Source organism: Lolium rigidum, chromosome 5 (assembly GCF_022539505.1).
Source record: "Lolium rigidum isolate FL_2022 chromosome 5, APGP_CSIRO_Lrig_0.1, whole genome shotgun sequence".
Classification (NCBI taxonomy): domain Eukaryota; kingdom Viridiplantae; phylum Streptophyta; class Magnoliopsida; order Poales; family Poaceae; genus Lolium; species Lolium rigidum.
The window spans coordinates 37720351-37792439 of record NC_061512.1 but is presented as its reverse complement, the minus strand read 5'-3'; the positions used below and the strand labels follow the sequence as shown (position 1 = coordinate 37792439).

The following is a 72089-nucleotide window of genomic DNA, read 5'->3' as shown; positions in this document are numbered from 1 at the left end:
ATTAACTTCATGAGCCTCAACAAGCATTGCCTGGAGGATCATTTCCCATTGCCTTGTATCGACCAGATAGTTGACTCTACAGCAGGCTGTGATCGTCTCTCCTTTCTAGATGTTACTCCGGATATAACCAAATTAAGATCAAAGAAGAAGACCTGAAGTTAACAGCATTCATCACACCGCATGGTGTTTACTGTTATAACATCGTGACTTTCGGATTAAAAAATGCGGGCGCAACTTATCAACGGTGTATGCAAGCATGCCTTGGGAAACAGATTGGCCGGAATATCGAGGTTTATATCGACGACATCGTCGTCAAGCCCCGAAACGCTTCCACCTTGATCGATGACTTGCGTGAAACCTTCGACAACCTTGATCGCTACAAGATCAAGCTGAAACCGAACAAATGCTTTTTCGGAGTACCAGGAGGTCAAGTACTCGGGTACTTTATTTCATCTAGAGGGATAGCGGCGAATCCTTTGAAGATCAAGGGTGACCTCGATATGGAGCCACCAAGGAATCTGTAGTAGGTGCAGCAGCTAGCAGGACGCGTAGCAGCCCTCAGCAGGTTCATTGCAAAGTTAGTAGAAAAGGCATCGCCATTCTATCAACTAATGAAGAAATCAGAGAAGTTCGAGTGGACTGCAGAAGCGCAGGAACCTTTCGACAATCTAAATAAATTTCTCTCGACTTCCCCGGTTCTTGTAACTCTACATGATAAGGAGCCTATGTTACTCTATATCACTACAACCAGTCAAGTTGTTAGCACCGTGCTCATAGTCGAGCGCTCGGAAGCAGAAAAGTTCACGGCGTGCAGCACCCCGTTTACTACCTTAGCGAAGTGCTCACACCAACAGAGCAACGGTACCCACACCACCAGAAGTTGGCATATGCTATATGGAGGACAGCGTGGAAACTACGGCTTTACTTCGTTGAGCATCCGATAATCGTCGTCACTGAAGCTCTGTTAAAAAACATACTCACCAATCCAGATGCCACAGGTAGAGTATCTTAATGGGCTATCGAGTTAGCACCATATGATATTTCTTACGTAAACTGAACAGCCATCAAGTCGCAGATTCTCCATGACTTCTTTGTCGATTGGATTCAGTCACAAATTCCGGCTGCATCCGATATGTCGGGTTCGTGGACAATGTACTTCGACGGCTCGAAACGAAACACAGGCGCAGGCGCATGAGTAGTTTTTAGTTTCTCCACAAGGTGAGAAGATGAGATACATGCTAAGGATGAACTTCACGCTGCCAACAAACAATGAAGCGGAGTATGAGGCACTATTGCACGACATGCGTATGGATAAAGCATGCAGCGCTACCCATCTCGATATTTACGGAGATTCAAATCTTGTGGTTCAGCAGTCAATGAATTTATGCGATGCTATCAGGGTTAATATGATTGCTTATCGACAAATGTACCAATCGATGGAAGCCAAATTCGAGGTTGCGAGTTGAAACATATTGGTAGACACAGTAATGAATAAGTAGATTCCTTGGCAAACATTGGTTCCACATTCTTCGTAATCCCTGACGGAGTTTTTTATGAAGTAATTAATCAGAGTTCTATCAAGGTCAAAACTTTGGCACCTCTAGTAGAGTCGACCATTGACTCGGAGGTTACGCCTAAGGGCATTGCCGAAAGCATTACCGCTGGACTCGAACAACAAGTTCTCCTCCTCGAGCCTTTATGGACTAAGCATCTGCTAGCTTATTTACTTCGGCAGGAGCTACCGGATGATCCAGTCAAATCAAGGCGTACGGTGCGTCGTTCCAAAGCATTCACTATAGTAGCTGGCGAACTTTATAAATGAAGTATCTCTGGCATCTTCTAGCAGTTTTGCTTCGGTTTCGCACCCTCAAACCAATGGGCAGGTGGAGAGGATCAACGGTCTAATTTATGATGGCATCAAGAAACGTCTTACAAGGGTAGTCGGCGCCTCGGTCGAGGAACTGCCATCAGTACTTTGGAGCTTGTGAATCATACCCAAATAGATCGACATAGTATACTCCTTTCTTTCTTGTACACGGAGTTGAAGCCGTTCTACCTGCCGATGTTCGCTTCGAAGCACCACGGGTCGTTGCATATAATGAGAACGCCTCTGATCAAGCATTACAAGATGTTGTTGATCTTGTCGATGAAGCTCGAGATATCGCTCTAGCAAGAACAACAATATATCAGTAGGCGATACGAAACTACCACAGTTAAAGGGTGCGCATTCAAAGCTTTGATGTAGGTGACCTAGTACTACGATTAAAGTAGAGGGGACATCTGAAGCTTGAATCTCCATGAGAAGGGCCATACATCATTACTGAAGTCATCCTAGGAGGAGCCTATTGCATCAGGAATACTACAACATGACAAGACGAAGGCAACCCATGGACCGTTGCACAATTGTGACGCTTCTATACTTAGGCCTCGACCTTTTTTACTTTCTCTTATCTTACAATAAGGCTTCTTAGCCAACCATCGGAATAATGTATACCCTAGTTGCACATTATGAATAAAATTTTCTGGTTCAATCTATATAATTATTATCCTACTCGAAAAAATGTTCGGGAGATCTTCAGAATTATCGGCTACTACCACTCCCATCGGGAGCTCTGGTTATCAATGAAGCACAACTTACCCGGCAATACTCGGGGTGCTGCAAAGTATAATAAGGTTTCCGTCAAAAGTCTCAGGGAACATGTGAGTGCTGCAATTGACGAGAATCTTCATACAATAATGCTTCCACCAAAGCCTCAGGGAACATGCAAGTGCTGCAATGGGTGGAAACAGTACAACATATGGAAGGCTCACGCAGGTGCACTGTGTTACGGAGATGAATAAGCGCATGGTTCCCTCGTTTACTCGGGGGCTATCGCCATTAAAAACTTGCGTACGACCCAGAAAATAAAATTGCGATTACTACAGGGTCGTCGAACGAGCTAACTGATCTGATCCCTTAGTTGCCTTCGACAAATAAAAACTTCGACTGGGCTTATGATACGTCCCAAACGTATCTATAATTTTTGATGCTCCATGCTTGTTTTGTTACAATTCTTATATGTTTTATGTGCACTTTTTCACACTTTTTAGCATTTTCTGGGACTAACCTATTAACGCAGTGCCAGTTCCTGTTTTCTGCTGTTTTTGTGTTTCGGAAAAGTTGTACATGAAAATTTCTCTGAATTGGACGAAACAAAAAACCCAGAGTCTTATTTTTCCGGGACGAAGACGGAGCCAGAAGGACACGCGCAGCTGCCACGTCGCAGTACATAGGGCAGACGCGACCCCACCCTTGGCCGCGCCTGGTCCGTGTAAAAGGGTACACAAAAAAATTACATGTATGGTAAAAGGGTACCTCCCATTGTTTGTAACACATTGTTGGTTAACATACAATATCTTGTAGAATGGAGCAAATTGTAACATGCATGAACATGTGGTATGAAAGTGGGAAGCTACTTATTTTGATGAACTGAACGAAGCAAATATGTGCTTGGTCCGAAATATATCAAGCAATTGTATGAAGCACTAAAATGTACTCCAAATATAGAAATGAAGCTTCTATGGACACATAAAAAAAAAGAATTGTTCCATGTTTCACAATACATGTATGCTTCATAGGCATGTGAACAATGCGCTATGCTTCCTAGGAATATGTGGCATGTATAAGAGGATACATATTCCGCAAAACTATGCGAGGTAAAAACATGAAATTTGACTGATTCCACTAGTGGAAATAGGGCTTTCGTGGGATCCTTTTATCGCGGGCGCGCCTGCACCTGCGACAAATGGGGTGGCCACGTCGCTCCGAAGCGGTTTGGAGCGGGCAGGGCCTTTTGTCGCGCCCTTTTGTCGCGGGCCGTATTACGACCCGCGACAAAAGGGGTCTGAGGGCTGGCGCCTCCTGTCGGCACCCCTTTTGTCGCGGGTCGTAATACGGCCCGCGACAAAAGGCCATGCCTATATATAGACACGCAGCCAGCCCCCACCTCATTTTTTCCTTGGTGGTGAAGGTGGAGGTGTATGCTAGCTTATTTTTTCTACATGTGCACAAGAGGTGTTTGATGGAATGCTTGTGAGAGGGATGCCACTTGATTTTATTTGATAAGATTTCTCCTCTTTTTGATCCTAAAAGGTTAGCAACTATTTTCTCGTATATATATACATAGTCCGTACAATACTAATTTTAGCAAGATGATTGCATCTGATACATATATAATTGTACTTATGATGCAGATGAGTCATCCATGGATGTACGGTAACCGATGTGCTCCCACTTTCAGAGAGGGCGTGAATTCTTTCCTGCTTGTGACCGAGGCCAACAAGTCGAAGCAAGGTTTTATGTGTTTCCCATGTCTAAAATGTAAGAACGAGAAGGATTACTCTTGCTCAAGAGACATTAAGAGCCACCTGCTTCGGTTTGGATTCATGTCCAGCTATAATGTTTGGACCAAGCACGGAGAAGAAGGGGTTATGATGGAAGACGGCGATGAAGAAGAAGATAATGATGACCAGTACCAATCTATGTTCTCTGAATGCGATGATACCGCAATGGACGACAATGAAGAAGAAGGAGGTGAAGAATAGGCATCAGATGATCCTGTTGATGATGATCTTCGTCGGGCCATTTCTGTGCAAGAAGAGACTGTGGCACAGATAAGGAGAGGTTGCAGTTCGACAAGATGTTAGAGGACCACCACAAATTGTTGTACCCAGGTTGTGAAGATGGGCAGAGAAAGCTGGGTAGCATATTGGAATTGCTGAAATGGAAGGCAGAGGCCGGTGTGACTGACTCGGAATTTGAGAAATTGATGATAATATTAAAGAAGTTGTTTCCAAGAAATAATGAATTGCCCATCAGTACATATGAAGCAAAGAAGCTTGTCTTCCCTCTAGGATTAGATGTGCAGAAGATACATGCATGCATTAATGACTGTATCCTCTACCGCGGTGAGAAGTACGAGAATTTGAATAAATGTCCGATATGTGGTGCATTGCGGTATAAGATCAGAAAAGATGACCCTGGTGATGTTGAGGGCGAGCCACCCAGGAAGAGGGTTCCTGTGAAGGTGATGTGGTATGCTCCAATAATACCACGGTTGAAATGTTTGTTCAGAAACAAAGAGCATGCCAAGTTGTTGCGATGGCACATGGAAGAACATAAGAAAGACGCGATGTTGAGGCACCCCGCTGATGGTCGACAGTGGAGGAACATCGGGAGAGAGTTCCCGGATTTTGCAGGTGAGGCAAGGAACTTATACTTTGGTCTAAGTACAGATGGCATGAATCCTTTTGGGGAGCAGAGCTGCAGCCACAGCACCTGGCCCGTGACTTTATGTATCTACAACCTTCCTCCTTGGTTGTGCATGAAGCGGAACTTCATTATGATGCCAGTGCTTATCCAAGGCCCAAAGCAACCCGGCAACGACATTGATGTGTACCTAAGGCCATTAGTTGATGAACTTTTGGAGTTGTGGGCCAAACCAGGTGTACGTGTGTGGGATGAGCACACCGAGCAAGAATTTGACCTACGAGCGTTGATATTCGTAACCATCAATGATTGGCCTGCTCTTAGTAACATTTCAGGACAGACGAACAAAGGATACAACGCATGCACACACTGTTTAGATGAGACTGAAGGTAAATATTTGGGAAAAAGCAAAAAAGTTGTGTACCCGTACAATCGCCGTTTCCTTCCGCGCAAGCATCCCTTAAGGAAAAAAGGCAAGCATTTCGATGGCGAGGCAGACAACCGTCCGAAGCCTGTCCCCCGTAGTGGTGCTGATATATTTGACATGGTCAAGGATTTAAATGTTATCTTTGGAAAGGGTCCAGGTAGTCGACCTGTTCCGAAAGACGATGACGGACACGCGCCCATGTGGAAGAAGAAATCTATTTTTTGGGAGCTAGAATATTGGAAAGTCCTGGAAGTCCGCTCTGCAATCGACGTGATGCACCTGACCAAGAATCTTTGTGTGAATATTCTAGGTTTCCTGGGCGTGTATGGGAAGACAAAAGATACACCAGAAGCACGGGAGGACCAGAAACAACATAAAGGACGAAACAGCAATCATCCAGGGAAGTTTGAAGGGCCTGCCAGCTACGCTCTTACCAAACAAGAGAAGGAGATCTTTTTTGAAGCCCTATTCAGTATCAAGGTTCCGTATGGTTTCTCGTCGAATATAAATGGAATAGTAAATATGAAGGAGAAAAAATTCCAGAACCTAAAGTCCAATGACTGCCACGTGCTTATGACACAATTGCTTCCGGTTGCATTGAGGGGACTTCTACCAGAAAATGTTCGACTAGCCATTGTGAAGATATGTGCATTCCTCAACGCAATTTCTCAGAAGGTAATGGATCCAGAAACTTTGTCAGGATTACAGGAAGATGTGGTCGAATGTCTTGTCATCTTCGAGTTGTTGTTCCCACCATCCTTCTTCAATCTTATGACGCACCTCCTCATTCACCTAGTTGAAGAGATTAGAATTCTCGATCCTGTATTTCTACACAATATGTTCCCCTTCGAGAGGTTCATGGGAGTTTTAAAGAAATATGTTCATAACCGAGCTAGGCCGGAAGGAAGTATCTCAAAGGGCTACGGAACTGAGGAGGTCATTGAGTTTTGTGTTGACTTTATTCCTGACCTTAAGCTGATTGGTGTTCCTGAATCTCGGTATGAGGGGAGGCTGGCTGGACAAGGCACACTAGGAAGGAAAGCAACGGTGTGCAGGGACAAGATTTCTTTCAATCAAGCAAACTACACAGTTCTATACAATTCCAGCTTGGTGGCTCCGTACATCGAGAAACATAAGAATGTTTTACGAGAAATAAACCCGGGCAAGCCCCATTCATGGATTACACGTGAACACATGAATACCTTCGGCAGTTGGTTGCAAAGACATCTCATCTTTTCCATCGAAGCGGACACCACTGTTGTAGAGCAGTTGTACTTGTTGGCCAGGTTACCATCTTCAAACATATGTACATTCCAAGGGTACGAGATAAATGGGAATACATTTTACACGATCGACCAAGATAAAAAGAGCACCAACCAAAATAGTGGTGTCCGCTTCGATGCAAAAGACGAGAATGGGCAAACCACCACATATTATGGATACATAGAGGAGATATGGGAACTTGACTATGGACCCACTTTTAAGGTCCCTTTGTTTCGGTGAAAATGGGTGAAGCTCAGCGGTGTACATATAGACGATAAGTACGGTATGACAACAGTGGATCCCAACAATCTTGCGTACTGGACGAGCCATTTGTCCTAGCCAACGAGGTGGCTCAAGTTTTCTACGTGAAGGACATGTCTAGCAAATCAAGAAAAAGAAATCAACAAAAGAATACATCAACGGAGGAGCCAAAGCACCACATAGTTCTTTCTGGGAAAAGAAACATAGTGGGAGTGGATGACAAGACAGACATGGCAGAAGATTATAATAAGTTTAAAGAAATTCCGCCCTTCACGGTGAAAATTGACCCAAGCATCTTGCTAAATGCTGAAGATTCTCCATGGCTACGGCGTAGAAGATCACAACAGTAGATGGCGATGTAAGAATGTATTCCCAAGATAATCTCTACATTTATGTAATAATAAGAACCCTTTCCCCAACACTGTTAGAGGAGACGGAGTCTTTCACGGGCTTGCACGGAAATTTTTTCGAGGAGCAGCTTCCGAAGATGCCGTAGGGCGTGTGCACCAACGACATCTTCGAGAAGCTGCGCCACGGGAAATTTCCCAACCCTTTCCTTCATCCATGTCAATGAAACTGTGCTTGGCTTGTTGATCTGCTTGGCAAGGCGTATCGATGCTCCTTTTATAGGCACGGCACCGCTTCTACTTTTTCTTGTTCCTTCGACAGGGCGTCGTGCGCTACATGCTTTATCTCATCGAGTAGTGCGTCCACCCACGCGTCCTTATCCTACCGACAGCTTTAGTCCCGGTTGCAGCCACCAATCGTGACAAAAGATTACCGACACATCCTTATCCTGCCGACAGCTTTAGTCCCGGTTGCACCCACCAGCCGTGACAAAAGGTTACCCGCACATCAGCTCCCCAGATTCGTTCCCGCCTATTTTCTTCCCGTATTCCCACCATTTTTCCACTATATATATGTAGGCTTGGACTCATATCTGCAAACCTCATCACTCTCTCCCATGGCTTCCATCGTATGTCTAACACCCCGGGAGGCGGAGGCGCTTTGCGCCTCGAACTACCCCTGCCCGCTGATACGTCTCCGACGTATCGATAATTTCTTATGTTCCATGCCACATTATTGATGATATCTACATGTTTTATGCACACTTTATGTCATATTCGTGCATTTTCTGGAACTAACCTATTAACAAGATGCCGAAGAGCCGATTGCTTGTTTTCTACTCGTTTTTGGTTTCAGAAATCCTAGTAACGAAATATTCTCGGAATTGGACGAAATCAACGCCCAGGGTCCTATTTTGCCACGAAGCTTCCAGAAGACCGAAGAGGAGTCGAAGTGGGGCCACGAGGCGCCGCCACACTAGGGCGGCGCGGCCCAAGCCCTGGCCGCGCCGACCTGTGGTGTGGGGCCCTCGTGTGGCCCCCCGCGTTGCCCTTCCGCCAACTTAAAGCCTCCGTCGCGAAACCCCCAGTACCGAGAGCCACGATACGGAAAACCTTACTGAGACGCCGCCGCTGCCAATCCCATCTCGGGGGATTCTGGAGATCTCCTCCGGCACCCTGCCGGAGAGGGGATTCATCTCCCGGAGGACTCTTCACCGCCATGGTCGCCTCCGGAGTGATGAGTGAGTAGTTCACCCCTGGACTATGGGTCCATAGCAGTAGCTAGATGGTTGTCTTCTCCTCATTGTGCTTCATTGTTGGATCTTGTGAGCTGCCTAACATGATCAAGATCATCTATCTGTAATACTATATGTTGTGTTTGTCGGGATCCGATGGATAGAGAATACTATGTTATGTTAATTATCAAGTTATTACCTATGTGTTGTTTATGATCTTGCATGCTCTCCGTTATTAGTAGAGGCTCTGGCCAAGTTTTTGCTCTTAACTCCAAGATGGAGTATTTATGCTCGATAGTGGGTTCATGCCTCCATTGATATCTGGGACAGTGACAGAAAGTTCTAAGGTTGTGGATGTGCTGTTGCCACTAGGGATAAAACATTGATGCTATGTCCGAGGATGTAGTTGTTGATTACATTACGCACCATACTTAATGCAATTGTCTGTTGTTTGCAACTTAATATTGGAAGGGGTTCGGATGATAACCTGAAGGTGGACTTTTTAGGCATAGATGCATGCTGGATGGCGGTCTATGTACTTTGTCGTAATGCCCAATTAAATCTCACTATATTTATCATGACATGTATGTGCATTGTTATGCCCTCTCTATTTGTCAATTGCCCGACTGTAATTTGTTCACCCAACATGCTTTTATCTTATGGGAGAGACACCTCTAGTGAGCTGTGGACTCCGGTCCATTCTTTTATACTTGAAATACAAATCTACTTGCAATACTTGTTTCATTGTTTTCTCGCAAACAATCATCTTCCACACAATACGGTTAACCCTTTGTTACAGAAAGCTGGTGAGATTGACAACCTCATCTGTTTCGTTGGGGCAAAGTACTTTGGTTGTGTTGTGCGGGTTCCACGTTGGCGCCGGAATCTCCGGTGTTGCGCCGCACTACATCCCGCCGCCATCAACCTTCAACGTGCTTCTTGACTCCTACTGGTTCGATTAAACCTTGGTTTCTAACTGAGGGAAACTTGCCGCTGTGCGCATCACACCTTCCTCTTGGGGTTCCCAACGGACGTGTCAGCTACACGCATCACCCGCCCGGCTACCGCGTCCCGATCGGCTGGTTGCTGAGCGTCGAAGGCGTACCGGTCCCTCCTATCCCTCTAGGTGTGCCACGCGAGATGGCCATCACGAACCACTACTATTTCGAGCTCACGCCTGAGCAGCGGAGGAATCCCCAGTGGCATCCCGACTATAGCCCGACTTGGGACAGCTTCTTCATCAATCGGCGTGAGAGGGCGGTTGCCAGGTACGAGGAGGACGGCCCGCCTCCTTCGAACTTCAACGAGGCCGGCCGTCGGATGTGGTGGCACGGCCGGACTCTCCAGAGCGTCATGGCCTATCGTGCCCCCCGCCTGCGCTACCCTCAATCCCAGCCCACGCGTGCTCACCCACCGAGGTTCGACAACCGCGACCCCAATGCTAGCGACGATAACGTCGGCGACTATGATGACTACAGTGGCGACTATTATAGGGCTAGGCGGGACTATGATTGAATGGCTCCAACATTCGAATCTGGCCATGTATCTTAATTTTCAGTTGAGCTCTGTACTTTAATTTCAGTTCAATCATAATAAATTTCGTGTCAACCACTTTATTGAACAAAAACAACCGTCAACGACTTTATAAACTAAATTTAAACTAATAGAACCGACAACGACTTTATTGAAATTACAATAAAATAGATAAATTACTAGTCTAGTCTCTACTCGTCGTCGGAGGTTGTCTCCGTCCAAATGTCATCCCACCGAAGGTCGTTTTCGGTCCAAGTTGTATTCGGGTTCTCGATCTCGAAGGTGGCGACGGCCCGACGGTGGCGCCTGTTGGACCTGCGTTGTGCCCTAAGGTTAGCGAAAAACGCGTCGGTGTTGTCGACGTCGTTGGAGAACTGCGCCCTCCATTGGCGCATCAACTGCTCGTCGTGCTCGGCGATGGTGATCCTGCGCTGCACCTGGCGGTGCCTGATACGTCTCCGACGTATCGATAATTTCTTATGTTCTATGCCATATTATTGATGATACCTACATGTTTTATGCACACTTTATGTCATATTCGTGCATTTTCTGGAACTAACCTATTAACAAGATGCCGAAGTGCCGGTTCTCGTTTTACTGCTGTTTTTGGTTTCAGAAATCCTAGTAACGAAATATTCTCGGAATTGGACGAAACGAAGACCCAGGGGCCTATTTTGCCACGAACCTTCCAGAAGACCGAAGAGCATACGAAGTGGGGCCACGAGGTGGCGACACTGGCGGTGCGGCCAAGGGGGGGCCCGCGCCGCCCTATGGTGTGGGCCCCTCGTCAGGCCCCCGACTCTGCCCTTCCTCCTACTTAAAGCCTCCATCGCGAAACCCCTGAGGCGAAAAAGCCACGATACGGAAAACCTTACTGAGACGCCGCCGCCGCCGATCCCATCTCGGGGGATTCTGGAGATCTCCTCCGGCACCCTGCCGGAGAGGGGATTCATCTCCCGGAGGACTCTACACCGCCATGGTCGCCTCCGGAGTGATGAGTGAGTAGTTCACCCCTGGACTATGGGTCCATAGCAGTAGCTAGATGGTTGTCTTCTCCTCATTGTGCTTCATTGTTGGATCTTGTGAGCTGCCTAACATGATCAAGATCATCTATCCGTAATACTCTATGTTGTGTTTGTCGGGATCCGATGGATAGAGAATACCATGTTATGTTAATTATCAAGTTATTACATATGTGTTGTTTATGATCTTGCATGCTCTCCGTTACTAGTAGAGGCTCTGGCCAAGTTTTTGCTTTTAACTCCAAGAGGGAGTATTTATGCTCGATAGTGGGTTCATGCCTGCATTGACACCTAGGACGAGTGACGGAAAGTTCTAAGGTTGTGTTGTGATGTTGCCACTAGGGATAAAACATTGGCGCTATGTCCGAGGATGTAGTTGTTGATTACATTACGCACCATACTTAATGCAATTGTCCGTTGCTTTGCAACTTAATACTTGGAGGGGTTCGGACGATAACCTGAAGGTGGACTTTTTAGGCATAGATGCGGTTGGATGGCGGTCTATGTACTTTGTCGTAATGCCCAATTAAATCTCACTATACTTATCATATCATGTATGTGCATTGTTATGCCCTCTCTATTTGTCAATTGCCCGACTGTAATTTGTTCACCCAACATGCTTTTATCTTATGGGAGAGACACCTCTAGTGAGCTGTGGACCCCGGTCCATTCTTTTAATACTGAAATACAAATCTGCTGCAATACTTGTTCTTTACTTGTTTTCTTGCAAACAATCATCTTCCACACAATACGGTTAATCCTTTGTTACAGCAAGCCGGTGAGATTGACAACCTCAGCTGTTTCGTTGGGGCAAAGTACTTTGGTTGTGTTGTGCGGGTTCCACGTTGGCGCCGGAATCTCCGGTGTTGCGCCGCACTACATCCCGCCGCCATCAACCTTCAACGTGCTTCTTGACTCCTACTGGTTCGATTAAACCTTGGTTTCTTACTGAGGGAAACTTGCCGCTGTGCGCATCACACCTTCCTCTTGGGGTTCCCAACGGACGTGTCAACTACATGCATCAAGCAAATTTCTGGCGCCGTTGCCGGGGAGATCAAGACACGCTGCAAGGGGAGTCTCCACTTCTCAATCTCTTTACTTTGTTTTTGTCTTGCTTTATTTTGTTTACTACTTTGTTTGCTGCACTTATATCAAAACACAAAAAAATTAGTTGCTAGCTTTACTTTATTTACTGTCTTGTTTGCTATATCAAAAACACAAAAAAAGTTAGTTTACTTGCATTTACTTTATCTAGTCTGCTTTATTTACTACTGCTAAAATGGCCAACCCTGAAAATACTAAGTTGTGTGACTTCACTAGCACAAATAATAATGATTTCCTATGCACACCTATTGCTCCACCTGCTACTACAGCAGAATTCTTTGAAATTAAACCTGCTTTACTCGAATCTTGTCATGAGAGAGCAATTTTCCGGTGTTAGTTCCGATGATGCTGCTGCCCATCTCAATAATTTTGTTGAACTATGTGAAATGCAAAAATATAAAGATGTAGATGGTGACATTATAAAATTAAAATTGTTCCCTTTCTCATTAAGAGGAAGAGCTAAAGATTGGTTGCTATCTCTGCCTAAGAATAGTATTGATTCATGGACTAAATGCAAGGATGCTTTTATTGGTAGATATTATCCCCCTGCTAAAATTATATCTTTGAGGAGTAGCATAATGAATTTTAAACAATTGGATAATGAACATGTTGCTCAAGCTTGGGAAAGAATGAAATCTCTGGTTAAAAATTGCCCAACCCATGGATCGACTACTTGGATGATCATCCAAACCTTCTATGCAGGACTAAATTTTTCTTCGCGGAATTTATTGGATTCAGCTGCTGGAGGTACCTTTATGTCCATCACTCTTGGTGAAGCAACAAAGCTTCTTGATAATATGATGGTTAATTACTCTGAATGGCACACGGAGAGAGCTCCACAAGGTAAGAAGGTAAATTCTGTTGAAGAATCCTCTCCCTTGAATGATAAGGTTGATGCTATTATGTCTATGCTTGCGAATGATAGGACTAATGTTGATCCTAATAATGTTCCATTAGCTTCATTGGTTGCCCAAGAAGAACATGTTGATGTAAACTTCATTAAAAATAATAATTTCAACAACAATGCTTATCGGAACAATTCTAGTAATAACTATAGGCCATATCCTTATAATAATGGTAACGGTTATGCTAATTCTTATGGGAATTCTTACAACAATAATAGGAATACACCCCCTGGACTTGAAGCTATGCTTAAAGAATTTATTAGTACACAAACTGCCTTTAACAAATCTGTTGAGGAAAAGCTCAATAAAATTGATATTCTTGTTTCTAGAGTTGATAGTCTTGCCTCTGATGTTGATCTTTTGAAATCGAAAGTTATGCCTAATAGGGATATTGAAAATAAAATTGTTACTACAGAAAATGCCATCCAAGTTAGAATTAATGAGAATATAAGATTAATGGCTGATGAACTGCGTGCTAGGTGGGATAGAGAAGAAAATGAAAAACTAGCTAAAAAGGAAAATGTAGTTAAAGTTTGGACTATTACCACCACTAGCAATGCTAATGATTCATATGTTGATGCACCTCCTACTATCAATGGTAAAATAATTGGTGTTGGCAATGCTTCTACTCCTAGTGCAAAGCGCGCAAAATTACCTGAAACTGCTAAAACTACTGAAACTGCTTGTGATAAAACTGCTGAAATTTTTTCCAACCTTGGGGATGATAATCCCATTGCTTTAGATTGTAATGATTTAGATTTTGATGATTGCCACATCTCTGAAGTTATAAAGTTCTTGCAAAAACTTGCTAAAAGTCCTAATGCTAGCACTGTAAACTTGGCTTTCACAAAACATATTACAAATGCTCTCATAAAAGCTAGAGAAGAGAAACTAAAACTTGAAACTTCTATTCCTAGAAAGCTAGAGGATGGTTGGGAGCCCATCATTAAAATGAGAGTCAAAGATTTTGATTGTAATGCTTTATGTGATCTTGGTGCAAGTATTTCGTTATGCCTAAGAAAGTCTATGATATGCTTGACTTGCCACCATTGAAGAATTGTTATTTGGATGTTAATCTCGCTGATAATGCTAAAAAGAAACCTTTGGGGAAAGTTGATAATGTTCATATTATGGTTAACAATAACCTTGTCCCCGTTGATTTTTTTGTCTTGGATATTGAATGCAATGCATCTTGCCCCATTATATTGGGAAGACCTTTTCTTCGAACCGTTGGTGCTACTATTGATATGAAGGAAGGTAATATTAAATATCAATTTCCTCTCAAGAAAGGTATGGAACACTTCCCTAGAAAGAGAATGAAGTTACCTTATGATTCTATTATTAGAACAAATTATGATGTTGATGCTTCATCTCTCGATGTCACTTGAATTACACTTTCTGCGCCTAGCTGAAAGGCGTTAAAGAAAAGCGCTTATGGGAGACAACCCCTGTTTTTACTACAGTATTTTTGTTTTATATTTGTGTCTTGGAAGTTGTTTACTACTGTAGCAACCTCTCCTTATCTTAGTTTTGAGTTTTGTTGTGCCAAGTAAAGTCTTTGATAGTAAAGTAAGTACTAGATTTGGATTACTGCGCAGTTCCAGATTTCTTTGCTGTCACGAATCTGGGTCTACCTCCCTGTAGGAAGCTCAGAAAATTAAGCCAATTTACGTGCATGACCCTCAGATATGTACGCAACTTTCATTCAATTTGAGAATTTTCGTTTGAGCAAGTCTGGTGGCCTAATAAAATCCATCTTTACGGACTGTTCTGTTTTGACAGATTCTGCCTTTTATTTTGCATTGCCCCTTTTGCTATGTTGGATGAATTTCTTTGATCCATTAATGTCCAGTAGCTTTATGCAATGTCCAGAAGTGTTAAGAATGATTGTGTCACCTCTGAACATGTGAATTTTTATTATGCACTAACCCTCTAATGAGTTGTTTCGAGTTTGGTGTGGAGGAAGTTTTCAAGGATCAAGAGAGGAGTATGATGCAATATGATCAAGGAGAGTGAAAGCTCTAAGCTTGGGGATGCCCCGGTGGTTCACCCCTGCATATTTTAAGAAGACTCAAGCGTCTAAGCTTGGGGATGCCCAAGGCATCCCCTTCTTCATCGACAACATTATCAGGTTCCTCCCCTGAAACTATATTTTTATTCCGCCACATCTTATGTACTTTGCTTGGAGCGTCGGTTTGTTTTTGTTTTTTGTTTTGTTTGAATAAAATGGATCCTAGCATTCACTTTGTGGGAGAGAGACACGCTCCGCTGTAGCATATGGACAAATATGTCCTTAGGCTCTACTCATAGTATTCATGGCGAAGTTTCTTCTTCGTTAAATTGTTATATGGTTGGAATTGGAAAATGCTACATGTAGTAACTCTAAAATGTCTTGGATAATTTGATACTTGGCAATTGTTGTGCTCATGTTTAAGCTCTTGCATCATATACTTTGCACCCATTAATGAAGAAACACTTAGAGCTTGCTAATTTGGTTTGCATATTTGGTTTCTCTAGAGTCTAGATAACATCTAGTATTGAGTTTTGAACAACAAGGAAGACGGTATGGAGTCTTATAATGTTTACAATATGTCTTTTATGTGAGTTTTGCTGTACCGTTCATCCTTGTGTTTGTTTCAAATAACCTTGCTAGCCTAAACCTTGTATCGAGAGGGAATACTTCTCATGCATCCAAAATACTTGAGCCAACCACTATGCCATTTGTGTCCACCATACCTACCTACTACATGGTATTTATCCGCCATTCCAAAGTAAATTGCTTGAGTGCTACCTTTAAAATTCCATCATTCACCTTTGCAATATATAGCTCATGGGACAAATAGCTTAAAAACTATTGTGGTATTGAATATGTACTTATGCACTTTATCTCTTATTAAGTTGCTTGTTGTGCGATAACCATGCTTCGGGGACGCCATCAACTATTCTTTGTTGAATATCATGTGAGTTGCTATGCATGTCCGTCTTGTCCGAAGTAAGAGAGATCTACCACCTTCATGGTTGGAGCATGCATATTGTTAGAGAAGAACTTTGGGCCGCTAACTAAAGCCATGATTCATGGTGGAAGTTTCAGTTTTGGACGCATATCCTCAATCTCATATGAGAATAATAATTGTTGCCACATGCTTATGCATTAAAGAGGAGTCCATTATCTCGTTGTCCATGTTGTCCCGGTATGGATGTCTAAGTTGAGAATAATCAAAAGCGAGAAATCCAAAATGCGAGCTTTCTCCTTAGACCTTTGTACAGGCGGCATGGAGGTACCCCATTGTGACACTTGGTTAAAACATGTGCATTGCAAAGATCCGGTAGTCCAAGTTAATTAGGACAAGGTGCGGGCACTATTAGTATACTATGCATGAGGCTTGCAACTTGTAAGATATAATGTACATAACTCATATGCTTTATTACTACCGTTGACAAAATTGTTTCATGTTTTCAAAATAAAAGCTCTAGCACAAATATAGCAATCGATGCTTTCCTCTTTGAAGGACCATTCTTTTTACTTTTATGTTGAGTCGGTTCACCTATCTCTCTCCACCTCAAGAAGCAAACACTTGTGTGAACCGTGCATTGATTCCTACATACTTGCATATTGTACTTGTTATATTACTCTATGTTGACAATTATCCATGAGATATACATGTTACAAGTTGAAAGCAACCGCTGAAACTTAATCTTCCTTTGTGTTGCTTCAATACCTTTACTTTGATTTATTGCTTTATGAGTTAACTCTTATGCAAGACTTATTAATACTTGTCTTGAAGTACTATTCATGAAAAGTCTTTGCTTTATGATTCACTGGTTTACTCATGTCATTACCATTGTTTTGATCGCTGCATCCACTACATATGTTTACAAATAGTATGATCAAGGTTATGATGGCATATCACTTCAGAAATTATCTTTGTTATCGTTTTACCTGCTCGAGACGAGCGAGAACTAAGCTTGGGGATGCTTGATACGTCTCCGACGTATCGATAATTTCTTATGTTCTATGCCATATTATTGATGATACCTACATGTTTTATGCACACTTTATGTCATATTCGTGCATTTTACTGGAACTAACCTATTAACAAGATGCCGAAGTGCCGGTTCTCGTTTTCTGCTATTTTTGGTTTCGAAATCCTAGTAACGAAATATTCTCGGAATTGGACGAAACGAAGACCCGGGGGCCTATTTTGCCACGAACCTTCCGGAAGACCGAAGAGCATACGAAGTGGGGCCACGAGGTGGCGACACCACATGGCGGCGCGGCCAAGGGGGCCCGCGCCGCCCTATGGTGTGGGCCCCTCGTCGGGCCCCGACTCCGCCCTTCCACCTACTTAAAGCCTCCGTCGCGAAACCCCGAGGCGAAAAAACCACGATACGGAAAACCTTGCGAGATGCCGCCGCCGCCGATCCCATCTCGGGGGATTCTGGAGATCTCCTCCGGCACCCTGCCGGAGAGGGGATTCATCTCCCGGAGGACTCTACACCGCCATGGTCGCCTCCGGAGTGATGAGTGAGTAGTTCACCCCTGGACTATGGGTCCATAGCAGTAGCTAGATGGTTGTCTTCTCCTCATTGTGCTTCATTGTTGGATCTTGTGAGCTGCCTAACATGATCAAGATCATCTATCCGTAATACTCTATGTTGTGTTTGTCGGGATCCGATGGATAGAGAATACCATGTTATGTTAATTATCAAGTTATTACATATGTGTTGTTTATGATCTTGCATGCTCTCCGTTACTAGTAGAGGCTCGGCCAAGTTTTTGCTTTTAACTCCAAGAGGGAGTATTTATGCTCGATAGTGGGTTCATGCCTCGCATTGACACCGGGACAGTGACGAGAAAGTTCTAAGGTTGTGTTGTGCTTGTTGCCACTAGGGATAAAACATTGGCGCTATGTCCGAGGATGTAGTTGTTGATTACATTACGCACCATACTTAATGCAATTGTCTCGTTGCTTTGCAACTTAATACTCGGAGGGGTTCGGACGATAACCTCGAAGGTGGACTTTTAGGCATAGATGCGGTTGGATGGCGGTCTATGTACTTTGTCGTAATGCCCAATTAAATCTCACTATACTTATCATATCATGTATGTGCATTGTTATGCCCTCTCTATTTGTCAATTGCCCGACTGTAATTTGTTCACCCAACATGCTTTTATCTTATGGGAGAGACACCTCTAGTGAACTGTGGACCCCGGTCCATTCTTTTAATACTCGAAATACAAATCTGCTCGCAATACTTGTTCTTTACTCGTTTTCTTGCAAACAATCATCTTCCACACAATACGGTTAATCCTTTGTTACAGCAGAGCCGGTGAGATTGACAACCTCACTCGTTTCGTTGGGGCAAAGTACTTTGGTTGTGTTGTGCAGGTTCCACGTTGGCGCCGGAATCTCCGGTGTTGCGCCGCACTACATCCCGCCGCCATCAACCTTCAACGTGCTTCTTGACTCCTACTGGTTCGATTAAACCTTGGTTTCTTACTGAGGGAAACTTGCCGCTGTGCGCATCACACCTTCCTCTTGGGGTTCCCAACGGACGTGTCAACTACACGCATCAGTGCCGGCGACGGTCCTCGTCGTCGACGAGGCACGGCGGTGGCGCGAGGAACTCTGCCTCCTCTAGCGATTCAACATCCGGGAAGTTCATGTCGCGCCGTGGCCGCCGAAAATGCCACGCTGCCGCGTCGTAAGCGCGCGCCGCCAGCTCCGGCGTGTTGTACGTGCCGGGGTGAGGCGGAAGCCACCGGCGCGTATCTCGGCGTAGAACCTACCGCTCGGACGCACTCGAACGCCACGGAAACCGGACGCCCCTTGACGACGTGGAGGCATCCCGGAGATGAATGAGCGGAGGAGGCGGTGGCGACGTGTGGTTGCGCCCGCACTCGTCGCTCTATATAGCGCACGACGGCGTCGACGGGGCGAGGCACGTGGAAGCGGTGGCGACACGTCGCACGACGGCGTCGACGGGACGCGACACGTGTGGCACGGCGGCGGTGCACAGGGGTGAAACATACACGACTATCAATGTTTCATATGATGCAAGATGCAAATAGGTATATGGATGTCATATTCATGTTCATTAGCTTTTTCTGATCAATATTCATATATAAAACATTTGTATTTGAGTTACCATTCAAAAGTTATTGAAATAATAGTTTTATTAATTTAAAATAGAAAAAAGAAAAGGGGTGAAGAGGGTATGATGAGCTGATCCGTGGCACAGCCCATCCAACGGCTCTAGGCCGTTGGATTCAAACGGCCAGAGCCGTTGGATGGGCTGTGCCACGGATCAGCCCAAAGGCCTTTTGTCGCGGGTGGTGGCTCGACCCGCGACAAAAGACCCCCATTTTTGTCGCGGGTGGTGGCAAGACCCGCGACAAAAGGGGGGTCTTTTGTCGCGGGTCGTGCCACCACCCGCGACAAAAGGGGGTGGGTATAAAGGCCCCGCGCGTCGCGGGCCGACGCACAACCCGCGACGATGAAGGAGGCCAAACCCTAGACCACGCCGTCAGGCTGCCCAAATTCGCCGCCGCCGCCGACGCCGACGCCCTCTGCCGCGCGCGGAAGCGACGCCTCGGGCCGCTGCCGCGCGCTCCTCTCTACGCCGCGGGCCGCCGCCTGCGCGTCCTCGGGCCGCCTCTTGCGCCGCTCCGCCTCGGGCCGCGCCGGCGCCGCCGTGTTTGCGTCGCCTCTTCCTACTCCAGCGCGCGCCGCCGTCTACAAGAGGTAGCACCGCCGCGCCTGCTCGGGCGCCGTTGCCTTTTTTTTATTTTTCATTTTTTTATACTTAATTGAGTTAATTAGTTAGTATGTATATATGTATTAAGTTAATTGGTATGAATTAGTTAGTTAGTTTAGGTTTAGTTAGTTAATTGATTAGTTTTAGGTTGAAAAATGTTTAGTTTAGAAAAATGTTTAGTATATGTATTTACGGTTTTTTAGTATATGTATTTGCTTTATGGATTTAGTTTGTGCTTTAGTATATGTATTTGGTATATATGGATTTAGTTTGTAATTTAGTATATGTATGTACTTAGTTAGTATATGTATTTTGTATAGTTAGTTTATAATTAGTATATGGATTTAGTTTGTGCTTTAGTATATGTATTTGGTATATGGACGACTCCTCCACCGACACCCTCTCTCTCGGAAACTAGCGTCGCCGACACCCTCTCTCTCGCAAACACGCGTCGCCGACACCCTCTCGCTCTCGCAAACACGCGTCGCCGACACCCTCTCTCTCTCTCGCAAACACGCGTCGCCGACACCTTCTCTCTCTCTCTCTCTCGCAAACACGCGTCGCCAATACCCTCTCCCTCTCGCAAACACGCGTCGCCGACACCCTCTCCCTCTCGCAAACACGCGTCGCCGACACCCTCTCGCTCTCGCAAACACGCGTTGCCATTAGGGTTAGGGTTTGGTTAGGGTTAGACCATGTACTTATCGATTTAATTTTTTGCAGAAACAATGGATCCATTCGAAATCCGTCGTGACTTGGAACAGGAAGACTTTTTCGAGGACATAATCCGCGAAGGTCCAGAAGCGGACGGCTCCGGAGCTGGAGAAGACCGCGGCTTCGGTGATGGATAAGCCGACGGCTCCGGAGCTGGAGAAGACCGCGGCTCCGGTGATGGAGAAGCCGACGGCTCCGGAGCTGGAGAAGACCGCGGCTCCGGTGATGGAGAAGCCGAGGACTTCGGTGATGGAGAAGCCGACGACTCCGGTGATGGAGAAGCCGACGGCTCCGGTCATGACGAGGTATACGATCAGTTGAGGCATTAATGGAATTCTATATGTAACTATGTATATAAATTAACTGATTTTTATTCTCTTATGCCTCCGAAGATAAGTTGGAGAAACGAGGCCCGGCAAAGAAATTGGGGAAAAAATACCACTTCAACATTGAAGCTATATCACCGAAAGGCCAACCGGTGTCACCCGCGAGTGTCAGAGTGACATTTAAGAATCAGTGCGGAGTTCTGGTTAGAGATCATCTCCCAATCACTATTAGAGAATGGAACAAGACCAAGAATGTGTCCGAAGATCAGGTTGCCGATAGGTACAAGAACACACTTTTTGACGACCTCATGTCACATTTCACTTTGCCAAATTTGGGATCGGACTCTGAGAATGCCAAGCAGAGGGCGCTAGTGAAGAAATGGGCTCTTAAGAAGATGGGAGAACTTTTCCGAGCGTATAAGAACCGGTTATGGAAAACTTATAAGGCCGAGAAGAAGCCTCCAGTATTCGAAAACTACCTAGCGAAGCAGGAGCATAACTGGGAAGAATTTGTGAAGTACAAAGAATCAGAGGAGGCTGTGAACCTGTCAAAGAAAAACAAGAAGAATGCAAGCGAAAAGAAATATCACCATCGTACGGGCCGAGGGGGCTACGAAGTAGCCATGCCTAAGTGGGATGCACAAGAGGATAAGATGAAGCTGAATGGGATCACTCCAGAACCAGAGTGAGAAGGATGGGACACTAGGGCTCGAAATTGGTTCCTTGGGCATGGCTGTGAGTATGACATGAAGACAGGGAACCTTGTTGAAAGTGACAGCAAGGTTAGGGTACCCAGGGAAAAATGGATTCAAGTGACTTCTGATATTAAAGCGGGAAAACCGAAGTTTGCTCCCGATAGAGAGAAAGACTTGTCGACGCTTGTCCTCGGTAATCCTGAAAAGGGAGGACGAACAAGAGGCTACGGCCCTAGTGTTCCGTGGGCGCTTGGGTTTCCGAATGACGCGGAGACTTATAGAAGCCGAGCGAGAGCAAAACAACGCGACCTGGAGGTGCAGAATGACCGGATGGCTGAGTTCCAACGACAACTAGACCAGCAGAAGCGGGAGATTCAGCAGAAGCAGAGGGAGATTAATGAACTTAAAGGACAGCGCCGGCCGGATAATACCGCCGGCATATCTCGGCGACGAGACGACGGCGTGGCCGACTCGGAGGCCCCGCCTACACGGATGATAGATGCCGGTCCCGGCGACCCCTTGGATGGAATCAAGGAGCAAACACCTTGTGATCTCCATGAGGTGTTCGGGAACATGTCCGTTAAGGTGGCGGTCGGCTATGTCTTACCCGCATTTGGACTCGAAGGTGAGCCGGCAACATGGCATGGCAATCGGATTCCAGCTGGCTATGCTCGTGTCGGGGTGGATTCGGTTGTACCGTCGTGGGAGACATTGGAGCTCGAAATCCCTGGAGGTGATGGGGGGCTTACACTCGGAGAGGTGCTTGGGAGAAATCATTCTCCGGGAAAAGAAGAACATCAGGCTGCCGAGGCTGGGTAGCCCCTAGTACCGGTCGTCCGAGCAGGTCACCATCACCTCCTCCAGGTGATCGCAGGCCACCATCACCTCCTCCTACTGATCACATGTCGCCACCATCACCCCATGGGTACGACGTCGACCACGACATCTGTAGTCCATCTCCATCTCCAGTGTCGCTGCCTCCGCCCACTAAGACTCGGAATGCACCCAGCCGGAAGCGTTTTAAGAGTCCTGTCCGCAAGATGTCGCCCCTCCCAAAAGTACCAAAGGTTCCTCCCCCCCGTCCTTACGATCGTACTGAAGAGGAAAATGAGGCCATTGTTGCGAAATACAATTATGATTTTTTTCATAAGCCAAAACCTCCAGCGCCAGAGCCATACACCGAGAAGCAAAAAGAATATGCTCTTAGTTTTCTGAACACACCATCGCAATATGACTTACACGAGAAGAAGGATGACTATACACGCCACCTTGCGAGGGTAATTGACGAGAAGAAAGATGAAAAGGCTAAGAAGAAGAAGGATGACAAGGCTAGCACGAGCAAATCATCAGCTAGAAGTGCAGCCGAGAAGAAGTCAAGTTCAACAAGTGCACCCCTCAAGGCCAAGCAAACGACAAAAGGCAAAAAAAGAAAGGAAGTTCCCCTGCTCGGAGATCAGCCCAAACAATCGATCCCAGCACTCAAAGTGTTTAATGTTCCCAAGGTGTACCAGGAACAGGGTGGTTTCGATATGGAAGAAGCTGCAAAGCTAGCGGCTGCCTGTGACGTTACCGTGGAGGAATTGATGTTTGCAGCAGATGCTGCACTACCCACTGCTGATATAGCTCCTAAATTTGTCTACGGGGCCGACTTGGTCAGCAGAGAGCAGCTGCATAAACTGCCAACACATATGCGGAATTTGCATCAGTGGTACCTTGATGCATGCAAGGAGAACATAAGGTACATCGTGGCGACTATACCATGGGAATATTACAACCGAAAGGAGGAGATCCATATTGAGATGAATGAACTCTGGCAGTTATTCAATTTAGAAGCTCTCGACAAATCTCTCATGAGTTGCTATTTCTTGTAAGTTGTTAACTACATATAAGTTCATTTTCATTCAGTTCATGTTTGTTTTCATTGCATATACTCATTATATCTTATGTGTGTTCTATTATGCAGACTGAAGATCGTTGAATGCAAAAGTATTAATATTATCAATATTGGGTTTGTTGACCCGGATAAAATACATGTTGAAACGGTAAAGCATAAAGGCCAAGAAACGGGGGAAACCTACTAAGGTTTTTGGGGGAGCAATATTTCGTGATTCAATATTGTTTCCTTACAACTACGAGTGAGAGTCTTAATGATCTTTTATGCACATTCAATTTTTCTTACTCGATGTTAAGTGTAATTCCTGACGTATATACATAACATGTGCAGCTTCCACTGGATTCTACTAGACATTCAACCCGATAAGGGAATAGTTGAAGTAAGAGACCCACCGACTAGAGGCCCGGACGGGTTCCGCGACTTGCGAAGTTGCTCCAAGTGTAATTTCCTTCATCGCCGCGCTATATCTTTCGTGAGATATCAATTAATTATCCACTCATTCAATCATTCTTTTGCACTGGCGGGGCTTGGACAGCTTTCAAGAATCATCGTAAGGACGGTACCGGGCAGAGAAGCTAACATTTACTCCTGTACCGTGCCCTCAGCAGCCACAAGGGACGAATCTATGTGGATACTACGTTTGTGAGTCCATTCGCATGTTAACCACTGAGAAGCAGAACAAAAATAAATTCAACATAAGCAATAACACTCACAACTTTATTTATTATCATCAATATTTCGTTATCAAGATTGATATAGTCATACTCATCTCATTTTCGTATATAGGTCGACTTCATGCGGGACAGACTCCAACCAAAGGAACACCTACTAGGAATTGCGGAGGAACTGGCGGGACTTTTGGTTAGAGAAGTACCAAACAACAAAGGCTTGTTTAGTCCAAATAGATGCTCTACCTCCAAATAGACGGTCGTTAGTACCGCTTGTCGATCGTGAGCTACATGTATATATATACATGTATATATATATGTAAGGAGAATCTATATGTAAGAGGAATCGACTTTTGCTTTCAATATTTGTTTGATCGATCTATATATATTAGTATTAGTATTAGTATTAGTATACTATATTAAACCTTAACATCAACGTTTTTTCACAGATTTTTGGATTTTTTTTTACCCTACTTCGCATGCTGCCACGTGTTATTCGCTATTATATTCAGGCTCTGTGTGTATTTCGGGGGATAGGTTGCTATTTCTCAGTATTTTATGTCCTCTCGGTTCTTCCTTGCGTGTACGTTCTCGGGTGGTTGTAGCGTTTCTTTGTTACTGTGCTGCTGACGCCGGGTGGGCTTCCTTCGGACTGAGATCCAGTGACATGCCGTGGGCATGTCACCGGTGAACAGTACCGTGACATGCACCCTTTTTTTAACCGTTGGATCTAGATTGAATGACCAGATGTTCACCGCTACAGGAACAGTCTACAGTGAATTTAAACAGGACATCCGCTACAGTGCCGCCTACAGTACGCGTGCTACAGTACATCCACAGTACGTGTGCTACAGTGTTCAATCCTGTACGTCTATTTTTGATCCAATGGCTGACGGTACATGTCACGGGACTGTTCACCGGTGACATGCCCACAGCATGTCACTGGATCCCAGTCCGCTTCCTGGAACGTCGACTGGTGCGGCCGCCGCTTGACTGCTTTTCTGACCCGTGCTTCTCTTTCCTTTTTTTTTCTCTCTTTTTTCCCCTCTCGCTCCTCTTTTCTTTGTTTCTGCCGGGTGCCCCCGTCCTTTCTCTGGTTCGATCTGCCTCCAATGGAGAGGAGATCAGCGCGCTCGCCGTACTCTCGCCGTTCTGCTGTCTCTGCTGCTGGAGGGTTCGCTCCAAGACCGCCGGCCGCTGTTCCTCTGTGTGTCGCTGCTCCGGTTCACGCCCGTGGGTGGATTAGTGCTGCTTCTTCCGTTCGTGCCCGCGGCGTTCGTGCGCCACCCGGCGGAGGCCGTCCTCATTCAACATTTGCGGATGCCGCTGAGTCCACTGCCGGCGTTTGTGTGTCCCGCCGCCGGGGCCGTTCTCAGCAACCCGAGCACCTCGGTGGAATTTTCTCCCTTACCTTCTAACCCTGGCCGATCTCCACCTCCACCGCTCTCCTTGCCCTAGCCCCCTGCCTTGGCCTGTTCCCCGGCCTGATCTCCCCCGTCAAGCTCCGATATGGCCGCCTCTCGCTCAGCGGCGGCTGACTGTCCGAGGAGCCGGCGGTCGCGGCCCGGGTCTGCTCCTACTCCTACATCTCCGCCGTGACGGCGGGGTTCCTCCGTTCCTCCGCGTTGTAGTCCCTCGACTAGACATCGGGCGCCAAAACCAGCAGTGCCGCCCCCGGCAGGTCGGCCTCGGCGGTGGCACATCGACACACTGATATTGCCAAGCGGAGCTTTCCAGCGTCAGAGGACACCTTACCGGCCACTGCGTCACCCGCACCGCCTGCGCTCGCGCTTCCGCTCTCCTTGGACACGCTGGTCTGCGCCCGTCGGCGGGGTCGAGCAGCTTCCGTGGGAAACCTCAAGCGCGCGTCGCCGGACGTCGCCTCTGTGCCTTGGGCGACCTCCAGGGCGAAGAGATTTCTCGTCGGCCACGAACGCCACGCCGCGCTGGGGTCGTGGCTGCTGGAAGACGATGCCGCCGCCGTGGAGGAGGGGCCGGGCCGACCTCAGGCGTGACGCCTCGGTAGGGTCATGGTCGCTGGAAGACGCGGCCGCCGCCATGGAGGAGGGGCGGGCGCGACACGGAGCTGGCAGCCATGGGGGCATGAGGAGCCACGCCGGCCATCCTCCGGTGGGGGTGGCGCATGTAGCAGCACCGCGTTGCTCCTCCGTGAACCGCAATCGCCGTCGCCTAGGTCGGGTGTACTGTCGATGCGTCACAAAGTCGCACCTGGAGGAGCCAACTTGTTGTGCTCTAACACGGTCGACGCCAGGCACAAGATCTTCCTGGCCACTCCATGACGACGAGCACGGTGTGCGCGAGGGCAACGGTTAATCTGGCGACTACCGGCGCGGGAACTCCGGCGTGCAGGTGAACCATCCTTTCCCCGCCTTCCTTCCTTCCCTCCCTTGATCTGCTCATATCTTCTGTCTTTTATTTGACCTTTTCAGTTCAGTCATACAGGCAATAGCGTGTACAGATTCTGAACCGAACGATTTTCTTAAGCAGCATACATTGCTCTCAGGCGTTGCATGACTAATCTGAAACCTGAACTTTATATCTCTCTGACGACGAAGCTTTCCTGGTGAATTTGTGTGGTTCAGTTTTTCACTGCGTTCTCCATTTCATTCTTGCTTTTTCCTAATTTGTTCACCGCACGTTAAATTTGTATGATGATTTGCTTCCAGATCCAACGATAATTACGAGAACAGATCCAAAAACATAATGTATAACTTTTGATCCTGATATGAGTTGCATAAAAAGACATGTTTGGAAAATTTTATAGGTCCATGGCCAATCTGAATTCATCTTGAACTTTTGATTCTGTTATTCTCTTCATTTTTACAGTTGTGTGCAATGTGTTTTGTGCAGGTCTTAGTAAGTGCAGGTGGTGTTTCCGGCCAGCGGCGAGTCCAGCTGCCTTCTACGTCGCCTCATCTGGTATGAATTGAATTTCTGGACACGAAGCTGATGCAATGTAAAGTTTAGGATGCAACAAGGTCAGTACAAATGCATAGTTCATTTAATAACAAATAAAGAAGCAACCCTCTTTTTATGGCTAACTGATCGTTTCATTCTATTGCAGGGTGGCACTAGCACTGCTGAAGTAAATAAGAACAGGGGCCCCTCCTGCATGGTTTCGGTGAGCTTGGATAATGAAAACATTCGACCTTTACTGAACTTATTTCATTCAGTAAAAATATGTGAATTGAGGACTACATTGGTTCTCTTTTCTGTGGGTGGAGTGTTGTTTTTATGCATGGCATTCGTTTTAAAGGAATGCCTAGGTGTTATTTTTCCTCAACTGAACTATTTTGTAGCTTCAGTTAAATTTTGATTTGTCCCTACATTCATGTTCATAGAGAAATTGTATTATCATGTCCATCTAGAGTATGGTGCTTTGGTAAGGGTTTAGGAAGTTTCTACTGGTTCAGACATGGGGCATAAAAGTAACACTGCATGTCCTATGACTAAATGATATGTATCTAGGATGTAATTCGGTCGTTGAAAAGCCGAGGAGAGGTCTAAATATTTTATAACTTTTGTTTTCCTAGCTACTGGTGCATTACTCATGATTGTTGAATTAAATACCACACCCTTTTAAACTAAATATTAACAACATCAGAGAAGCACGATGTAATCAAGTAGGGAAGAAACTAGAATCTGCTACCCAATATTCCGCTTGATGTCAGATTCAGTTTGCAATTTTGGAAGTCCTACCAATTCATGCTTTTGAGTTATGACCAACATATCTACATATTTGTAGTATCGAAAAGTAATTCATTAATGTGTGCTCGTCCTTTTAATTGATTTCACTGATCTTTCATGTTTGCATCTGCCTGATGACTGATTGTTCTTTGTCTTCATTGTTACTTGGTTAGTTAGTTATAGCTGCAAGCAAATTGGAAAAGCATAGTATGTGCAATCAAAATTCAGTGCCAGTGATTCAATATAAATCGAGTCATGTTACTATGGTAAAGGAGACCCACTGCTTGAAGTTTCCATACTAGCACATGTGCTCCCCAATGAAAATTGAAGTCTTTAGTACAACCGGCTTGTGTGTTCCGCATGATTTTTCATGGGTCGTTGTTTTTTTCTTTCGAAGAGGGGAGCGAAGCACACAATCTTTATGTGTGGACTCCACTATTTTCTTTTCCTTTGCTCAATCCAGTTGTCTATGGTTGTCCAGAGATTTGTACTTTTACTCTTTTATATTTAGCCTTTAACATTCTTGCTATGCTGTAAGATGGAAATGCTTTCATGCGACCCTTGCATACTCTTATGAACACTTTAACTTAAAATTTCCAATGAAATAGAGTTGCAACATATCTTAGACTTGCACAATATAGGAAGTCTTTTATTTGTAAGATAGTTCGTTAATTCCAGGCTCTGTTTTATTGATTCTGAACATTTGCATATGTACTCCATTCTAAGGGTACGAACGGGATTACCAATGTTACTCCTGAGGAAATGAGAGGCATTGTTGAAGTTATAGGTGAAACGGGTTTTATTGATTCTGAACATTTCCATATGTACTCCATTCTAGGGGTACCAACAGGATTACCAATGTTACTCCTGGGGAAATCAGAGGTATTATTGAAGCTACAGGTGAAAGGGGAAGGTTTCGGTATTATACCTGGACCTGGATGAATTTACAAGCTCTTACTTTTATTTAGAGATTGTTTAAATGTTGCAAGCAACTTCATGCTTCAGATTTCTGTTCAGGTCTACATATTATAATTCAGTTTTCTTGCTCGCAAGAAATTGGCGATATTATGTGTTCGATATATCTTTGTGTAAACTTTCTATCTCAAGGTTAATACCTAGCACTTGAAAACAATTAATAGTGGTGGTTTAGGGTTAATCAAGCTTATGCTGATTCAATCATCCGCTTTTAGTTCTGAAGAGATAGTTGCTGATCAGAGGGGATTGGGGCAAAATATAATTTATTAAGAATGTGAGGTTTCCTTTTTATTGGTACTGTGATTAACTTCCGCTTTTACGGGCATGAATTGAGTTTTGTCAAGAGGTTGCTGTCTCTTCAATTGATGCATGCATGAGAAGGTATACCATGAAAGGGGTTTCACATTGTTTCTAGATTATTGGAGTGCCTACGTTTTGTGAGAATATAGTGGATTTACCTTCTTGACTGATTTTCATCATTTCACATATCAAGGTCTTAGGTGGATATTTTGGGGTTCAACTGATGATCCAAGAGGATGTGCATGAACATAATTCTTTGTCTCCAGAGACATACTAAGAGCAGAAGCATACTACTTTGTATAGTACAAGCAAGATGCTACCTACATAGGACCGACAATCAGCGCTGAAATACTACCTTTTGCATTAAGCAACATTATTGACACTGTTGTTCAGCCAAAGGCACGAAAAGAGTAAAATCAAAGAAGTTTTCTCAGCAATAGACACTGGTGGTGTATAAATTATGTATTATAGTTTCAGTTTGATCGGAAATTCAATTCGGCTCCCGGGTGCGTATGCTCCCTCTATCAACAAAACATATTTCGAAGTGTGAAAAAATTATGACAAAAAATTCTACATGTGCATCTCCATAATATATGTGCGTGCGTCAAGTTTCACGAAAAAATAATAATTTTTGTGGCTTATGTAAAAGAGAAAACTTATCCGTGAAAAGTATTGTTTTAGCACTGAATTTTGTCTTTTTTACACACGTCACATGATAAGTTTATTTTTTATGAAACGACTTTGTAAGCGTGTAGCACCTGAAGATGTACATATAGAATTTTTGTTTCAATTTTTTTAAAATTTAAAATATGTGTAAGATGCATTTGAAAATATAGGGAGCATATGCTCCCATGTTCCAAAACACCACTCCCCAGTTTGATGTACAATATAAGTTAGTACACGAATATCTAACTGTATGCAACATAGTTTCCATTTAGTATGTTTGGGGAGTATGTAATGCAACATAGCTTCCCCAGTGTCTGAAGTTCTTTCTAGGATGATCAGTCCTTCATCTTGATAGCTAGCTCTGAAATGCATATAAGATCAATGGTATGTATACATTTTGTCTGTATAAATGATGTGATGTGTAATCAGTCGTGTTTCGTCATTCACTGCTTAAAAATTATGATGGCTGCAACCTACGATTCGATGTACTATGATTATTCACATCCTCTGCATTTCCACTATGTGTAAACTTCTCACCCAGTTGTTAAGTGATGTTTGCCCTTCTTCCATCTTCAGGGGTCTTATCCTGTGCAGTTGGGATCATACGGGCCCAACTCATCCTTATACAGTGTCCACCAGTTTGTTATACTGAAGTTTTATCTTGTGATACCAATGCTATGGTGATAGCCGACCTATGATTCATCTTGGTAGTTAAATATGAAACGTCCGTATAATTGGTAGTATGTATTGCAGATATGTGTAACTTTGTATTTTGTGTGAATAAATGTTATGGTGTGTACTACCTGTCATTGCAAGGTAAGTTTACCCTCTACATAACGATGGAAATTGTTGGCGAACAAGCACCAGTTGACAACTGACAGGGCATCGGCTACTCCGGAAGTCCGGAATTGTCTTGCTGCTGCTTTGCTTTAGTGCCTTTCTACTAGCTTGCAATCCCCTCGATTTCCCTTTAACACTCGCGCTATCCATTCTCATTATCTCTTCTACCGCTACCCGTTGGCTGATTCGCACCTCCACCGTGTTCTCCCCGCCGGCCCCTCACGCCGTGGACATTTTCAAGAGTAAAGGAGACCGGTAAAGAGCACTATGAGAGTGGGGGAAGAAGATAAAAATAACAGCAAAAAGATGAATTTGACCTCAGGAACCGAGACAAACTTTTTTTTAAGAGTCTAGCGACCCTATTTAAGCTACTATCCATCCCTCTTCCTACCATCATTTGTCCTCTGAAATTAGTGGTTATTGTTTCATGAAATTGATACTGTGTTGACAGCTTTAGAGAAGATGCTTCAACTTAAAATCCACCCAGTGACTTTTTCCATGACCCATACAGTGTGTCGGCTACAGTGGTTTTCGCCCACTGGAAACCGTTGCTCCCATGCACTTCCATCTGATGACCTGCAATGATCTGTAGCCGATATGGTAGCACAGTTACGGGATATGAGCACAAGCTACTCAAAAGGTGCGATCTCTAAGAAGGGAGTACTTCATAATACAGTGTGTGTGTTTCAATGATGTACATGCATTTTGGATTCAAGCATATTATGGTGTTCCGTATGTCTATCTAAGATTGCCATTTCAAAAAAAAACTAAAATTGTGTGTATATCTAAGTTAGCGATTTTTTTTGGCTTTTAGATTTACATGGTTACAACGTCACATGTATCAGGTTCAGAAACTGACATACAAATCAAAGTTCAATGGTTTCTAAATAAGATCACCTGAAAACATCTTATTTAGAAATCACATACTATTATTTTTGTGCTCGCAATGTTTTGAAAGTAAAGAAGATAATACCTCTACCTATTCACATTGTTTATGTTTTCAGCTCCCTATATTATCTGTTCTGCTTTCATGGCTGTTTTCCTCTATTGCCAGTTCAAACACTAAGGTAAAAACAACTAAAAAATTATCCCATTTTTTGTTTAAGATTATTCTAAACATGTATTATAGTTTATGTAATGTATCCATGTTTTCTACAAATATTTTCATCAGTCAACCACTTTACTAGCGCGGCGTGCCGCCGCGCCCAATTTTTGCTAGTACTATACTAAACGTGAACAGGTTTGATTTTTCTCAGATTTTTGGATTTATTTTGAGTTCACATGGTGAAGACACGTAGGTGTTTATTGCACATTGTCTTTTGGTGTGCAGATGTTTTGGTGCGTGTGAGATTATTATGGGAACCATGGATTCAATGTATTTATTACTAACGCGTGTGTCGTTCCGTTGATATGCCGCTTCTGAGTTCAGCTTCTTTTGATGTTCACGCTGTGTGGCTTTGGCATTATACCAGCCTCTGCATTGTTCCAGTTGTTGTCGGCAGATTTATTGCCTACACGTAGCACCACAACTTTGCATGTTATCTTCACAGGTGGTCTCTCTCGAGAACTCCAGATTTCCCCTCTCTCTCTTTATTCATCCTCACAACGCCGAAGCAAATTCCTCTTCTCTCTCTCAGTCCATTGCCTCCCCAATTATCCCCGTGCTCCTGCTGCAATCGATGGAGAACCGACTGGTGGGGAGGTTCCTCCTGCTGGTCGCCGTCGCCGTGGTGGGCGACTTGCCCGTGGGCAGATGCTCCCTGCTCCGTTTCCGCCGCCGGCCGGTGGTGCCTCTCCCCATTACACCCAAATCCTCGGCTGCCGCCGCCGTCGCCCCTTCAGCCGGCCTTGATGCGCCTCTGCTCCAAGCTTGCCGCGCTGCTCCGGAGGTCTGGCCCCTTCGCCGCCACCGCCGCCGCCGCCAACGGGATGGAGGAGGCCACAGCGGGCACGCTACGCACGCGCGTCTGCATCATCGGCAGCGGGCCAACCGTGCACATGGCACCGAGCTCAGGTCCGTGCTCTTCGAGGGCTGTTTCGCCAACGACATCGCCGCGGGAGGCCAGCTCACCACCGCCACCGATGTCAAGAACTTCCCGGGCTTCCCCGATGGCATCCTCTGCATCGACCTCATGGACCGCTGCCGTGCCCAGTCTGTGAGCGCTGGGACCAACTTCTTCTCCAAGACCATCACCTCCGTCGACTTCTCCGCCCGCCCCTTCCGCGTCTCCTATGACGACACCGTCGTCCATGCCGACTCCGTCGTCATCGCCACGGGCGCTGTCGCGCGCCGCCTCCATTTCGCCGGCTCCGACGCATTCTGGAACCGAGGGATCTCCGCCTGCGCCGTGGGCGACGGCGCCGCGCCCATCTTCCGGAACAAGCTCATCGCCGTCGTCGGCGGCGGGGACTCAGCCATGGAGGAGGCCAACTTTCTCACCAAGTACGGCTCGCGCGTCTACATCATCCACTGCCGCGACGCCTTCCACGCCTCCAAGATCATGCAGGCCCACGCTCTCTCCAACCCCAAAATCCAGGTCGTCTGGTACTCCGAGGTCGTCGAGGCCTACGGCGGCTCGGACGGTGGCCCCTTGGCGGACGTCAAGGTGAAGAACCTGGTCAGCGGCGAGGTGTCCAACTTCCAGGTGGCAGGTCTCTTCTTCGCCATCGGGCACGAGCCAGCGACCAAGTTTCTCGGTCCACAGCTCGAGCTCGACTCCGAGGGCTACGTGGCCACCAAGCCGGGCTCCACGCACAACAGTGTCAAGGGGGTCTTCGCTGCCGGGGACGTTCAGGACAAGAAGTACCGCCAGGCCATTACTGTCGCTGGATCAGGTATGTACTAAGCTATATTGAACCCTTAGCTTCTGTTTTTGTTGATCAGGATCAGGCCTTTATTATGTCTAAGTTGCCTTGATGATACTGCATTATAATTACCACTAGAAATCAGTGCCAATCATGGGTGTGCCATTTGGTTAAAATTTAGAATTAAGCTCTTTGATGCATCATGTTTTTCCCCATTTGTACAGTGAGCTCCAGCAGTATACAATCATGATACTGAATTAGTTGTTGTTGTATATTCTACAGAGCAAGACCGACAGAGACTAAATATGGTTTTGTCGTAGGTTGACAGAGTGTTGATTTAGTAAATCGGTGTGCTCTGAATTTACATATTAGGCCACCCAATGTGCATACGAATTGATGTTCAGACAATTCTTAGTATTCATCTCCTCCACAAGTCGAGACCCATCTAATAATGCCACTATTCACAAGCCTTGATGTGGTCACGATTCTCCAACATTGAAAAGAATAATGCACAAATGTCTCACCAGAGGCCCCTTTCTCAAGTTCACTATGCAGATTTCAGTTTTAGTTTTTGAAAGAGAAGTACCTATTAGTGTTTATTGTGGAATTTAATTTTCTTACTGTGGAATGGGATATTTGGATAACAGAGTACGCTTCCAAAAGATTTTTTTTGCTTCTTCACAAAATTTATAAGTTAGAAATTGAGATGCCTGTAGTATTTTTTTTAACAAGATAAATGAAGGGCATACGATGGAACCAAGAATTTATGCATTTTCAGTGCTGATAACAGTATGATTGTTATGGACCTGCTGACACGGCTGCTGCCAACTGTCAGACGCGGAAGCTCATGGAAAAGCATCACGATGGTGTTAAAAGAGATATTGTTCTCCATGCCATACCACATGTTTTTCTGCTGATGAAGATGAAATGTGAGGAGGTTTACTGCCACAGTACACATCTACATGGTTGTTCTTGAGCAAATATACCGTCTTTGTTGATAAATCTGAATATCTCCATGCGAGAACTACAAGGCATGAATATGACAGTGCACTGTCGCATTTACAAGCCATATAGTTCATCTAGCTGAGTGCTACATCTCACCCAAGTTCTTCAATGTGGCAGCCCAATTATTTATTGGCAGCTTTTTTTTGCTTGCCGAGCCTGATACCTACTTTGTATCTCTCTCGGATATATGTAGGTCTGTTCAAGAAAATATGCACATTTCGTGTGCATGTCAACCTAAAGTACTAGAGCATTCCTGTTGTTCTTTGATCAGCACCAGATGTTCATGTCCCTACATGCCCTGTTATCTATCTATTTCTTTTAGAGAATGGATACATAAGAGAGACTTGCAATTCACATACCTACGGTTCAGTTCGGTTGTGTTGTCTCCCAGGCAGTGCATTTGAAAATAAAAGGTCTACCTATGAACACTTATATTTTAATCGATCTTCTTTGCCCATTGAAACTATGCTCGAATTATAGCTTAGCAGTATTAGTTATCTATGTGCTAGAAAAGCTTAAATATTTTTTAATCCCATTGTCATTAGTCTATAATACCTTTTATGTCATTTCCATGTGCGTTGAAGGTATAATATTATGTAGTAGAATCATGGAGGAGTTGGTTGTTTATGACTGGTGTGACAATCTCCCAAGGAGCACTGGGTAATAATGATATGGTGTTCATGTACATAGACCATGTTTGTATGGATAATAAGTAAAATATATGTCAATATATGTCTTTCCTTAATATAAAGTAATCTCATAATTCTGCAGAAAACAAAATGGTGTTAATGTATTATGGTTCCTAAATTAGTCTGTCTTTGGTCTGAAGGTTAAGAGGACAAGCCCAATGTAGTACTCTGCATGTCCAGCGAATGACAGTGTGCTACCATGGTCCATATCTATATTAGTCATTACACCAAAGCTCTGATTTTATGGTATGATCTTATATATTCATAATATTCTTTTCAGTGGCAATGCAAGAAGATTGGTGTTGACTGTAACTGCGTTGAAAAAAAAAACTCATCCCCGTGTTGATGCTTATAGTGCCCTGGGAGTTCATATATATCAGACGAGCTAAGGTAACCTTATTTTAAAAATTGATCTTTTCCATGAGGTTAACCAATTGATGATTGTGCTTTTATTTAAAGGTCCATGGTGCTTGGTTTGACATTATGTCTGTTATTATGGTAAGACATCTGCTGGAAGAGTTAGCTGCCATATTTGGATTGTACATCAATCAAGGTAGGTATTTTGTTATTCCATCTCAACGCTAATTACGGCACAATCAATTTTAAAGAATAAAAATTAGTTAGAATATTAACAGTAATAACTTATTCTCCTCACATCTACCAGAATGATGTACTTCCTAATTTCAATGTTCTCTGATGGTACGTAATTTTTGGTTGCTCCACAAGTTAACTTTCAAAATTAATATATATTTGCTTATAATAATGTTGCCAATAGAGGAGTAGGGTTGATGCAACAGTTACTGTGATTTCAGTTTTTTCTTGGAAGTGAGCTTTTGTTTTGGTTGGAGTTTCTCTTTTATGTCATGGTTTTAGCATAATGAGTCTCCTTTTACGATTCAGATATGTAGATGTTACAAAAATATGATCTGTCCATATGTCCCATCGTCCAAGGATGAATGTCCAGGGTGAGCACCACGGCAGCGCCTTTCCCTGCTGGTAGGCCCAGAAACTGTAGCATGTCCTGGCGAGGACGAAGAGCATGTCAGTGCCCACAGCTGAGCCTTCTCCTTCTCCGATTCATTTCTAGCTACAGATCCCTGCGACGAATATGGAGGACCCTTTGATTTAGAGATGATATCCCCAAAATTTATAGCAGAACATATCCCTGTAACAATTGCCAGTAATCATCTCATTAAAGGGCATTTTGCTTTAGAGATGAGATCACCAAAATTTCTATGAAATATCTTTTTTACCCCCGAATTTCTGAATTCAAAGAAACTCTTAATAGTTATGTATAAAATTATAATACTTTTGTTCTTTGCGAAGTCGCAATGTCTGTTGGTGATCTGTTATTGCTAAAGCTTAATTCAAGAGGACGTTATCTCGCCATTTTTTCACATCATTGCTTTCTCAAGGAACTACATATATGCATAGTCTTTATTGCGGGTGTGAGATCAGGGAGATCATCCGAGGCAACACACCTAGCATGGATGACCTCAAATGGTTCTGATTATATTATGGCTTAATTAGTTCCATTTAAATATTAACCTTAAATGTTTTTGGGTGCAGATATTGCTCATACATATACATGTGCATTACCTATCATGAGACAAACAGAGAATTGCCAATATCTATGTGTCATGATATCCATTTTGTTTAATAATTGTACTGCCAAACGGTATGCGCCATCATATGTATGTGTTTAGTAGGCAACCTTTCAATATCTGTCATAGCATAGTCTTCTTATATATCTTTTCGTAATAGTGTGATTTTAGAGAGCTTTTTGCATAAAGATTGAACTTAAATCTGTGCAAATCATATGTGTTCAGAGGGCAGTAAAGAGTGCTCTTGACTGTCATTTTCAGTTCTTTATATTTTTTATTTCTCGCTAACATACAAACTATCTAGAAATTATTTGATGTTCTTAGTCATGTATAGTAGTATTTAGATTTGAATGAAAGGAAGAATTGTGTTTTTTATCATGGTTTGTTGGCCTCCATGAAAAGACTCGGTACTGAAAAGGTTAATCCTAGGGTTAGTTTTCCAGGGGATTTTACATGTGTCTGCTATATATGCTGGGAAAAATTGCTTGAACTTAAGCGATCTGAAGTCATAGAAGTTGCACTTCTGTTCTTTCTACATAATTACCTGCTATTGACTTGCTAAATGAACAATGCAGTTTGAACCTATTTGAGCTTCCAGTAGTCAGCTATATATATAGTTCTCTGGGGACTTTGGTATGTTCACCTAGGTAGGCCGCATTACCTTTCTGCATAAAAGCTCAAGATTTATGTTAGATTTTTGAGTTTTGAAAATATGTTTCATGTGTTCTTAAAATTCAAAGAATTAGTGGAACTTCATCCTTACGTGACCATCAGGTTGTTCAGTCCTGCATGCATTGCATTATCTAGGGTACTGGACACATCTTTTCAGTTGCTTATCTAGATGCAATCAGGCAACCTAGATCAGGTTTGCCAAAGACGTCTCACAACAATCGATATGACACTACGAGTGTATTACTTACAACAATCGACATGACAGTATGACAGGTCGGCGCGGCGTGCCGCCACGCCCATTTCTGCTAGTATATATAATGAATGAACGTGTACCACTTCTAGTAGCGTACAAATATATGCAACTTTTATTTTCGAATGAAAAAAATGAAATAACAGGCGGTCGGTGGCGGGGGAGGGGGGGTGCTGCACCCCTCAAACCCTAAAGCAGCAGCGTTGTACGCGCGCCACGTAGAGGGCCTTTTGTCGCGGGTGGTAATACCGCCCGCGACAAAAGGGTCTGTCCCCTGCGCGCCCCAAGCCTGCCACGTGGTGGACTATATGTCGCGGGTGGTAAGCGACCCGCGACAAAAGGTCTACCTTTTATCGCGCCTTTGTTGTCGCGGCTGACCGCCCGCGACAAAAGGCCCTTACGACCCGCCATAAAAGCCCTGTTTTCCACTAGTGTTCATTCATATTCCTAGGAAGCATAGCGCACTATAATGGACGTCAAAGCTCTAATGCTTGCATAAATAACAAGGCCACTGATGAATACATTCAAAAAAAAAAATGCAGCGGCCGATTTCACAAAAAGTGAGCACTTATAGTATATAAACAATAACCACTTCACGCGTTAAAAAGGCATAGGATGCTATCCTAATCTTTTTCCAGCGTAGAAAGCAATACTGGCTTTTTGAGCACAACGTGTAGTACTGAAAACTTGAACTTAAAAAAAGGAAGTTCAAAGCTGGAGCACACGACTTAAATTGCCAAATCATAAAACAATGAAATTTTTCAAGGGCAATGCGTGTTTTGACTGTTGTGGCACAAAATACCCTGAATGAAGATATCCATTTCAGTTCCTGAATTTGTTCTATACTATCCTACGCTGCAGATGGGACTGGTCGAGGCAGGCGCAGCTCAACGTCTGCTCCACAGACTTGGTCTTGTCGTACACCTGGAACTTCTGTTCCATCTCCTTGACCTTCTCGTTCACCACAGAGGTGTCATGGTGAACTTCTCGCTTAGCCCAATCTTCTTGTCGATGGAGGCTACCTCTCCTTGCCAACAACGTCTTCGCCCAGGGTGAGACCCCTGGCAAGCACTGACAACATCTTCAGCCTTGTGAATCACATTGTCACCACCGACTGCTACTCTCATTCCACTGATCTGAGAACATAATATAACATTCAATTCAAATTTTCGGCAAGATTAAACAAAATACTGAAATGTTGCCTATGCTACTACTAAAGTAAGGTTGGCAGTAACATAAATCCAACTCTGGTGCATGAACCCAGCTGTACCGCACTAAACACTCTCAAAACGTGGACCATCTGAAAGCCAAAATATGAATACATGTAGTTGACCATAATACTACATGGCATAAAATATCTTAATTCTAAGGAAAGCATGGACCATAACCCCAAATTATTGTTAATATAAAATTATGCCTATCAAAAATAGTTTATACAAAATTTAACTACTAGGATCATTGTCTTTTTTGGGGTCCTAACTTTCTAAATTGAGTGACAGAAATAGATTTTTTTTGTTAAAGGACGCTATATCAAACAATTCAGTTTTTACGTCAGAAAATCTATACCTAATAATAAAGGAGCTAAGGTTTCTGCCAAAATTTTCGTCAACGTTTTTTTTGGACCGTTTTGCCCTCCCACCAAACCGCATATAACTCAGTGCCATTACATACCGGTTCATCCTAATTTTTTCCCCATCCCGAAAGAACCCACCGTGCATTCTAGAACGCGCGTGGAGGAGCTTCCGCTCGACGAGACAACAGGGGAGGCTGATCCGATTGACAAGTCCCTCCTACCTCTGGCCCCTGCCTTTTTCCGCTAGCACGCCGTTCTCGCCTCCCTCTCTGGAGGAGGACAGCTTCCTTCAACCTCCAGCCGAGCCGCTGGCTTCATCCCACTAACCCAGGCACGACCGTTGCTGCCGTCGGCTGTGCTAGATTTGTTTTGGTTTTACTGCTAGGGAGGAAACAGGCGCGGGAGCTGTCGCCCCTGGTCGCGCGCGAGAGGCGGAGGACATGCACGTGAGGCGTTGATGGGGAATCGAGCGACGGGGTGGAGGGGGCCGGGTCGCCTGGCGAGGTTAGGCAGTCTGCGGCGGAGTAGGATTACGGCCGGAAGAGATGACGCGATTTGGGAATTTCTGCCCCCTGCACGATGCGGGTGGCGCCAATGGCGGAGGGGATGTGGTGCTGCTGCGTGTTGGGCTGGGTCGTACGGGGCTTGCTGCGACTCGAACGCTCCAATGAATCATCCGTGATGGCATTTCTCCTATTGCCAAATCTAGCTGTGGATCCGCCTCAACCTGCAGACACACCGTCAGTTCTACCAGATCCAGCAGGGGATAGGAACAGATGCCACCGGACGAGGAACCGTTTTTTCAGCCGTTCGGGGAGTTTCCGCGTTGTGTCGTGTTCGTCCACCGATCGCTGGGCCGATCACTTCCTACCGTTGCAGCCCAACACATTCAGGTACGGGTATTTTTTTTGCGTCATTAGTCCCACATCGATTTTCTATAGCGAATCTGACCAGTTTATATACACAAGTTTTTGGGTTACAGCAAGCTGCTACAAGCAGCATCAATCGGAAGCAAATTAAAGAAAGGAATTGAAAAGGAGCTCTGCGGGATCAGAAAAGAATTTGGGAAATCGGAGAATAAAAGGAAAGAATTTGGGAAAAGAGGGCTGGCGCGGACGCGCAGTCCCCGGGCGTCGAGGACGACGAGCGCAGGTAGGGGCAGAGGTTGGCGATGGAGTGCAGCGCAGCTCCCTCACGGGAGGGGACGCGCGTGAAGGGGAACGGATGTACGCGATCGGAGGGAGGCGCGAAGGCAACGCGCTCGGGGCGGCGCATGGTGCGCGGGGCGGCCGGACGAGGGTAGGGTGGCTTCGCGAGGCCGGTAGCTCGAGGAACGCCGGCGCGTGGAGCTCGGAAGTGAGGCGAGCGAGAGAGGGGCGGCGGAGGAGCTCGTCCTCAATCGTTTGGTGGGCGAGGACCGAGCGGCAGGGGGGTGGCTGCAAGATTGTGTCCAGGGTTTGCTCCGGGTTGTTGGGCCACCGTGGGCCAGATGAGGCAGCTCCGGCTGGGCCTGGCCGGGTGGGAGCTCTTCTCCTTTTTTATTTAAAACATTATTTTATTTCATTTCTGTATGTTTTAAAACTGCTTTCAAATAAGTGGAAGGTCTTCTCCTATTTTTATTCAAAATATTTTCATTCTATATGATCTAAATAATCATTCAATAAAAATCAACAGTATCTATAAAGTTTTTTAGATCTTCGACATAGTAGGTTCTCAATCGGTAATCCCTGACTTACGGAGAGATTGGGTTACGGAAACCATACGGGCCAACGTGGGTTGCATTCGTTGGTTGGAATTTGATCCTCCCCTGAAAAACCGGAGCTGACCTTGGATTTCTGCCTGTGTTGGTTGAGTCTGTATAACTTTTCCGTAAAATAATTCTGTATGTGTAGCATTACTCGTTCTCAATTAGGGATGACATGTTTATCTCAGCAGTAACAACTGCACCACCTTCAGGAAAACCTTCTAGGAGTTTTCCAAGTCTCAATAATGCGACGGCAACTCTCAATGACGGTTCTTAATTGTCCGACAGTTGCTCATTGTGTTACCCGGTGCAACGCACGGGCACATTTGCTAGTATTATACAATGACTTCCACTCTAATGGTACTGGCGACATGAATAGTTGACCCGAAGACTTCGATCACTCAACGAGCAAAGCACTAGCTAACATCCTTTCATATGCACCCGGGATCAGTTTTGGTTTTCTGGAGCGGACAGGGTGTTTCTGCACCCGGGTGCATATGCACCCTTTATTTGAAATACATATTAAATATATTTACAAATGTCAAAAAATATAAATAAAATTGCCGCATGTATACCTTGACATGTTACATGCTCACAAAGTTGTCTCAGTAAAAATCAAGATGTTTTGTACCCTGTGCAAAAAAGACAAATTTTTAGTGCTAAAATAGTCTATTTCTCGAGGCATTATTTGTCTTTTTTACACAGGGTATAAAAATTGTCGGTTTTATGTGAAACTTTACGTGCACACATAGAACATGTCCCTCTACATGCTAAATTTTTTTCCTAAACTTTTTATGTTTTTGAAATATGTTTTATACATACCGGGTGCATATGCACCCGGGATCAGTTTTGGTTTTCTGGAGCAAAGTAGCTTATTGTGTCTGTAATCTGAAACAACCTGACGTGCAAAGCACTAGCTAGCATCCTAAGAAACCAAAAGATATCCATATCCTTCCTATTTCTAGCTCTTTGCCTTGACAAACTAAATCATCCATTAGTATCGCATCCATCATTCGTATCAGTAGCGGCTCTTATCCTTCCTAGCATTAATCCATTAGCTCCGTTACTAGTTCATATATCAGTACAACTAGAGGGAAAAATCAGCACCTTCTGATGACATACACGCAACGTTCTGAAAATGAAAGGAGCTCTACTGGATGTCTGAAGATGAGGAAGGAGAGGCTTCAGTAGAGGTTAAAATTTTGAACTAGCGGTGCAAAGTCCAGAGATTTGGAGTCGAGAACGAGGACACCACCTGCTTGCTCGCGCGCCACCTCGCCGCCGATTACCGGTTCTTCATCATCCGCATCTTCCGCCGCTCCACCGTCTTCTCCCCTGTGCCGCCCACGTCAGGGCGCTTCCATCCGGTCTCCGGACATGGTGGCCACGCTGTGGTCGTGGTAAAGCGCGCCCAGCACCGGCCCGCCGCCCACAACCAATGGCCGCGGCAAGGGACGCCCCAAGTTCTGGCGCTGCTGCTGCCCTGGCAGTGGCACCGGTGGCGGAGGGTTGTACTGGTGCATGGCCCGACTGATCCCTGCAGATCGTCTCGCCTCGGCACCGAACATCGTGCTCGCCTGCCAGAGACAAGGCCGCGCTGGCGTCCTGGAGCTCACCGGCGGCAGAGTCGTAGGTGGCGTCGCGGGTAAATGGGGAAGACTTGCAAACCTAGGGTTAGATTTATTTTTTAGACTACAAACGGATACGATGGGCTCTATTGGGCCGGCCCTCTCTACTCAACCTGTGGGAATGTGCCATCGCGAGGGCAGCAGTAGGATTTCTACTTGTGCTCTTTCTAGCAGCAGTATAAAGGATTATGCACCATTAGATTGACTAATTTCCCTTAAAAAAATTAGATTGACTAAAATGGACGGCCACAATTTATTTGAGGGTACCACAAAACACCTCCCCTGGAAACCTGAAAGTCTGGCTCTGAAACAGTGTATGGGCCAAAATACCCGGCATGGTGTGAAGGTTGTTTTGGGTAAAATTTCATCACTTCCAATAGCACTGATGCCTACGGGTGTCTTAACCCTCGTGGGGGTGCTATTGTGGGTATACCTCTTGGGGGCGTCGTAGTGAACCTCCGGCGAGCCATATTCTTTTCCATTTATCTTTGATTTGTTTTGTAAAAGGGTATTCTGATTACTGTATCGGTTCAGTTCTTCGGTTTTATCGATAAAGCGGGGGTATGCCTGTTTCGAGCAACGTGGCATTGCTCAATTCACGATAAACTCAATTGTACATTTACTGTCTAAAAAAATGAAGACCTGGTTCTGTAATTCATATGAAAAAGGTGTAAGTTTTTATTTCACAAGCATGTCAAGTATTTTGGAACCTAAGATGTAGGAATATAGCTTAGAGCATCTCCAAGATCTCCACTTTATTTGCTCGATTCCATTAAAAACTGCAGTTTTAGCAATCTTCTCTTGCAGCATTGGTACATGTAGTCCCCAAAATAATTTAGACAACTTAATAAAACCTCCCCCACCTCTCATGTTTGTGAAGTCTATACCCATACCCTAAACCGAGAAATACAGATGCTGGAGACGCAACTAACGCGTGGTTTTATTTCAACCGTGCAACAACACCCTTCTCGCAGTGTTCGCGACCCTTGTTCGCCTTCTCCGATGTTGCTGCTACTTCTCGAGCGTTTTTTACACCTTTTTCGTGACCCTCTGTGATGTTTCCTTTGCTTTCCTGCCTACCTTCCCAATCACCTGTATTATCGATGCCACCGTCTACGTTCGTTTTTAGCCCTGCCTCCACCATCCCTGCTACTAGCTGTCACATCCCGAAATTTTCGAAATTTGGGAATGTAAAATAAAAATAAATTTGATGCTTGATTGTTTGAACTTGATTGAAAATTTACAGAGAATTAAAACTTTTTGAAGTTATTTTAAATTATTTTCCAAAATGGAGTTTTCATAAATCTTAGTTACAAAAGAATTGCCAACAATACTCTATTTTGTTAGGAGGTTTTGAAATTTATAAAATATTTTATTTGAGAAAACAATTTAAACCCTAAAAGGGCACTATAGCCACATAGACATGTATATCAAATTTTGGTTTTATAAAGTTTATATTTTTATCCCAAATTTGATCTCATATTAGAGTATTTTTCATGACGAATCCAACGATATCTTATTTGTTTTTTTTCTGATAATTTTTAACCCTCCAAAATGTATTTTCTTTTTCAAGTAAAAAAAAGAAAAAAAAGAGACGTGTGAGCCAGGCCGGCCGGCCCAGGCCAGCGCGCAGTACGCGCGAGGCCAGCACCCGCCCAGCTCGCCCCGGCCCACCCTCCCACGCCACCCGGCCAACCCGAGCTCGCCCCCAGCCCAAGGTGCAGCCCCTAGGCATTACATTGTACTAGGCATACACGCGCGCAGCGCCCTTTCCCAATCCTTCTCGCGCGTAGCGCTGCTCCAACTATGTTCTGTCCGGTCCCGAGACGTAGCTGTTTCGCGGCCTCCACTCGCGACCCAATATCCGCAACCCTATTTGGAAAACGCCGCGACTCGACGCATCTCTCGTCCGGTAATAAATTTATTTTCGTACGTAACTTCGTAATTTTATATCCTTAGATCTAAATCTCCGTTTAGAATAGTGGTTCTTTCGTTAAGTTTGTAATTATATTTTATACAACTTTCATGTAGGAAGTTTTTCCATCCGAGCAACTTGTTCGGCAACTTTTCGTACACCATTAGAACTGTAAGGTCTAGTTTTGTAAAATCCATATCTTGAGTTCTACACGTCGATTTTCGACAAACCATATACCGTTGGAATCAGCAAATCACGCAGATCATGTTAGACATTTTGCATGGCACTTTCGTCCACTTTATTTTTGCGATACCCCTTTGATTCGCAACATCGTCTATAAAATAAATCCTACAAACTTTTTCTGAGAGATTCTTTTGGCGATACGCTTGTAATGGAATTCTCTACAATTTCCGTGTAGAAAGTTCTTCCATCCGGAAAACTTCTTCTAATAACTTTTCGGAAAAGTGCAGTCCTATAACTGGTTTCGACATAGTTCCTTTAGCCAAAATATCCTTATGATCATACCCATCTTCCAGGACCAGCTATAATTCTTTATCATGTTCACAGATAATGCATAGCTTACCCATGCGTTGTCTAGTTCATATTATTCAAATAACAATTAAGTTATTTGAGTAAAGTGTGACATGCCTTAATTTAAATTTTTACCTTGTTTTAGTAGGGTGGAGATACTCTACCCCATATTACATGTGATGAACCTTTGTTATCTATTAGGCTCCGCGAACCAAATCCTGATATCATTCATGCCTATACAACCTCATATCATTCAACCATTTCACTTAGTTCGAACTATTCAACTTTCAAATGAGTTATTTGAGTAGTTCGATATATCGTTAGTTCATACACAATGCTATGTGTGATCTTGTCTACTTTGATAAGTGTTGTCACACTATGTCAATTGCATAAGCCTTGTTTTACAGTACTCCATCCAATAGCACCACTGACCAAAATATTTGAATCACTTTGCAAATATTTAAATTCAAATATGAGGATTTGAGTAATTTGGCATAACTTAAAATCTATAAATCATTATAAGTTGATCCCTTTGGAAAATAATCATATTGAAACTCCATAACCAGTAGAACTTCTGTTTAGTTTAGTTGAATACTTCCATCATGCTCAAGTGTTCAAATCCATCCAAATCATATTATCCTAGTCCATAGTATTCAATTAACAATTGAGTTATTTGAGTAAATGGTGACAATCTTAACTATAGACTTTTCCTTGTGCAAATGTTGTGTTGAGATACTCTACTACATAGCACATGTTTTGAACCCTTGATATTCATTAACATCTTTAACCTACATCTTCAACATCATTCATACATATTCAACCTTATGCCCACTAAATCTTATTGTTTTATATTGAATTATCCAATTTACAAATGAGTTAATCGGGTAATTTAATTTATCACAAATCCATACCCAATCCCATGTGTAATTCATACTATTTGAAGTAATTTTTGTCACACTTATTCAATAGTATTACCGTTACACTATTTGTCACTTATGTAATTCAATTCACATAAGCCGTTCCGAATTTTTTTTCATGCTTTTGTAAAGCATAAAGATTCTTCAATTATATCTCAGATAATCCAATTCTTTCTAATCATGTGACTTGTCATCCAAACCCTCACCACCTTATTTTGCAAGCCAAACCTCATGCCACACCTTAGTACCATAGAGCGATTTATAATTGTTGTCTTGTTTGATTATGCTGTTGTTGTTGAATGGTGTGTTTATGTTGTACTATATTTTATCTTATAGTTCGTGCGAAGAGCGTCGTGTTTTGTTGAGAGAAGTGAACGATCTTCAATTACCAAAAAGGCAAGTGATATTCAAATCCTACCTATTTTGTATTGTGCATTAGTGTTTTCAATTAGTATGCATGGTAAGGTTTTTGTTTTCAAAAGTAAAGTATATATGCTATGCTTAGATCCTAGTAGTGTGTAGCCACCTCTTAATCACAACTTGCTAGGATTGTCAGAAGTGATTTAAAAATGAAACCAATGCTTTGTTTCACTTGTTGGTTAAAGTGTTGTTTGAAAAATTGGAAGTTAATAACCTAAATGAAACACCTGGGTGGAATTGGTGTGGCTTTGGATTATGTTGAGTGGCTACCTGGGGCTACATACATGGGAGTGAACCATGGTATGTGGTGGTGACCTGCGGGGTGAGTGCACTTGTGGTTTGCCACCCAGGAACAAAGAGATTGCTATGTCTTCCGTGTTTAGTGTACTCCCAGTGCAGCCTTATGATATTATGGACTCTGTCTTGATTTAGTAAGATGTGAGGGTTCAACTTGTTGCAAGACATTGGCTGGTAGCAGAATTATAGGTGGGAACGGGTCTTGCTGGTATGGTTGATCTCTTCTTCTGAAAGGTCTCGTCTCATTCTTCTCTCTGGGTAGAATGGATCGTAAGGTGAAAGTGCACAACCTCTGCAGAGTTAAAAACTAAGATCTTAGCCGTTTCCCCGGTTATGGACAATTTGAGTCTCTAGACAAGGATGTACGGAATAATCTCATCACCTTTTCTGAATGATTAAAAATTTGTGTAGAAACAATCACAGGAAGGGATTTTCCCAGGGCTACATACCTGGCAGTGAAAACCATGGTATGTGGTGGTGACCTGAGGTTTATCCTAGTTGAGTGGCCCCAGGGCTACATACCTGGCAGTGAAAACCATGGTATGTGGTGGTGACCTGGGAGTCATCTCGACTTTGTGCCCCTTTTTGTAAAAATCTTTTTCAAGAGTTACAAATTTTTTTTGTTTGAAAAACATAGGATAAAATTGGCTTTATGCAAATTTGCCTAAACTCCACTAGCTAAATATCATGTAGATAGTCATGCCTAAAAACTGCTACCAAATAAGTGTCATTTGCCAGTACATCATTGTACTGACCTCCATTCGTGGGGTTGCATATTCAAACGTGCAGGTTTTTCTGAGAAGAAGTACTTGGTAGGATCTCGAGTCTACATTCCAACATGACTGCCTGTGGCACATGAAGATGATGAAGGCTCATTGATGACTTACATTTCGCTGTGTTTGTTCTGAACATTTTATTTAAGATAGTCGATGTGACTATGCAATTTGTAAGGTTTTACTTTACCCTTTGGATCAACGATGTAGTAATTTGATACTATTGCAATAATTACTATATTTTGTAATGTGTGTGCTATCAGTGATCCCGGGAATAGCACTATACACAAGTATCTTACCTTTATTAAAAGGTAGGGTGCTACAATAGCTGGCCTGGGTTGCACCTCTAGTGCTCTAAGTCGACTTATTGGCGGGAAGTCCCGAAAATAATGCTTAGCCTCCTCTGAGGCGATTAGGGTATTTAGAGTTAATCTCGCGACGTCGACCGTAGATTATCCGTGCGTGAGGTTTAGTGGTCGTCTGAAGCATGTTGACCAAATGCAACAGCCGCCTTGCTGCCTTGGCGGAGAAGGTGGGGGGGGAGGGTGAACAAGGGGTAGAGTGCGCCTCTGCCTGAAAGCTGTAGATCTAAGGAGAAGGAGGCTATTGAGGACATGATGAGAAACCTAAAACTGACAATGCGGAAGCAGAAATATTGGTTGGTGCTGATGAGGATGATCAAAGGAATCCCAAGTGGATGCTAGATGGGAAGATATTGGTGCCAGAGCCGTAAGTTTTAATATCAGTACGATCTCGGACGCGCTTCCTCCGGCTTGAGGAAACCATAGGGGTCTGTTCTTCCTTGATGGGGACGTAATTTGTTCATTGACGAGATGGATTCCGAGTGGGACCTATCATGGTATTGATCATGACAGATGCTACCAGGATAGTTTATGAGAGGTGGAGCAAGTCAGAGCTCTCGCTTGATCTGCCATTAGGCTCCTTGCACAATCTTCACCCGTTGTATCGAGGAGCTTTTTTTCAAACTTCTTTTTTGTATGTTTGCAAAGATTGTACATCATAAGTTTACCTATGGAGGTTCCTCACATTGCACATGTGGTCTAATATAATATATTCTTTTGTGTTCAAAGAAAACTTCCGCTACTATAAAACTCGCTATGGTATCAAGTATAATTGTCGGAGGCGCATAATAGATCATATGGGGACACCGAGATTTGGTAAGCAGTTCAGGGACCGCACCTAAATCTACGGGGCTTTCTTGATGGATGCTCCTCCCCAAATACTATCATAGTACCTTCGGCGACAAGCTCGCCGGGTGATACATGTACTTCAGATCTACAAACATCATGGTTGTCCCTAAGAACTCGAATTTGTGTCAAAACTACAACATGAGTCTAGTCTATTTTAGCTACCCGTGATATCTTTATATATTAGGTTAGGTTATAAGAGCTCGACTCCAACACCTAATGTACCTTATAATTACAAGTCCAATGATGCCACACCTCGTACACATATTGAACACACTAGCTGAGTGCCCGCATGTTGTTGCGGTAATAAAACATGTGTTCTCAACTATTTGTTTTGTCCAGGTATTTAATCGTGCATGATGCGAGTCTTTCTACGAAAACCACATCACCAAGGAAGAACTCATGCACAACATGGAGGATAAGAGGTGTCTGGGGACGTGGAGTTGGTGGTTGAACTAGGACGACATACCATCACCTCCTATTGCAATTTATAATAGTTTAACACAGAAGATATCAACTGCGCTCTCTTTCTCTCTCTATCTCTTTGATAATATGCGATGCCTACACTTCCTGTGATTTAGCTTTCATCACGGATTAGTCCATCCAATTAGGAGGTAAGGGTATTTACAACGGGTTATGTCATCTTTCCTTTAGCCTAGCCACTTAGTTTTTGCTTAGTTGGAGGAGAGAGAAATAAGAAAAAGAAAATTGTATTACGTATTCCCTTAGCTAGAAGATCATCTCTTAGAAAATAAAAAAGAGTTATTTTATGCATTATACGATATGTCTTCCCTTAGCAAATTAATTTCTTACTAAAAATTACTGTAATTATTTATTATTAATAGCTAGGGGTGACACCACATCTATCCATGTATTTTCTTCCTTTCCGATGGAGTGGGCTAGGCTTGTACCAGTGATGTCTACGCACGCTTCTATTCTTGTAGACAGTGTTGGGCCTCCAAGAGCAGAGGTTTGTAGAACAGCAGCAAGTTTCCCTTAAGTGAATCACCCAAGGTTTATCAAACTCAGGGAGGTAGAGGTCAAAGATATCCCTCTCGAGCAACCCTGCAATTACGATACAAGAAGTCTCTTGTGTCCCCAACACACCTAATACACTTGTCAGATGTATAGGTGCACTAGTTCGGCGAAGAGATAGTAAAATGCAAGTGATATGGATGATTGTAAGTAGTAATTGCAATCTGAAATAAAGATGGCAGCAAGCGAACATGCAGTAGAACAGTAAATAAACGGTGATTCGATATTTGGAAACAAGGCCTAGTGATCCTACTTTCACTAGTGGACACTCTCAACAATGATCACATAATAAAACTACTCTACACTCTCTTGTTGGATAACAAACACCATTCATTGTCTAGGGCTATAAAAGCACACCTCACGCCGGAGTAAACAAGCTCCACAACATCCGGAGTTCATTTTTCAGTAACCTCTAGAGTGCATAATAGACCATTGCAATTTAGACCGAGTACTAACATAGCATACACACTGTCAACAATAGCTATGAAAGGAGGAATAGATCGCATCAATACTATCATAGTAATAGTTAACTTCATAATCTACAAGAGATTACAATCATAACCTACGCCAAGTACTACATGATGCACACACTGTCCACATTACATCATGAAGGAGGAATAGACTACTTTAATAACATCACTAGAGTATCACATAGATTAATAGTGATACAAAGCTCATGATCACATAAAGATCACATGGGAGAGAGAGATGAACCACATAGCTACAGTAGAGCCCTCAGCCTCGGAGGAGAACTACTCCCTCCTCATCATAGGAGACATCAGCGGCGATGAAGATGGCGGTGGTGTCGATGGAGATGCCTTCCGGGGGCAATTCCCCGTCCCGGTGGCGTGCCGGAACAGAGACTTCTGTCCCCAGAATCTTGGCTTTGCGATGGCGGCGGCTCTGGAACTTTTCTCGTATCGTGGCTTACCGTTTTAGGGTTTTCGAGGCGGAGAGAATATATAGGCGGAAGGGCAGCCTCGGAGGAGTCCTGGTGGAACCACACCATAGGGGGGCGCGCCCCCCCTTGGCCGCGCCGCCTTGTGGGGTGGGGCCCCCCTGGCTCCCCTCTGGCCTCTCTTCGGTGCTCTAGAACCTTCCGGGAAAAATAAGATACTCGGCGTTGATTTCTTCCAATTCCGAGAATATTTCCTTTGTAGGATTTCTGAAACCAAAAACAGCAGAAAACAGCAACTGGCTCTTCGGCATCTCGTTAATAGGTTAGTGCCGGAAAATGCATAATAATGATGTAAAGTGTGAACAAAACATGTAGGTATTGTCATAAAACAAGCATGGAACATCAGAAATTATAGATACGTGATGGCGTGTATTTCACACGTTCGTTGGGCAACCCCAAGAGGAAGGTATGATGCGCACAGCAGCAAGTTTTCCCTCAGAAAGAAACAAAGGTTTATCGAACCAGGAGGAGCCAAGAAGCACGTTGAAGGTTGATGGCGGCGGGATGTAGTGCGGCGCAACACCAGAGATTCCGGCGCCAACGTGGAACCTGCACAACACAACCAAAGTACTTTGCCCCAACGAAACAAGTGAGGTTGTCAATCTCACCGGCTTGCTATAACAAAGGATTAACCGTATTGTGTGGAAGATGATTGTTTGCGAGAGAAAATAGTAAAACAAGTATTGCAGCAGATTTGTATTTCAGTATTAAAAGAATGGACCGGGGTCCACAGTTCACTAGAGGTGTCTCTCCCATAAGATAAAAGCATGTTGGGTGAACAAATTACGGTCGGGCAATTGACAAATAGAGAGGGCATAACAATGCACATACATGTCATGATAAGTATAGTGAGATTTAATTGGGCATTACGACAAAGTACATAGACCGCCATCCAACCGCATCTATGCCTAAAAAGTCCACCTTCGAGTTATCGTCCGAACCCCTTCCAGTATTAAGTTGCAAAGCAACGGACAATTGCATTAAGTATGGTGCGTAATGTAATCAACAACTACATCCTCGGACATAGCGCCAATGTTTTATCCCTAGTGGCAACAGACACAACACAACCTTAGAACTTTACGTCACTCGTCCCGGTGTCAATGCAGGCATGAACCCACTATCGAGCATAAATACTCCCTCTTGGAGTTAAGAGCAAAAACTTGGCCAGAGCCTCTACTAATAAAGGAGAGCATGCAAGATCATAAACAACACATATGTAATAACTTGATAATTAACATAACATGGTATTCTCTATCCATCGGATCCCGACAAACACAACATAGAGTATTACGGATAGATGATCTTGATCATGTTAGGCAGCTCACAAGATCCAACAATGAAGCACAATGAGGAGAAGACAACCATCTAGCTACTGCTATGGACCCATAGTCCAGGGGTGAACTACTCACTCATCACTCCGGAGGCGACCATGGCGGTGTAGAGTCTTCCGGGAGATGAATCCCCTCTCCGGCAGGGTGCCGGAGGAGATCTCCAGAATCCCCCGAGATGGGATCGGCGGCGGCGTCTCAGTAAGGTTTTCCGTATCGTGGTTTTTTTGCATCAGGGGTTTCGCGACGGAGGCTTTAAGTAGGCGGAAGGGCAAAGTCGGGGGGCTGACGAGGGGCCCACACCACAGGGCGGCGTGCGCCCCCCCTTGGCCGCGCCGCCATGTGGTTTGGCCACCTCGTGGCCCCACTTCGTATGCTCTTCGGTCTTCTGGAAGGTTCGTGGCGAAATAGGCCCCTGGGTCTTTGTTTCGTCCAATTCCGAGAATATTTCGTTACTAGGATTTCTGAAACCAAAAACAGCAGAAAACAAGAATCGGCACTTCGGCATCTTGTTAATAGGTTAGTTCCAGAAAATGCACGAATATGACATAAAGTGTGCATAAAACATGTAGGTATCATCAATAATATGGCATAGAACATAAGAAATTATCGATACGTCGGAGACGTATCAAGCATCCCTAAGCTTAGTTCTCGCTCGTCCCGAGCAGGTAAAACGATAACAAAGATAATTTCTGAAGTGACATGCCATCATAACCTTGATCATACTATTTGTAAACATATGTAGTGGATGCAGCGATCAAAACAATGGTAATGACATGAGTAAACAAGTGAATCATAAAGCAAAGACTTTTCATGAATAGTACTTCAAGACAAGTATTAATAAGTCTTGCATAAGAGTTAACTCATAAAGCAATAAATCAAAGTAAAGGTATTGAAGCAACACAAAGGAAGATTAAGTTTCAGCGGTTGCTTTCAACTTGTAACATGTATATCTCATAGATAATTGTCAACATAGAGTAATATAACAAGTACAATATGCAAGTATGTAGGAATCAATGCACAGTTCACACAAGTGTTTGCTTCTTGAGGTGGAGAGAGATAGGTGAACCGACTCAACATAAAAGTAAAGAGAATGGTCCTTCAAAGAGGAAAGCATCGATTGCTATATTTGTGCTAGAGCTTTTATTTTGAAAACATGAAACAATTTTGTCAACGGTAGTAATAAAGCATATGAGTTATGTAAATTATATCTTACAAGTTGCAAGCCTCATGCATAGTATACTAATAGTGCCCGCACCTTGTCCTAATTAGCTTGGACTACTCGGATCTTTGCAATGCACATGTTTTAACCAAGTGTCACAATGGGGTACCTCCATGCCGCTCGTACAAAGGTCTAAGGAGAAAGCTCGCATTTTGGATTTCTCGCTTTTGATTATTCTCAACTTAGACATCCATACCGGGACAACATGGACAACAGATAATGGACTCCTCTTTAATGCATAAGCATGTGGCAACAATTATTATTCTCATATGAGATTGAGGATATATGTCCAAGACTCGAAACTTCCACCATGATTCATGGCTTTAGTTAGCGGCCCAATGTTCTTCTCTAACAATATGCATGCTCCAACCATTAAGGTGGTAGATCTCTCTTACTTCGGACAAGACGGACATGCATAGCAACTCACATGATATTCAACAAAGAATAGTTGATGGCGTCCCCGAAACATGGTTATCGCACAACAAGCAACTTAATAAGAGATAAAGTGCATAAGTACATATTCAATACCACAATAGTTTTTAAGCTATTTGTCCCATGAGCTATATATTGCAAAGGTGAATGATGGAATTTTAAAGGTAGCACTCAAGCAATTTACTTTGGAATGGCGGATAAATACCATGTAGTAGGTAGGTATGGTGGACACAAATGGCATAGTGGTTGGCTCAAGGATTTTGGATGCATGAGAAGTATTCCCTCTCGAAACAAGGTTTAGGCTAGCAAGGTTATTTGAAACAAACACAAGGATGAACGGTGCAGCAAAACTCACATAAAAGACATATTGTAAACATTATAAGACTCTACACCGTCTTCCTTGTTGTTCAAAACTCAATACTAGATGTTATCTAGACTCTAGAGAAACCAAATATGCAAACCAAATTAGCAAGCTCTAAGTATTTCTTCATTAATGGGTGCAAAGTATATGATGCAAGAGCTTAAACATGAGCACAACAATTGCCAAGTATCAAATTATCCAAGACATTTTAGAATTACTACATGTAGCATTTTCCAATTCCAACCATATAACAATTTAACGAAGAAGAAACTTCGCCATGAATACTATGAGTAGAGCCTAAGGACATACTTGCCCATATGCTACAGCGGAGCGTGTCTCTCTCCCATAAAGTGAATGCTAGGATCCATTTTATTCAACAAAGCAAAAAACAAAAACAAACCGACGCTCCAAGCAAAGTACATAAGATGTGACGGAATAAAAATATAGTTTCAGGGGAGGAACCTGATAATGTTGTCGATGAAGAAGGGGATGCCTTGGGCATCCCCAAGCTTAGACGCTTGAGTCTTCTTAGAATATGCAGGGGTGAACCACCGGGGCATCCCCAAGCTTAGAGCTTTCACTCTCCTTGATCATATTGCATCATACTCCTCTCTTGATCCTTGAAAACTTCCTCCACACCAAACTCGAAACAACTCATTAGAGGGTTAGTGCACAATAAAAATTAACATGTTCAGAGGTGACACAATCATTCTTAACACTTCTGGACATTGCATAAAGCTACTGGACATTAATGGATCAAAGAAATTCATCCAACATAGCAAAAGAGGCAATGCGAAATAAAAGGCAGAATCTGTCAAAACAGAACAGTCCGTAAAGATGGATTTTATTAGGCCACCATACTTGCTCAAATGAAAATGCTCAAATTGAATGAAAGTTGCGTACATATCTGAGGATCATGCACGTAAATTGGCTTAATTTTCTGATCTACCTACAGGGAGGTAGACCCAGATTCGTGACAGCAAAGAAATCTGTAACTGCGCAGTAATCCAAATCTAGTACTTACTTTACTATCAAAGACTTTACTTGGCACAACAAAACTCAAAACTAAGATAAGGAGAGGTTGCTACAGTAGTAAACAACTTCCAAGACACAAATATAAAACAAAAATACTGTAGTAAAAACATGGGTTGTCTCCCACAAGCGCTTTTCTTTAACGCCTTTCAGCTAGGCGCAGAAAGTGTATATCAAGTAACATCAAGAGACGAAGCATCAACATCATAATTTGTTCTAATAATAGAATCATAAGGTAACTTCATTCTCTTTCTAGGGAAGTGTTCCATACCTTTCTTGAGAGGAAATTGATATTTAATATTACCTTCCTTCATATCAATAGTAGCTCCAACGGTTCGAAGAAAAGGTCTTCCCAATATAATGGGGCAAGATGCATTGCATTCAATATCCAAGACAACAAAATCAACGGGGACAAGGTTATTGTTAACCATAATATGAACATTATCAACTTTCCCCAAAGGTTTCTTTTTAGCATTATCAGCGAGATTAACATCTAGATAACGAGTTTTTCAATGGTGGCAAGTCAAGCATATCATAGACTTTCTTAGGCATAACAGAAATACTTGCACCAAGATCACATAAAGCATTACAATCAAAATCTTTAACTCTCATTTTAATGATGGGCTCCCAACCATCCTCTAGCTTTCTAGAAATAGAAGTTTCAAGTTTTAGTTTCTTTTCTCTAGCTTTTATGAGAGCATTTGTAATATGTTTTGTGAAAGCCAAGTTTACAGCGCTAGCATTAGGACTTTTAGCAAGTTTTTGCAAGAACTTTATAACTTCAGATATGTGGCAATCATCAAAATCTAAATCATTACAATCTAAAGCAATGGGATTATCATCCCCAAGGTTGGAAAAAATTTCAGCAGTTTTATCACAAGCAGTTTCAGCAGTTTTAGCAGTTTCACGTAATTTTGCGCGCTTTGCACTAGGAGTAGAAACATTGCCAACACCAATTATTTTACCATGATAGTAGGAGGTGCAGCAACATGTGAATCATTAGCATTGCTAGTGGTGGTAATAGTCCAAACTTTAGCTACATTTTCCTCTTTAGCTAGTTTTTCATTTTCTTCTCTATCCCACCTAGCACGCAGTTCAGCCATTAATCTTATATTCTCATTAATTCTAACTTGGATGGCATTTGCTGTAGTAATAATTTTATTTTCAATATCCCTATTAGGCATAACTTTCGATTTCAAAAGATCAACATCAGAGGCAAGACTATCAACTCTAGAAACAAGAATATCAATTTTATTGAGCTTTTCCTCAACAGATTTGTTAAAGGCAGTTTGTGTACTAATAAATTCTTTAAGCATAGCTTCAAGTCCAGGGGGTGTATTCCTATTATTGTTGTAAGAATTCCCATAAGAATTAGCATAACCGTTACCATTATTATAAGGATATGGCCTATAGTTATTACTAGAATTGTTCCGATAAGCATTGTTGTTGAAATTATTATTTTTAATGAAGTTTACATCAACATGTTCTTCTTGGGCAACCAATGAAGCTAATGGAACATTATTAGGATCAACATTAGTCCTATCATTCGCAAGCATAGACATACTAGCATCAACCTTATCATTCAAGGAAGAGGATTCTTCAACAGAATTTACCTTCTTACCTTGTGGAGCTCTTTCCGTGTGCCATTCGGAGTAATTAACCATCATATTATCAAGGAGCTTTGTTGCTTCACCAAGAGTGATGGACATAAAGGTACCTCCAGCAGCTGAATCCAATAAATTCCGCGAAGAAAAATTTAGTCCCGCATAGAAGGTTTGGATGATCATCCAAGTAGTCGATCCATGGGTTGGGCAATTTTTAACCGAGAGATTTCATTCTTTCCCAAGCTTGAGCAACATGTTCATTATCCAATTGTTTAAAATTCATTATGCTACTCCTCAAAGATATAATTTTAGCAGGGGGATAATATCTACCAATAAAAGCATCCTTGCATTTAGTCCATGAATCAATACTATTCTTAGGCGAGAGATAGCAACCAATCTTTAGCTCTTCCTCTTAATGAGAAAGGAAACAATTTTAATTTTATAATGTCACCATCTACATCTTTATACTTTTGCATTTCACATAGTTCAACAAAATTATTGAGATGGGCAGCAGCATCATCGGAACTAACACCGGAAAATTGCTCTCGCATAACAAGATTCGAGTAAAGCGAGGTTTAATTTCAAAGAATTCCGCTGTAGTAGCGAGGTGGAGCAATAGGTGTGCATAAGAAATCATTATTATTTGTGCTAGTGAAGTCACACAACTTAGTATTTTCAGGGTTGGCCATTTTAGCAGTAGTAAATAAAGAAAACTAGATAAAGTAAATGCAAGTAAACTAATTTTTTTGTGTTTTTGATATAGAGTGCAAGACAGTAAATAAAGTAAAGCTAGCAACTATTTTTTTTGTGTTTTGATATAAGTGCAGCAAACAAAGTAGTAAATAAAATAAAGCAAGAAAAAAAACAAAGTAAAGAGATTGAGAAGTGGAGACTCCCCTTGCAGCGTGTCTTGATCTCCCCGGCAACGGCGCCAGAAAAAGAGCTTGATGGCGTGTATTTCACACGTTCGTTGGGCAACCCCAAGAGGAAGGTATGATGCGCACAGCAGCAAGTTTTCCCTCGGAAAGAAACCAAGGTTTATCGAACCAGGAGGAGCCAAGAAGCACGTTGAAGGTTGATGGCGGCGGGATGTAGTGCGGCGCAACACCAGAGATTCCGGCGCCAACGTGGAACCTGCACAACACAACCAAAGTAGTTTGCCCCAACGAAACAGTGAGGTTGTCAATCTCACCGGCTTGCTGTAACAAAGGATTAACCGTATTGTGTGGAAGATGATTGTTTGCAGAGAAAATAGTAAAACAAGTATTGCAGCAGATTTGTATTTCAGTATTAAAAGAATGGACCGGGGTCCACAGTTCACTAGAGGTGTCTCTCCCATAAGATAAAAGCATGTTGGGTGAACAAATTACGGTCGGGCAATTGACAAATAGAGAGGGCATAACAATGCACATACATGTCATGATAAGTATAGTGAGATTTAATTGGGCATTACGACAAAGTACATAGACCGCCATCCAACTGCATCTATGCCTAAAAAGTCCACCTTCGGGTTATCGTCCGAACCCCTTCCAGTATTAAGTTGCAAAGCAACGAGACAATTGCATTAAGTATGGTGCGTAATGTAATCAACAACTACATCCTCGGACATAGCGCCAATGTTTTATCCCTAGTGGCAACAACACAACACAACCTTAGAACTTTCCGTCACTCGTCCCAGGTGTCAATGCGGGCATGAACCCACTATCGAGCATAAATACTCCCTCTTGGAGTTAAGAGCAAAAACTTGGCCAGAGCCTCTACTAATAACGGAGAGCATGCAAGATCATAAACAACACATATGTAATAACTTGATAATTAACATAACATGGTATTCTCTATCCATCGGATCCCGACAAACACAACATAGAGTATTACGGATAGATGATCTTGATCATGTTAGGCAGCTCACAAGATCCAACAATGAAGCACAATGAGGAGAAGACAACCATCTAGCTACTGCTATGGACCCATAGTCCAGGGGTGAACTACTCACTCATCACTCCGGAGGCGACCATGGCGGTGTAGAGTCCTCCGGGAGATGAATCCCCTCTCCGGCAGGGTGCCGGAGGAGATCTCCAGAATCCCCCGAGATGGGATCGGCGGCGGCGGCGTCTCAGTAAGGTTTTCCGTATCGTGGTTTTTTCGCATCAGGGGTTTCGCGACGGAGGCTTTAAGTAGGCGGAAGGGCAAAGTCGGGGGGCTGACGAGGGGCCCACACCACAGGGCGGCGCGGCCCCCCTTGGCCGCGCCGCCATGTGGTTTGGCCACCTCGTGGCCCCACTTCGTATGCTCTTCGGTCTTCTGGAAGGTTCGTGGCGAAATAGGCCCCTGGGTCTTTGTTTCGTCCAATTCCGAGAATATTTCGTTACTAGGATTTACTGAAACCAAAAACAGCGAGAAAACGACAAGCGGCACTTCGGCATCTTGTTAATAGGTTAGTTCCAGAAAATGCACGAATATGACATAAAGTGTGCATAAAACATGTAGGTATCATCAATAATATGGCATAGAACATAAGAAATTATCGATACGTCGGACACGTATCAATACGTTTGAGACGTATCAAGCATCCCCAAGCTTAGTTCCTACTCGCCCTCGAGTAGGTAAACGATAACAAGGATAATTTCTGAAGTGACATGCTACTAACATAATCTTGATCATACTATTGTAAAGCATATGAGAGGAATGAAGTGATTCAAAGCAATGGTAAAGATAATGACTAAACAACTAAATCATATAGCAAAGACTTTTCATGAATAGTACTTTCAAGACAAGCATCAATAAGTCCTGCATAAGAGTTAACTCATAAAGCAATAGATTCTTAGTAGAAAGTTTTGAAGCAACACAAAGGAAGATTAAGTTTCAGCAATTGCTTTCAACTTGTAACATGTATATCTCATGGATAGTTGTCATCATAAAGCAATATAACAAGTGCAATAGGTAAACATGTAAGAATCAATGCACACAGTTGACACAAGTGTTTGCTTCTAAGATAGAAAGAAGTGGGTAAACTGACTCAACATAAAGTAAAAGATAGGCCCTTCGCAGAGGGAAGCATGGATTACTATTTTTGTGCTAGAGCTTTTCATTTTGAAAACATAGAAACAATTTTGTCAACGGTAGTAATAAATCATATGAAGCCTCATGCATAGATTACCAATAGTGCTCGCACCTTGTTCTAATTAGCTTGGATTTACATGGATTATCATTGCATAGCATATGTTTCAACCAAGTGTCACAAAGGGGTACCTCTATGCCGCCTGTACAAAGGTCCAAGGAGATAGATCGCATTTGATTTCTCGTTTTTGATAGATCTCAACTAAGGACATCCATACCGGGACAACATAGACAACAGATAATGGACTCCTCTTTAATGCATAAGCATTCAACAACAGATAATATTCTCATAAGAGATTGAGGATTGTTGTCCAAACTGAAACTTCCACCATGGATCGTGGCTTTAGTTAGCGGCCCAATGTTCTTCTCTAACAATATGCATACTCAACCCATTTGATCATGATAAATCACCCTTACTTCAGACAAGACGAACATGCATAGCAACTCACATGATATTCAACAAAGGTGAAATAGTTGATGGCGTCCCCAGGAACATGATTATCGCTCAACAAGCAACTTATAAGAAATAAGATACATAAGTAGATATTCAATACCACAATAGTTTTTAAGCTATTTTTCCCATGAGCTATATATTGCAAAGACAAAGAATGGAATTTTAAAGGTAGCACTCAAGCAATTTACTTTGGAATAGCATAAAAATACCATGTAGTAGATAGGTATGGTGGACACAAATGGCATAGTTTTTGGCTCAAGGATTTTGGATGCACGAGAAGTAATCCCTCTCAATACAAGGCTTAGGCTAGCAAGGTTGTTTGAAGCAAACACAAGTATGAATCGGTACAGCAAAACTTACATAAGAACATATTGCAAGCATTATAAGACTCTACACTGTCTTCCTTGTTGTTCAAAACCATCACCAAAAAATATCTAGACTTTAGAGAGACCAATCATGCAAACCAAATTTCAATAAACTCTATGGTAGTTCTTCATTAATAGGTACAAAGTACATGATGCAAGAGCTTAAACATGATCTATTTGAGCACAACAATTGCCAAGTATCAAATTATTCAAGACCATATACCAATTACCACATTAAGCATTTCCTGTTTCCAACCAAATAGCAATAAATGCATCAGCTTTTAACTTTCGCCATGAACATTAAAAGTAAAACTAAGAACACAAGTGTTCAAATGAAAAAGCGGAGCGTGTCTCTCTCCCATATAAGCATGAATTTATTCAGAGAATGAAAATAACAAAACGAAAATAAAAGCACACAGACGCTCCAAATAAAGCACATAAGATGTGACGGAATAAAAATATAGTTTCACTAGAGGTGACCTGATAAGTTGTCGATGAAGAAGGGGATGCCTTGGGCATCCCCAAGCTTAGATGCTTGAGTCTTCTTGAAATATGCAGGGATGAACCACGGGGGCATCCCCAAGCTTAGACTTTTCACTCTTCTTGATCATATTGTATCATCCTCCTCTCTTGATCCTTGAAAACTTCCTCCACACCAAACTCAAAACAAACTCATTAGAGGATTAGTGCATAATCAAAAATTCACATGTTCAGAGGTGACACAATCATTCTTAACACTTCTGGACATTGCACAAAGCTACTGAAAGTTAATGGAACAAAGAAATCCATCCAACATAGCAAAACATGCAATGCGAAATAAAAGGCAGAATCTGTCAAAACAGAACAGTCCGTAAAGACGAATTTTTCAGGGACACTTAACTTGCTCAGATGAAACCATCGTCAATCACTGTGCCACCAGAACAGAATAACCATCATCACGAGCCGCACAGATGCCCTTCCCCACGTCCGTCAATCCCTGTGCCACCGTATCCCGTCGCCCGCTACGCGTATTGAACTGTTCCACCATTTTCCGCATGTTGTATCTAACATTGGCAGGCCTGATGGTACACACCTCCCGCAACAAAATGAATGGTCCACAAAACGAGCTCATTTGAGCTCGAGATCAGAAACACCATGTCCCAGATCCTGGTGTTAATTTCTTTTTGACCCCTTCATACACATGAACTGATTCAGACAATTGAACTAGCCGATGAGACATTTCAATCTTCGGGGCACATGAGTCAATTTCATCATCGAAATTGCATCAGATTCCAACTATACCATTCTGTATATGAAACCAGTCAGGATGGCACAACTCTTGCTGACCTTGAACTTCAACATTGATCGTTTTAACTCCGACCTTACTCAGAAAACACCGAGCATCAGCAATACTACAAATGGAGTCTCTAGAGCGATCAATGATAAGACCGGCCATATTCTAGCCTCCTCGATGCGAATGTGAACCATACCTCTCCTAATTCGATTGTCCAACTGTTCAAAACCAAGAGAATCTACATTAATAACTAACAACAATTATTTTCCAAATATAGCATTGAAGACACTATAAAATATTTAGTTGTATACTAGGTCAGGAATAGAAAGACTCACGACGTCCGCATCCGGATTCATGATAAGGAAAGAAATGTAAGAGGGTCCATAGAGCCGGGGGGAGGGGGCGCTGGAGTAAGGGTAACGGTGCGGGAAACCTATCGGCGGTGGCGGCGGCGCGGGAAAGTGGGGGAGAAACCTAGTGGCAGGAGTTATCGTGCCCATCATGTCGGGCCGGCACGTCCTAGCTAGGCACGATCCTCTTCATGCTGGGCTGGACAGACATGCGGGCCTCAATTAGGAGAAAAACACGGCTAATAAAATTTCATATACTAGGCCACGAAGCCCAGGGTACCGTGCCGCCTGTCGACCGAGACCCAAAACACCGCTCTCCTGATGCAATGATGGGACTTGGGAGAGGTACCAATTCTAAAAAAAAATATTGGGAGAGCAACCAATTCTCAAAAAAGTGAACTTGGGAGAGGAACCAAACAGAGATTTGGTGCACTCAAGCACCAGTGCTTTGGTTTTTGTAATATTTTAAAACTATATTTTATGATATAAAAAATTATAAATTTTATTCCATGGATACATATGCATGTTCTGAATACACGTGCAAAGTTTCAGTAGAAATTACGTTGGATTTTGAGCTATAGAAAAATAACAAATTTGTGGCTGTGTATAGGCATGAAAAATTTCAATTTATATGTATGTACACATTTATTTTCAGATTTTTTAGAGTAGTAGAAATATAGTTTTCAAAAATCAGGAGCACTCCTGCTCATGTGGCAAAGCCATTTTTTTTTGGAGAGGAACCGTTCTCCTTTCTCTATATCGTGCCCTTCCACCGGTAACGATGCCCGGAGGCACCAGTGCGGTTGCTGCGACGCAACCAGCCAGGTCTTTCACGGGCGGTTGGACACTAGGTACGCATCCCTCAACATCCCCCCTCCCTCCCTCTGCCGTTTCTTGCGACGCCGGGCACCTGAAACCCTAGTTGAAATTCCCTTGGCACCTCAAATTCTCGTGGTAACGGAGGTTGGATGCTGTTTGTTGTTGGTAGCTCCACAAGTTACGTGTTGATTCCTTCGAAATTGGGTAGATCTGGTTAGCAGTTCGACTATCTCTTAACAAGCCCCCTATAATCGCTTGATTTGGTGCTATAATGTGATCACTGTACTGCATTCAGCTAGAAATCTGCTTTAAATCTGGCATGTTTTCTAGTGTTATTAGTAGTATAAAAATAAATGCAGGTAGCAGCAGCACTGACGTATCCTTGTGCAGTTTCAGATTATGCAGAGTTCCATACTATTACCTTAATTTACATTGAACTTCTTCTGGTTGCAGCAAAATTAACCGCATTTACCTTATTTAGGACTAGGATCTGGAACCTCCCAACTCTCATATACAATGCTAAACACTCCATTTTTTTTTCTTGCATGCATATTTGCATTATCTTGAGTAATCGTCTATGGGAAAGAGCAACCGAAAAAAAGTATAAAGATGCCGCACCTTGTTAGTGCTGTAGGCGGCATAGTTTTGCTAAGCAATAGAGGGAAATGCATTCTATATGATCCAATGAAGGAATGGTACGAGTCTAGAATTGACTATGTGGATAATATGATTGAGTTAAGCACTTTTTTGTTGAACAAAAACTTACGGGCTTAAGTCAGCTCGTTTCTTTTGTTGTATCAGATTTTGAGGCAACATTCATTTCTCCGTGGCAGACACCACAGGTGTAGTAACCTCAAGTTCCAGGATACAGCTGGACGCAACCAAGGTATGGGATATTGGGTGCAAAATTCAATAGATCAGGTGAAACAGTTGCCTTGTATTTGAGGATAGTCATCCATGCCATAGTTGAGCTGAGAAATGAGCTTACGTGCCCACCTACTATTGGGTAATTGGGACCCCTACCAAAACTGTCAAAGACAGCGAATTTTGTGCTGTGCATACCCGATCGATGTACCCCTTGTGAATTGTCATGAGCCATCAGCCTTGACAGGAAACCTGTATTTGCGACCTTTGTTTTAGTAGACATGTGTTAGCCTTTAGGAGCTGTGATCCACATTTTTCATACTTTTTTTTTGTGTGAACAAGAGCTGCAGCTTCCGTGTTGGAAAGATGCTGGGAAGTAATAAGGGTGCTGCTGATCTCACAAGAAACTTGAAGAGGAATGAAAGAACTGGTCATCTCAAAAGAAGCCCGGCCAAAAAAAATAGAATTTGCGATGGAGGAGAACCAACTGAGTTATTGATTTCAGGTCTGCTGGTCCTTCCTCTTTCCTGCACATGTTTCTTATACCTTTATCTGAGCACTCACAGTTGTGTTATCTCACTTTATTTTAACTAGGCGACTTGCTCCGGAACTCAAATCAAGGTGTCCCCAGTGAGATCAACAAACAAATTGCATCAAATTTGTCAAAAAGTGTTGTTTCAGTTGCTCTGTTTAATGGTGATCTTATGTGCAGTTATACTCTTCTTACTTCTCCAAATATATATCTAAGCATTGCTAATTTAAATTGATTTTGTTACGATTTTGTGTAGGAGAAACACTGTTACTTGCATTATCGGGCATACCTGTACAACGTCTGGGGAATGTTACAAGGTTTCTGACCTCAGCAAGCTTGGCTAAAGCTTTCAACGATGGAAGAAAAGTCTATCCTGATTTTAAGGTGGGGCTGCTAATTATCCTTTATTATTTTCTCCTTTTACATAAGAGAATTGTGACCATTGTTTACTCCTTCCTTCTTTATCGCCATAGGTGGTAGTGCGCCATGAAAACAAAGTCGTCCCTGGGTTTTTGGACAAACATGATCCACATCTCAACATTGCTGCTGTCAACGTCATGGACTTGTCTGATCTTCACACCGTACTCCCGAGTCGTGATCTGAAATTTCCGCCCCATAAGAAAGTAGTAGCTGTAGGCTGTGATGTCAGTGGGAACTTCATATCCACACAGGGGATACTGAATGAAGGTTCATGCGGATCTCGGTATATGTCGTCCACTTGTAAAATCTCTGAGGTACACTTGCATTGCATAAGGGTATTTTAATCTGGTTCTGTTACTATACGCAGTAAAGTATACCTCAGAGGAAATGAAATGATGTTTTTTCTATGCATCTCTTGTTTGATTTCCCTTTATTGCTTGTAACTTTCTTTGGGTGTTAGGTTTACGAAGGTGGGCCACTTTTTGATTTTGATGGGAACTTGGTTGGCATAAACCTTTCTTTGGATAAGGAAACAACCCTTTACCTGCCAATGATCGTAGCTCTTATATGGCTCCATCGTTGTGGATCCCTGGAAAATACTAAATTTCCAGTCAGGTATGTCATACATTTCCAATGGGAGATATATTCTCTACTATCCCTCTCCCCTCCTTCTGTATGCAATTTAATAAGGTTAGCTGTTCTGTATGCCAAACAACTTACAATGCTTATGGGTTTTGCAGTAATCTGGATCTCAGGGAGTTGTTTCTTTCGTACTAGAGTTCCATTGTTTTGCCCTTAATAACAATTTAATGTTCGTGTACCAAGATATTTGTTGTCCTAGTGGCATATGCCACTGCAGCCCCATACTAATTTAGTCATATTGTTTCAGCGTTGAAGCCAATGCATTTATCTAGTTTATTAAGTAAAGGATTTTTTGGTCCAGATTAAATGTGCACACTAGAATGGATTATGGTGTCTCCTGACTGTAGGTTTTATTATATTTGCTCAATTTCTCTGTAGTTTTCTTGAAATACTTAATTTCATACTTTTTTGGGTCCTCTTGTCTCCGTTTCGCTATTTTCCTACAACTATATTCATATATATGTTTCATTCTAATGTGCTGGTTCGATCCATTGTACTTTGGGGGTTAGTACTCATGTTGACATTCGTCCACAGAGATGGTCTCAGCATGTATCAGGTTGAGGATCTAGAATCCTTGGGTTATCCCAAGCCTAAACATTGTGAGTGGCCTCTAATATTGCGACTTTTCATGCATTGCACCCTTCTACGCTTCTTATGTACAACTAACAAACTGTTGATCTTGTATCTTCAACCAGATGGCATGATTTTGGTAAATACCTTTGAAGAGCCTTTCGGCAATAGATGTGGTGAAGGTGTCTGGAGAAAACTAAGTGAAACAACTTCAGACATATTAAAGAGAAATGTTGTTGCACTTGCTTCATTCCGTGGTGATTCTGCAGTACTGTGATATTTTGCTAGTATTTCATAGTTGTATCTGATCATAACTAATGATCGAAATTATGACATGCAGGAAAGGAAAGGTTTTTTGCATGCACGGGTCTGTTTATTGAATGGAATGGGCGTGCAATAATCTTGACTTCAGCGAGCTTGCTTAGAGAATCTGGTTATAGAGATCAGAAGATTGTTACAAACTTGAGGGTTGGTGCTTCTAATTATTCGGTGAACTCTGTTATTTCAGTGCGCTGTTTAAGTGATAACTGTGCCGTTTGCAGATTGAAGTGTTGCTTCAAAACAAAGACTGCGCAGAAGGGAAATTAGAACATGTTAATTTGCATTACAATGTCGCTCTGGTCAGTGTGAAGGATTTTAGTGCTTGCCAACCAGTAAAAGTTGAAGAGCCGCGGCCTGATTCTGGTGAAGTACTAGCTTTAGGGCGCTACTTCAGTTCGGGCATACTGATGGCTGAAAAAGGGCAAAGGTATTCCAGGCCGGGGGGCAGTTTTGCTTGCAAATATCTTGGATACTCTACTTGCAAAATCACTAAGGTATGGCTTCTATTTTTCCCACCTACTTGTACACGGTTGAACAAAATAGTTCTATCAGAATGTGGGTTAAACTAGCATACCTGTTTGGCGTTACGAATGCCTAACAATTTCTCCATGTCTCCTGGTTAGGCTGGGATTGGAGGTCCCCTTCTTGATCTTGATGGGAAATTTGTGGGCATGAACTTCTATGACAAGTACGTAGGTCACACACCATACCTGTCATGGTGGGAGATTCTCCCTCTCCTGGAATATTTCAAGACAAAAGGGTATGGTCTTGATTTCATGTTGGGAATTCATTCAAGCGCCTGCCGTGTAATGTTTTTTAATTTCAACTAAAGGGTCTTATAGTCTTATGGAAGCATGCAGGTCCAGTCATGGGTAACCTTAATTCATATATTTTTTCTTGTCTTTCATAGGGCTGTTGCTGAAGGTGATGATTGTGGTAATCCATCTGATAAGCCTGACTGGGCCAAGGAAGGAGATAACAGTGTTTTCTGTAATAGGTACACATTTCATTAATATCATAAATATTTCGCATTAAATTTTGAATCACATAACATTGTGTGCAAATTACTGAATGACAGCTGGCATGTACCAAGTCCATGTTGGTATGATCCTGAAGTTCTGGAAAAGGTCGAGAATGAAGCTCCATCAAGAGTCCCGCGCTATCTGATTGAATTGGAGTGGGATTCTGATTCTGATTCTGATTCTGAATGATGTTGACTGAAGCCCCCCACGCTATCCACTGTCTGAGTCCTGTAGTATGTGCATTGTGCTTGACTTCTTAATTTGTGAGTCTGACTTGGCCCGTACTTGGGTTGTGCCACTTGTTTATTTTTGCTGTGCCTTCTTTGATGGTTGTAATGCCCCGACGGTGGTACTAATGCTTCACGATGGCAATTTTATCCACGGATCCGGGTATCCACGGATATTCGACCTGCCGGGCACGGGTATGGAGGGTTGGTTGTGTCCACGGATTTCATGGGGCGGATATCCGATAATTCATGGAGCGGGCACGGGCAGAGCTTTTGCTCCATGGATATTCGATGGATATCCAACTGACATGTGGGACCCACATGTCAGTGACACATGCGATTTTACCTATGATTGGCTGTCCTTTTTAGGCCCAAATCACCAAACCCTTAATTTAAGTCTTAATGATTTTATACTCTAAATAATCACGAAACCGCCTTGTGCTGGTAGGGCTTCCGCCGGCCGGATTGACTGTGGATCTTTGTTGATTGCTCCGCCTCCTCGGTAATGTGATATATTGTTGCTTTGATATTCCTATGAATTTTCGACATAATTACGACTGAAATGCTACTAAAATAATGTCGAAATGCTGCCAAAATATTCATGTTAGCTTATTAATGATGAAATGCAAGTGAAATATTGCTGAGTGGTACTTAAATTTTATGGGCATGGATATCCATGGATATCCAGGTATCCATCGGATTTGGATTTGGGGCGACATCCATGCCCATGGATAGTTTCGTGGGCGGGGCAGAGCGAGGCTGATGGATTTGGGCATGGATCTGGTTTTCCTATATCCGTCCAAACCCGCTCCATTGCCATCCTTACTAATGCTTTGTGCTTAGTACCGTGCATACGTCCAATAATGGCGAATGAAATAATAAGCATTGGAGTGTATTGCCAAATGATAAGTCAAATAAGCATTGTGGATGCAGGAACGAAAAAGTAATCCCAAATCTGATGCCTCATGTATTCAACACTTAAAACCGGCTAACCAAAGCACTCAAAGTAACCCATCAAGTTTTGAAACAATCTAAGAATATTCGAGCCTCCTATCACCAACTTGAAGACAACCGGTTATGTCTTTTTCCCCTCTTCTCACTAGGTTGTGCTGTTAGTTTTATTCTAGCTAAACTCTTAAATGATGTAACTACTATTAGTAATAAAATCCTGCGGTAGAATCTTGCTACGTCGCTAAAAAAAAAAAGGTTGCGGTGTTCTTTTTGTGTTCTATCACACTTTCCAAAGGGTAGTCACATTCTGGCCTTTCCCATCCTTCCTTATACATAATTTGACTTTCTCACTTACTAATTGCCCGCAAGCGCCTCAACCTCATTGGCTGAGCCTCATAGATTTCTCAAGGCATACAGTAGTTCTTCGAACCTTATTTGTGTGTGTTCATCTCCACTCTAATAGAGCATTGGGCCCAACGAGTCTTGACTATGAAAGCTACCTATGTCAATCAGTATATCCACTAGAGGGACCATTTCTTGGAACTGGCATTTCCCTTCTCAGACAGTACTTTCAGACAAACACGGTTCACAAGGAGGATTTTCTATCCCCCACCACTATAATAAATAAGGCAAATGGTCATGAAATTCATCTTATCTTCTCATAGAGAAAGAGGATGCATCAGCAGACTATCTAAGTAACTTTGAGAGAGAACCAAACCTGCGGTTGGACTCAGTCTCTTGAAGATATTCATAAGGATAGGGTGTATGTGCGTTTATATGAGTGAGTGTATGTACGTATGTGTAAGCGTCTGCGTCTATTATTTTTTGTAAAAGAAGATTTTGAGAGACTAGATCCAACTTCGAACCTTTCGTTGGTTCAAGTGAGGCATGAAGCAGACTTATTAACTAAACACATTAATGTTGTTGCGATCCTTGCCTTCTCAGAGATTTGCCGGTGCGCACATCACCGTGTCGGCCAGCGTAGCGTTGGATTTAGATGGGCTGCAGCCCAGTAAGACAGCCCATATAGTCTACAATTTCTGAAATCTCAAGACTCATCACGTTGGTAGCTTGGGGACAACCTTGGGGATAAATTTTAGTCCCACATTGGTAGTTGGGAGGGAGTTGGAGTGGTTTATAACGGCCTCCTCCTCCGTCGCCCGCCTCGCCACGCAATGCACGCACGCGCGTCGCGTTTCGTGACTCGAGTTCGAGTTCGAGTTCGAAACACCTTTTGTGGAAGCCTAAATTTGGTATCAAAATATGCTTTGGCTTTTCAGGAACTCTTGCTATATTATTTTCTAAAATATTGAAACTACTTATGGGTTATTTCTGAACAAATTCAGTTACTTATGCTATTTCTTAACAAATTTTATTTTACCATTTCTTGATGAATAGAGATGATGACAAGGGTGATGAATAGAGATGATGACAAGGGTGAATGGATGGTACAAATTGAAACAAACATATATTTGAAATGTTTTTACAGTGCTAGCAGTATACTACTGAAATCTTAAAAAATTCCTTAACAGAGATACACATATGCGAAACTAACTTTAAAAATCTTAAGAAATTTAACACAGATACACATATGCGAAACTAACTTATATTAACTGATCTAGAATAAACCATTATTTTGCTGATTGAGACTGAAAATAACTCACCACGACATTCTCAAACTGTGCGGAGTTCATGACGATGCTGGACGATTCTGCATTCCTCTTTGCATGGAAGCAATTCTCCTGTGGCTGCTTGCAATCGCTAAAATACAAGAAGAAGTCAAATCAGAAGAAGATTGAGAAGAAAATAAAAAAAATATGAACCGGAAAACCCTTTCCGAAATAGGGAAAAATCAAATCAACGTGGGAAATAAACTAGATTGAACGAAATGTAGAAGAACATTATACTTAATCGTACGAGTAATCGAAGAATGCTTGCTGAAATCCGGAGAAAACCAAGAGGATGAACTGGAGGAGGTTACCGTACTGCCGTCGTCGCTGGAACTGGCGGGCGTAAATTTTTCATATTTATCCGCCAAGTTGTTGTTTTTTTTTTGAGAAGCGCCAAGTGGTTGTTAATGGAGCATGTCTGTGTGGTTCTCTTTGAAGCGGTTTACTTTAGTAACCGCCTAAGGAAGATAAGGTAGACGGTCTCATGTATTTTCCACCTCTGGTCACATTATTTAAGGCGCTTCATTTTAATAACCGCCTAAGATATATAAGTTAGACGGTCTCCTATATCATCCGTCTCTGGTGCCCCGCTTCTTTCAGGCAGGCATTATTAATCAGGGCCTCTAAGAGTTATTCCCGACCGTCTGAGGGTTGCTTGCAGAATCAACTTTCAATTACTTGGGACAAAACCGACTCACCTAGCAGTCTCTAAGTAGCGAGTTTGTACTAGTGAGGCTTTTTGTAGAAAAAAAAGGCACAAGAGAAGCTTGATTTTATTTTGGAGAAGAACTTTTTTTGTAACAAAGCATTAATTTTTAAGAGCTCACAACTTGGAGTTTTGATTTTCAAGCAACAGCATCACACTAACATTGGAAAAGAAGCACTCAAATCAGTCAACACACACGATTTTTGAAAAGTTTATGTTGGCTCAAAATTCTTAATTACCATACTACTACTATTCTGAATTTGAAAAGTTGGGTTGATACAGTAATATAGATTTTTAGAGAAAGTTGCTAAATCCAACTTGGAAAATGCAACCTTAGTCGATTTTTTAAATACAAAACTGATCCTAGTAGTCTTGGCTTTCAAGTCCGGCATGATAAAAATTAACCCGTAGCATCTTCGATATGAAATAAAAGAAAACAATTCACTAGCCACAACAAACATAGAGTACGATGATATTATCACATGGCACATGTGGTGAGAAACGACACCAAGATTGGTTAATGCGGTTCGGTAACTTGCCTATTCTGCGATGCATGACTACGGGCTCCTCCCCACTTGTATCGCTGCACCGGCCGCCTTGGTCGTCGGCACAAGCCACTAGCTCACACACGATTTTTGAAAAGTTTATGTTGGCTCAAAATTCTTAATTACCATACTACTACTATTCTGAATTTGAAAAGTTGGGTTGATACAGTAATATAGATTTTTAGAGCAAGTTGCTAAATCCAACTTGGAAAATGCAACCTTAGTCGATTTTTTAAATACAAAACTGATCCTAGTAGTCTTGGCTTTCAAGTCCGGCATGATAAAAATTAACCCGTAGCATCTTCGATATGAAATAAAAGAAAACAATTCACTAGCCACAACAAACAT

General features: G+C 43.0%; 1 protein-coding gene and 1 pseudogene across 1 annotated transcript; both read left to right on the top strand.

The window, feature by feature from the left end:
* The first annotated feature begins 32741 nt into the window (after nucleotides 1-32741).
* Nucleotides 32742-65864, top strand: LOC124655867 (annotated as a pseudogene).
* A 379-nt stretch (nucleotides 65865-66243) lies between these two features.
* LOC124655865 lies at nucleotides 66244-67295 on the top strand. Its single transcript, XM_047194697.1, has 5 exons — nucleotides 66244-66328; nucleotides 66425-66556; nucleotides 66640-66788; nucleotides 66842-67047; nucleotides 67244-67295. Exons 1-5 carry the CDS (start codon nucleotides 66244-66246, stop codon nucleotides 67293-67295), a joined length of 624 nt encoding a protein of 207 aa, XP_047050653.1.
* Nucleotides 67296-72089: the final 4794 nt, after the last annotated feature.

Bases quoted from the DNA above. Each gene is read 5' to 3' on its own strand.
- LOC124655865 (XM_047194697.1), top strand. From the start codon at position 66,244: ATGTTGACATTCGTCCACAGAGATGGTCTCAGCATGTATCAGGTTGAG. The intron at 66,789-66,841 runs GTGAACTCTGTT...TGCCGTTTGCAG, and splicing joins TTGGTGCTTCTAATTATTCG to ATTGAAGTGTTGCTTCAAAA. The intron at 67,048-67,243 runs GTATTCCAGGCC...TCTCCTGGTTAG, and splicing joins ATGGCTGAAAAAGGGCAAAG to GCTGGGATTGGAGGTCCCCT.